The sequence below is a fragment of the Danio aesculapii genome, chromosome 18, assembly GCF_903798145.1.
Source record: "Danio aesculapii chromosome 18, fDanAes4.1, whole genome shotgun sequence".
Lineage (NCBI taxonomy): Eukaryota > Metazoa > Chordata > Actinopteri > Cypriniformes > Danionidae > Danio > Danio aesculapii.
In genome coordinates this window covers 2,123,610-2,180,838 of record NC_079452.1, presented here as the reverse complement: position 1 = coordinate 2,180,838, position 57,229 = coordinate 2,123,610, and the positions used below count along the sequence as shown (strand labels likewise).

The following is a 57,229-nucleotide window of genomic DNA, read 5'->3' as shown; positions in this document are numbered from 1 at the left end:
TGGGTATACCAAGGCATAGCAGAATAATGAAAGATCACTATATATAAAAATGGGCATAGCCTACTGTGAGCCTCAGACACCACTGTTTCCTCGTTCTCATGTAAATTCCACGAGTGTAAAACCCTGGTCAACAACGGGCCAACCATAGGACAAAACAAACTGTGACAAAACTCATGAGCTATGCCCTCCTCATTTTAGCAGATCGCTAACGGACTACAAATCCACCGTTGTGGACTACAAGATCCAGTCATGCACCACACACACTCACAACCGGTTCCTGAACAGTACTGATTACACACACAGCCGGAGGATGGTTACAAACTGATTACATGGACTTTAAATAAGTGCGCACACATAATTCATAGCTGAGTCTTTCTTGTTGAACTGTATAGTGAGCCATTACAGCTATAAATTAATCTTGCACTGCAACTAAGTGAATACTCCTTCACCGTGGGCAAGGTGGAGGAGACCCCTAAATGTTTTTTTGTTTATTTTGGGAGGGGGTGGGCAAAGGGACTTGTTGCTCATTCCACTACCACACATCAGCCAGTTAACAAGATGGCCGCCTTCAGTCTGCCAGCTCACAAAATGGCCACAATCAGCCCTCCAACGCACAAGATGGTAAGCGCCAGTCTGCCACCAGCTCACAAGATGGCTTCCTGTTCAGAGACTGTTCTTGCCAAAGTTCCTGTCGTCGTTCTCGTTCCTGAAAGGCCATCACCTGAGCCACCAGAATGGCCTCCACCACCTGAGTTGCCAGAGCTGCCAAATTTCCCGAATGTCAAGGGGTGCCAGATCGCCCTGAATTCCCTGAATGGCCAGGGGCGCCAGATCCTCCCAAATTCCACGAAAGGCCAGAACTGCCTCCTTAGTCCCATGGAAGGCCAAAGCTGTGTGATTTCTCAGAGCAGTGTGACCTCCTAGAGCCTTATGAACCCAAGCCTTCAGACCCACTGCGGTTAAATGAACTGCCAGCGTCTCATGAAACCAAGCCTTCATACCCACTGGGGTTAAATGAACTGCCAGTGTCTCATAAACCCAAGCCTTCAGACCCACTGAGGTTAAATGAACTGCCAGTGTCTCCTGAACCCAAGCCTTCTGACCCACTGAGGTTAAATGAATTTCCAGTGTCTCCTGAACCCAAGCCTCCTGACCCACTGGGATTGAATGAACTGCCAGTGCCTCTTGAGCCTAAGCCTCCTGACTGACTGGGGTTGAATGAACTGCCAGTGCCTCCTGAACCTAAGCCTCCAGACCTATTTGAGCTCCACACTCCAGGTACACCTCAGCTGCATGGTCCTGGTCCACCGTCCCTCAACGTTCCGCATCCACTCCACCCGCCTCCTGTACTGGGTGTTATGTTATGATTATCAGCAATCTAGCAGTTGCAGATCGCTAACGGACTACAAATCCACCATTATGGACTACAAGGTCCAGTCACTACTGTTACTAGGCATTGACATCATGAGGTATGTTCAAAATCACTTCAGAATGTAAAATATAAGATTTACAGATTACATATCTCTACTCCAAAGAGGCATAAGGTATGTTTAGTTACATATTATGTTTAATTTAATAAACAAATGCTGAATCGTGTCAAATCATTGAGCTCATATGTGTTCATCCACAGGTTGATACCAAGTCCTGACTGTTTTCTTTGACAATATATCTTCAAAATCAGTGCCGTGCACAGGGGGGTGGCCCAATGGCTAGAGCCACTGCCCCTTTTCCCTCATTGGCTGAGGTGCCCTTCTTGATCAATCGCTACAGCCGGCCGACCCCCGGGGTGTGACAGCACACCTTACCACAGCTTTTACATCTATAATAAACAATTGGTAATATTATTAACTAATAACTAATACTATTAATTATAGCCCCTTTGACACTATATTAGGGGTGTCAAAATGTATTGTTTTTTCGATACACTGCGATACAAATGCATGACAATTCAGTATCGGTTCAGTAATAGATCCTAACCGGTTATTATGTACTGATGTCATTTATCTCATACGTGCCATATTGCTGTGGCTTACTATAGCGAGGGAGGCGAGCACGAGTAATTAAACCACTCCAACTACTTAAATTACTACACTGTAAAAAAAAAATTCAGTAAAATTTACGGAAAAATACCGGCAGCTATGATTGCAACTTTTTTCTAAAAAATACAGAATTATTCTGTAAAATTGTTTTTACAGAAAAATGTGCTTTTAACAGGAGATAAATGTATTCATTAAATGATGCAATGATAATTTACAAACTATGGCAGAACTTTAAAACACGCAGACGTCAACAATTAGTCTTTGAATCTCAATAATGGTGACAAACTAAAAATAAAAATCAAATAAAAAACAACCCAGAACAATACAAAACACTCTACTGAAATATTACACCCCAAAAACAAAATAAAATAAAGGCGAAGAGAGAAATGTTAAGAGCATAAAGTTGCACAATTTATTCATGCTGCAATGCATGCTGGGAGTTTTGTAGCATGCATTGCGGAATGAATTATGCAGCTTTTTTTTTTTTTAGCAACCATGGTTGAGGTTCATATCCTGTTATAATAGCCAGAGAAACATTAAGATTAGAAAGGAGAAGGTTTAAGAGCTCAACTAAAGCAGCCTCTGATCTCCATGATGGTGAGGTCAAATGAAACATTTTCAATAAAAATATTCTTGCAGATATGAGAGAATTGAAGTCAAACTGTAAGCTAATCGCAAGCAACTCAAGCTGCTAATGCTGTCATTTAATAGAGTTGTTTAATCATCTGTTTTAATTAAATTGGTTTGGTGTGAGGCTGTGTCTGTGGTTTTATTTCTTGTTCTGTCCTTTAGTGCAGTGTTTCCCAACCCTGTTCCTGAAGGCACACCATCAGTACATATTTTCAACCTCTCCCTAATCAAACACACCTGAATCAACTTATCATAACATCAGAAGAGACTCCAACACCTGAAGTTAATGGGGCAGAAAAGGGAGACATTCAAAATATGTACTGTTGGTGTGCCTCCAGGAACAGGGTTGGGAAACACTGCTTTAGTGATTGTGCTTGTTAGCTGCAGGTGCTCATCAATTAACTTATTTGTGGTCATTCACTCTGTCTAGTGGACTAAACTAATTGACTAATTTAGGGACTAGTGAATGAGGGTGTATGGTGAGATTTCAGACACTCTGATTAGTTTCTCGAAAAACAAAGGTTAGATCTGTTACAGTTATTTTCCATATTTTGTACAGATATGAGCTGCTAATCATTTAACAGGTTTTCACTGTAGATTGTACAGAATTTTACTGTTAAAATCACAGACATTTTTTACAGTGTACTTAAATTCACTGACACTTAAGTTACAACAGAAGCCCCTATTTCACTGCGATTGACAAAATGAAAGTAAACTCAATTTCACTCTCTCTCTCTTTCTCTCACTGTGGCCGTTTGACCTGCTGGCATGACTTTTCCTCTCGTCTCGGCTGTTACGGCATTACTACTTCTACTTGTCTGCATAGCGAGTTTTCTCCACTGTGTCTATCATCGATCAGCTGTGATCGCCGGTGCTGTTTATCAGTGTCACTCATTGGTGAACAGCGCAAGAGCTTTAGAGCTAATCGCTGCCCTTTCTGTTGAGTGTGTGACCAGTCATAGGGGTGTAAGAACTCACTCAACAGGGCTCATAAACATTTAAATTTGTTTATTTGCTATAAATGCTCATGTTGTTCTGTGCATGTACTTGCGTTTTTAAACTGTGCATGTACTTGCATCATATATCTGACTGTTTGTATTAAAGGACAAAATTGTATTACAAATAGCCTAATATATAACTATAAATGTATTTATACATTTTAATACAAGAATCCTTGTGCTGTGAATAAAAATATAAAACTGTTTATGGAAAGCATCATCAATGCACCGTAATGCACCGAGATATCGAATTGAACCAAATCGATGGCATGATAATCATAATTGTAACCGAACCGAACCGTGAGACCAGTTTAGGTTCACACCTCTAGTTCATTCTTAATGCCAACTGTGTAAAAAATAATTTATAAAATGCTAATGATAAAATGCTGTTTGTTTACATTCACGCTTTGAATCAGTTGCTTGACGCATGTGCACGAGAAGTGCTTAGGTGAGCGTCAGCACACATTGGTGGCGATGTCTATGGATGTCAAAATTACAGTGCACTATATATTTATATATATATATATATGTATATGTATATATATATGTGTGTGTGTGTTTTTTTTTATTTCAAATTTAGTTACATCACAATTGTAATTTTTTAAATTGTCAGTTGTTTTTATTGAAAAGTTATGCTGAATAAAAGTGTATGTATACAATTATGTTTAGCTTTTGACACATTACTTAAAATATGTGGCTAAGAAATAGCTATTAACTTCTTTTTTTGGTGGGGCCAGTAAAAAATTTGGCAGGGCAAGAAAAAATCTGCATCACTTGCCTGATCAGGCCAGTAGAAAAAATCTTTACCAATGAACCCTGTGATAAATACAGTTGGTGATGCTGATGCCACACGCGCAGGTCTGCCACAATACACTCAGTGGCCACTGTATAAGATACACCTGTCCAACTGCTCGTTAATGTAAATTTCTAATCAGCCAATCACATGACATTTAGGCATGTAGACATGGTCAAGACAATCTGTCGCAGTTCAAACCCAACATCTACTGAAATTTTACGCACAACCATCTCTAGGGTTTACTGAGAATAGTCAGAAAAAGAGAAAATATCCAGTGAGCTAATGTAATTTAAGTGTAATTTATAATTTAGATCGGGGGCCACAGGAAAACAGCACCAGTGCACTCACCATACATCAGCTATAGATGAGTGGAGAGACGGTAATAGAGCCAATTCAGTGGATGTGGATGAATGGGAGGCCAATGGTGGAAATTTAGCCAGGACACCGGGGTTACACCCCTACTCTTTACGAGAAGTGCCAAGGGATTTTTTTAATGATCACAGAGGGTCAGGACTTCGGTTTAACATTTCATCCAAACCTGACAGTATAGTGTCCTCTTCACTTTACTGGGGCATTAGGACTCGCTGGGTGAGTGCCCCCTGCTGGCCTTACCACTTCCAACAGCAACCTAGTTTTCCCATGTGGTCTCCCATCCAGGTACTGACCAGGCTCAGCCCTGCTTGGTTTCAGGAAGTAACTGGTCTTGTGCTGCAGAGTGATATGGCTGTGGCAGTTCTGTGGGCGCAAATGCCTTGTTGATATCAGAGGAGAATGGCCAGACTGATTGGAGTTGCTAGAAAGGCAACAGTAACTCAAATAGCCACTCATTACAACCTAGGTATACAGAAGAGTTTCTCTGAAAGCACATGTGGAACCTTGGGCAGATGGGCTACAGCAGCAGAAGACCACACTGTGTGCCACTCCTGCCAGCTAAGAACAGGAAACTGAGGCTACATTTCTCACAGGCTCACCAAAATTGGACAATAGAAGATTGGAAAAACATTGCTTGGTCTGATGAGGGGATATTTTCTCAGCACACTTTGGGCCTATTAGTACCAATTGAGAATCGTGTCAATCACACTGCCTACTCACACTGCTGCTACTCACGACACTGCCAAACAATCAGACTGTATAGTGTCCCGTTAGTGTTTTCCTACTCTACATTGCTGTTAAAGAAAGTTACGTTTTGCTGAAAGCAAATTCCCAGAATTTAACTTCTCCCTTCTATCACTCACCCTGGTTGAGAGTCGCATCAAGCTACAGCAGTTATGGAGCAAGGTTGTATGAGGTATTCACACAAACATAAGTGCATAGATTTGATTAAAACAGGATTAAACTATTAATGCATAAAACAAAGTTTAAAAAAAGAAATTCCTTTAAATTGCCTCTCTTGATCTCTAAAATGATCTCTAAAACTTCTGCCTCTTCTTCCTCCTCCTCAGAATCAGCCACCCTTGTTCCTAATGCTTTTCACACCACAACTAATCATACTGTTCACACGTAAATACTCACAAGAACATTTTGAGTTTACTCATTTCATTCAGGCGTCAAATTCACTTTACAATAAAACTAACATGGCTTTTATTGAGATAGTAGCTGTGCTTTATGTGCTTTAGAAAGGCTAAAAAACAGCACATATTTGTTCTGCGCCATGTCTGAGTCCACTAGATCCTTTCAGAGGTGCACCCAGCTCTGTGTGTTCATCAACTCCTCCAGAAACTATACCTGGATGATGGAGCTTTCAGCGGTGCCTCAGACTGAGCCGAGCCCAGTGTGATGAGCTGTTGTCCAGTGTTGGCTAGAGGATTTCCCCTCGGGACACCATAACAGGCACTACTTCATAATCATTCCCGTACAAGCACAACCTTCTGATTGGTTAATGTGGGTACGAAAGTTAAGATTTTCGAACACGAGTGATATGTGCAATTTGTGCGTTAAGCGGGTCAAACTTGCAAAACGTTCTACTCGCGCTGCTTCATTCGTGCCGCAGGATGTCTATTTGCGTCTTTGCATTGACTAACCATGTAAATCACTTGGGCTTGATGCTTCCTCCACATCTGGAGTGAACGCAGCTTAAGAGGGGTATTTTGTGAGGTGGAGAAGCATCTTTTTCTCTCAATTGCAGTCACAATCATTCTGTTACACAATGATATAATCTAAGGAATACAACAACATCCACAAGTAACCAAAATTTCCAAAAACATGCCCAATGAACTAATTATAGAAATGATTATACCTTTCCAGTTGCCAGACATATCAGTTAAGCATTAATCAATGGGATTATTGATACCTGAGTGTTCCTGCATCTTTTCAGACAAAGCCCTTGTCACCAAACCGTTTGGGACAGTGTTATTTGATTTTAGATGATTTAGATGTTTTTTTGTCATATTAAAATTGAAACAGGTGTATCACCTATGTGTTGCTTTCTGGCTGTGAAAGTTTACCAATTAATCCCTAGATTGTCATCTTTATATCCGGTGGCCATTGTCATCGATTCGTAGGGCGTTAATTTGGTATAATCAGTGGCAAAAACCACAGGATTCTGGGTTTGATTAGAAGTGATAGGGCCAGATATCTAGGGGGTATCCTGTATATCCCCCTTTAGACATAGTAATTGGGTTTGGGGTAAGACTGTAATCCCTTTTGTATTTTCAGTTTTCTCCACTCGTTTCTAAAATCCCCCAGTTATGTTGGTTTTCGGGTCCACGCGTTGGCACCCCACTAATTGCTCCCACACTCTACACCATTTATGATCTGCCCAATCTCCTTTGTTGGACCATGTGTTCAAATCTGATCAAAACAAACATGTATATCGTATCCTTGCCAAGAACCATTGTATCCCCCACAGTCAATTACCTGACAGAGATAAAATGTGTATGATGTTGTCCCTTCTTCCCATACTCTATGGACAAACCTCCATATCTTTTCAAACACCCATTTATCGATGTTCCTCTTCCTAAGAGCCAATGACGATGGTAGTAATCTCAATGAGCCTCAGAAGCCACCTCCAACCTCTCCACATCTTTACCAATTCAAGGGCTTCTCCTAAGGGTGAATCAGATTAGACGCAGTAACACTTTCAAGAAATGTAAAATTTGTGGGGTCCCCCACAGGTCCAAAGACATGTGGTATAGGTGAATAGGGTAGGCTAAAATTGTCTGTAGTGTATGAATGTGAATGAGTGTGTATGGATGTTTCCCAGTGATGGGTTGCAGCTGGAAGGGCATCTGCTGCGTAAAACATATGCTGGATAAATTGGTGGTTCATTCCGCTGTGGCGACCCCAGATTAATAAAGGGAATTAGCCAAAAAGAAAATGAATGAATGTATATATATATTTCAAGAGTTCACACTTAGATATTGTTTGACAACTGTTAGCAGGTTTGGCATGCTGTCCCGGGAGAGAACCCTGAGCTCGGAGATAGTTGAGCCCAGGGCTCCCGCCTGGTCCATAGATCATGTGAGGGGAGTAAGAGATCAGGTGGTTCTCGAGACCTCCCCAATTGCATGAGACTCGGGACAGCCGCCGTGTATTCGAAGAAACTCCCCAAAAGGCTTGAAGTGCTATATTCGGCTGCTGGATATAGTGTTTTTTGAGAAGGAAAGGTAAAGGGGGCTCCTGTGGCAGCAAAGGGTGATACAGGCTCCTGCGGGAACCCGAGCAGGGTTGTCGTGGGCTATGAATACTCCTGCGGGAGTAGAGACTCGGGGAGAACCCTGCGGGGGTCAGAGCCATGGGGTGGACGGGGATCCTGCTGGAGTCATTAAAAAGGGTAAGGGAAAGTGAGGACTCCGGCTGGATAGGGGGGTGAAGGGGGCTGGGGTGGGGACATGGACTCCATAGAGCTGGAAGGTGGCAGCACTAAACATAAATATATATGTATGAATAACTATATAACTATATAGCTATATATATATATATATATATATATATATATATATATATATATATACATGTATATGGGGTTCCGGACTCTTGCGGGAGTCGAAGCTCGTGGGCACTCCTGCGGAAAATAGAGCTGGACTTGGGAAAGAGGAAGGGCAGGTGAAGGCCTCAGCTGAAGGGTGAGTGGCAGTTGGGCGAGTGCTCGGGACCAACTCCTGCAGTAGTTAGAGCTTGAGGGTGCCGGCACTATATATAAATATATTTATATGTGTGGGTGCATATATATATATATATATATATATATATATATATATATATATATATATATATATATACATGATTGTATATATCAGGGATGTGCGGTCAGCATTCTTTCTAGACACATAGCGGGTACATATTGGGCCAAGGGAGAATGTAAAATGTATAGCGATTAAATATGCTTCCCAAAAAACACCAAGGTGGATGCTACAGCCTAAAACAAACCAAGGGAAATGACAAGATTTTTATAAAATATATACCCCCTTTCAACACTTTCTGAACCAGGTGGTCCATACAACAATTTTTGATGTTTGAGCTTTCAAACTCTTGTTGATGTCTTATATTTCAGCAACAATTAACAAATTAGTTTAACTAGCAAACAGAAAGCTGTGAAATGCAAGGTACAAAAATTTACTGAACATTATTATTATTATTTTTTTAATTATGTACTTATTATTTGAATACATGTCGTTTATTTACATATTTTCACATTTTTAATAATTTGTCTTTTATATTTTTTTATTTGTATTTTTTTCTGTAGTCTAAGCTAAATATAATAAATATATATTTTGGAAAAGAAAAAAAAACTAGCAAAGTGACAGCACCACAGCGGGTGTGCTCTCTCTCTCTCTCATAAACACACACATAGGGGATTTGCACACTGTTCTTACGTTTACTTGTAAGTGAAGTCTTCAAATGACTTGAATTACTTTGATATGATCATGTTTTCATTTGTCCCATCCTTTGAAACAAGCCCTTTTGCTCCAGTATTGGTCATCCATTATTTATTCACGTTTTTATTGAAAGTCCAATTCTGAGAAGTTTGAGCCGAGATATTACATCTACGATTTTTACAGTCAGTCAGACCAAACCATAAAATAATGAACTCCTATTGAACTTTACCTGATTTCATAGAAGAATAACCACCAAACAAGATTAAACGTGAGCTCACATGCGCCCTCTTCCTTGCAGCAGAGCTACTGCCTGCCTCACCTTATGTCTTTACAGTGCAGCTTTATATCATATCCCACCATATACCAATACATTACCTATCATATGCAAAGTGAAGACATATAATAAAAATGGCTACAATGTATACTAACATGTAATAAAGCATTACACATTGGTAGCATACACTGAATAAGCAAAAGGCATGCACTCAGCCCAGTCTGCAAGGGATTGCGCAATCTGACACAGTTTAGTGCTGCCTCACTTCGCTTCCTATGCAGTAATTGAGCAGCAAATACACAAAAAAAAAAATTTTGATTATAAAAATGATTGAAATCATTTGAATCATGAAGAAATTGCATTTATAGCACAGATCAGTGGAGAAAAATATTTATTTTATCATTAGTATACATCTCATGATGGCAGGTGAGAATGATGACTGATGAAGCACATCCCTGGTATATATCCATGAGGTAAGCTATAACTAGTAAATGTCACTAAATTACATAATAATTTGTTGTTAGCAGTAAAAAGTCAATGTCATTTTTAATTAAGAAATACATTATGCAGATCCAGTACATGGCTGTCAAGATGGTTACTGAGACTCCACGGTGCGTTGTGCTGACCCAGCATATACTGTAGAGTCTGCCACAGCCTGTGGAGAACATAACTAAAGGTTCAGTTAATCCTGACAGGGAGTGCTGCGATAATGCAGTTTTATTACTACAATCCTTGGTATTCCATTCGGCCAGGCTGGCCCACGTTAAAATATCTTTCTACAGAAATGTGTTAAAAATTGTGTTAATTTCATTTTCTGTTTAGTGTCATTCATGGGTGTTTTGCATTTATTTATGTATCATACGTCCCTGAACTCTGCTCCAACTACAAATATACTAATAATTTTTTTTTTAAACGTGTATGCATATGTGTGTGGTTGGTGGTAGGAGGTGGTTTGGTAATAAATTTTTTTGAATACCATGAGATCAAGGATCAGAGATCAAGGTCCTATGTTGAGTTAAGACTTTCCCATCATTTGTTTCTTTGTGTTTTTCTCAGGTTTTAGCAAAATAATGTAACATTTTGGGGCAAATATGCAAAATAGTAAACCAAAACTTGAAGCTAAAATAGCAAATACTTGCACAGCAACAGTATATTTTCCAGGAGCACTGACATAAGCTGGGATAAATGTGAGCCAGACAGCACAGAAAATTAGCATGCTGAAAGTGATGAACTTGGCTTCATTGAAGTTATCTGGGAGTTTTCGAGCAAAAAATGCTAAAACAAAACACAAGGTTGATAGCAGGCCAGTATAACCCAGAACAGCCCAGAAACCAAAAGCTGAACCTAAGTTACATTCTAGGATGATTTTTTCTCTGTAATAGCTCAAATTCAGAAATGGGAAAGGAGGAGACATTGTTAACCAAAGAACACAGATGATCACCTGTATTAATGTTAAAGAAACAACACTAAGTCTCTGTTGAAGAGGGCCAAACCATTTCATGACATTACTTCCTGGAAGTGTAGCCCTGAATGCCATTAACACCACTATTGTTTTCCCCAGAACACAGGAGACACAGAGGACAAAAGTGATCCCAAATGCTGTGTGACGCAACATACAGGACCACTCAGTGGGACGACCAATGAATGTAATTGAACAGAGAAAACACAGAGTCAGTGAGAAAAGCAGCAGGAAGCTCAGCTCAGAGTTGTTGGCTCTGACAATAGGTGTTTCTTTATGAAAATAAAACAGAAAAGACACATTTGCAGTTAATAATACCCCAATGAAGGAGAAAATACAAAGTACCACACCCATGATTTCTGTATAGGAAAGGAATTCAATGACTTTAATTACACATCTGTCTTTGCTTTCATTTGACCAGTACTCCAAACCACAAGGAAAACAGTCACTAGAATCTGTGAAAGAATTTCAAGATAAGATTATTCAAGTAAAAAATACATTTTGAATTACTTGACCGAGGTTTACACTTCATCAAACTATTATGAGAGGTATCTCACAACTACTATTTTACCTGTGTAATTACTGATTTCTCCCTCTGCGCACGGGATACAGTCATAACAGCAGATGGGTCTTCCTTTTTGCACAGCTTTTCTAGTTCCAGGGGGACAGCTCTCACTGCACACGGACACAGGCAACTATAACAAAATACATTTTTAGTTGAGACCCTAGTTAATGATATTAACTTCCAATTGATTTATTTGACATCTTGGAATCATTTATTACAGGTTGTTCAGAACAGAAATTTCATATAGTGTTTGCTAAAATTATTAGAAAATTATATTTTAAACAGCTAAAATTGCTTTAGGTCAGTTTTTCTAACTGTTAACTTTTGTTGGTCAGTAGGGGATATCAGTTTACATTTACAAACATCATAATTATAATAATCCAGGGAAGTTTTGTTTGCATCAGACAGTAGTCAGCGCACCACACAGGTAGGTTTCTTGAAGTGTCTTGGGGATGTTGTCACAGTTCTTCTGAATTTGTCTCATTTTGTTCAGTTTCATTGTGTCATTCCAGACAGACTGGTTGAGGGTGAGCTCCTTGTGCAAGCAAAAACATTTTTGAATTTTTACAATAGCAAAAAAAAAAAAAAAAAAACATGTTTGGGAATATAAACTGATATTTTTTACTGACAAAACAATGACTGAATGAATGTATTTATACAATCGATTTACTGTGTATTATCATGCACCCAAAACTATGTACAATCATATTAGAGGGCCTCCCCTTGCATCAATCAGTGTGCAGAATCCACACGGATGATTTGACAACAGCCACAGTACAATGACACCAGTGTGGTTACTATATAATACTAGCAATTCAATGGATCCTTGATTAGAAAAAAGCAGTTAGCCGAGTGACTCAGGTTACACTCCTAATGTTTAAAAGAACTGTGATTAGATTTTATTGACCATGTAAGGACCTTGGAACCTCTCTTCTAAAGGACAGTTCTCAGGACAGTGTCTCTGTTGCTATACAGGCACATTAGAACCCACACAGACAAGAGGGCAGGCATCCCCTTCTGGCCTTACTAACGCCACTTTCAACAACAACAATGCAGTTTCCCCACATGGTCTCCCATCCTGACCAGGCTCATCCCAGGGCAACAATTCTTGGCATACAGAGTAATAGGACTCTGCAGACTACACCAAAATGCATAAATAGCTGACTTAAAACCGTTTTTGTAACTGGTGAAAATGTTAGCGTTTACTGTATATTTTCAGTCATATTGACTTTACTGACTGTTGATTGATTATTGTCCTTTTCATTATTCAAACTTTCAGTAGTTTGTTAATGTATATAATATTGATGTACTTTTCCACTGTTTCCTGCCCATAGCATGGATTCCTGATTGATTTGAAGACGTTGCTCCGAAGGCAGTGAACTGTCATAGATGCCCACAAGTTTAAACTGCAGACTTCCATCCTTAGTAGGCTGCCAGTTCACCAAGTCGTATCTTGCCACTGGATCACCACTTGCATCAAAGAAGATATTTTCATTCGTATTGACAGTGAAGTTCACATCTTTTAAATATTCCAACATCTGCAGAGAAAATGATAGAAAATTTACATCATTGTTATTAATTTATTAAGTTATTTTGCTGTAAAAATACCTTCTGTGGTGTGGGCAATTGTTTTTTGCTGCTGATGATGAAGGATTTGAAGTCTTTTAGAACATTATGCAAAGAATGAGCAACAGCATACACAGCAGTGTAGACTTTATTTTCGATTCGTAGTTCTGTGAAATCAGTGTATTCATTCTGAATCTCTGCCAGTTTTTCTAAGCCAGTACATCCACCACTGCTGTTGTTGCTGAAAGAGCAGAGAAAAACTGTTTCCCAAAATTCTTTTAACAGTTCATTGTTTAGCTCTTTATCAGGGTGCACATTCATTAGGAACTCTCGTAGGCCTACAGGTTTGGCATTTGCAATAGCAAAACCCACAGCTCCAGAAAGAAAACGGTATTCCTTTGTCTCTGCAAGATTTCGAGATGTTATCCAGGACTCACTGCCAATCCACTGTATCCCTGTAATGTTTTGTTGTGCCATTACTTTCAAGAGGAGGACAAAATCTCCAAATGCCATAAAAGCCACCACCACCTTTGTGGTTGCCTTCTTTATTACTTCTATTGTTTTCAGAAACTGTACTTCTGGATCTGTTTTGAATACAGCTTCTGAGTATTCAATACAAATCCCCTCTTGTTTGGCTGCTTCCTCAAATGTTGCAATGCCATTATTACCATAGTCACTGCGGCTTCTGACTGTCCCAACCCATGTCCAGCCAAAGTGTTTGACAAGTTGAGCCAGTGCTCGGCTTTGGTAATAATCGCTGGGTATTGTTCTGAAAAAGGTTCGATATCTTTTTCTGTTACTCAGGCATGAACATGTAGCAAAATGACTGATCTGAAGAACAAGAGAAAAACAGTATATTCACTGGGAATGTATATAAGATTTCCATTTTCCATATATACAAATTAGCCTTCTGCAGGTATCAGATTTTCTGATGCAATTAATTGCTGAAACTTTTATCAAAATATACAGTATTATCAAAATGTTGACCTGAAATGTGAAAAATGTTACTGTCACAGATATAATAACCAAAAAATACTTAGTGTGTTGCTTTATTGTATATACCGGTCAAAAGTTTGGGGTTCAATTCTTTTCTTTTTCTTTTTTCCAAGAAAATGACTTTGCTCATCAAGGTGGCATTTAATAAATGTAAAAAAAAAAAAAAGTTACATTGATAAATATTCAAATTTTAAATAACTGCATTCTTATTGTATGTCATTTCAAATGAAATTATTACTCCAGTCATTATTTATTTTATTACTATAATACTTAATAATATTAATAATAACAATAATAATTATTATTTTTAAAGTGATTTCTGAAGAATCGTGTGACTGAAGACTAGAGTAACTCATCAATAAAATCACTAGAATAAATTACTCAATTAAATTATAAACTATTCTTGAACAGTTATTTTATAGTGCAATAACATTTCATAATTTTACAATTTGTTCTGTATTTTTAATTAAATAAATGCAGCCTTGGTGAGCAGGATAAGCTTATTTTAAAACATTTAAAAATCCTACTGACCCTAAACTTTTGACCGGTAGTATACATTTTCTTAGTAAACAAATGTTATATATATATATATATATATATCTATATATATATATATATATATATATATATATATATATATATATATATATATATACATTAACATATTATATGTTAAAGTTCAAAAGTAAAAAGTACAACTGAATTTTATTTAATCAAACTCCATTAATCAAATGATTACATAGTGAATGCATAGTGGAATGCAGAAGTTTCTCATATACGGTTATACCATAGATTCAAAAAGAGCATTAAAATAAGAGTTCTTACAAGAGGTAAGCTAAATGGACCTACTACCGATGCCAAGCCAATTGTGGGAGATGAGTTTGACTCTCCTACAATAGCATGAACAGCTGGTGGTGTAGAACAAGATGTATCACTCAAAGTCTCTTCATAACCATTCATCAAAGCCATGCCTGAGAAGATAGCTTGAGCAACTGAGCCACAGGAGTCATATATTTTATAACCCAATGACACACCAGGCAACAGAGAGCTGTTATTAATCTCCTCAATAGCAAAAATCAGTGTTTGAACAAATTTAAATTCACGGAGGTTCAAGCTGTGAAAAAGCAGTTTAGTTACTAAATGCAGAGTCATGTTTGAGTCCAGCTATCATATCACACTTACCCGCCACATGTTGTTTGCTTTGGTTTGGAAGTGAAATTATGGCTCTTCAAAAGAGCACTTTTGTGCAGTGAGAAAATTGCCCCAATGTTAATGTTTCTTTCTTCAGAGAGTAGAGGAAGGGCAGGCTGACCAAGAAGTCTGCAGACTTGTGCTAAATTGGGTGCACACATGCCATGTATCACCAGAACTATTAACCTTAACACAGACTTCTTTGTCATGCTTACATGTACAGTATGCTTGCAGAAACCTTTGAGGTAGAAAAAGGTTAGTACTGCCTTTTATGGCATCTTAAAATGCCCTTCAGGGTTGGCATCCTACATCATTGACACAATTTTTTTCTTACAGGAAGACCATGATGCACTTCCATTTTACAGGTAGGTGCTTTATTGTTTTAAGATCTGGACCTGTATTTATCAAGCATCATTAAGTAGCAATTTAGTCTTATGTGCCTTTAAGGATATTTCTCCATATCATCAAATGCTGAAAACTGCTGTGAAATTCTCTAAGATCAGACCATGAGAACTACCATGCAATAAAACAATAAACTTTCTAATCTTCGGAGAGAATCTAGAGAAAGCCATCTGGACAGCTGATCAATCACCTGTCCTCAGGCCCTCTTGTCCTCCCCAGTTATATGACCTGGGTCATTGAAAAGTTACTCAGGAATTACCAGATTTCAGGTTTCTATGGTGAAATTATGTAGTATGTATATTTGCAGAATTTGTAGATTTTAACTTGTCATGCTTGGTATCATTTTAAGGGTCTCGTGGAAGTGCGAGTGGAAATGTGATCTCAGTTTTATCTCAGTATCATAGACCAAAATAGATTATCCCAGATTTGGGTAAATTTTGTCCTCTCTCATGGGAGAGGATGTCCTGGATAAGATCTTTTTGTTAAGTCTTGTCTTCTTCCTCAGATGGTATTTGGCTCTTAGGGTAAAATTCCCAGACAAAAGACTTTGTGAAGTTTTTATTAGTATGAATTTATGACATTTTGAGTATTTAACCCTCTGATGCACAACATAGGTCTAATGTGACCAGACTAAGTAAATTTTTTCTATATCTTTGCAAGATTTTAACTTCATCACTTAGTATTACAGGAGTATTACTTAGTATTTCATCAGCACAAAGCTTTGTATTATTTTTTTTCTTCTATCTGATGCTTGTTAGTATAAAAAATGGTTTTATGTATATCCATATTTATTTTATAGATAGATATATTGTGATAGAGAGATATATATTGAGACAGACAGACAGACAGACAGACAGATAGATAGACAGACAGACAGACAGACAGACAGACAGACAGACAGACAGACAGACAGACAGACAGACAGACAGACAGACAGACAGACAGACAGACAGACAGACAGATAGATAGATAGATAGATAGATAGATAGATAGATAGATAGATAGATAGATAGGAGCTACATAGATATAAAAATATTCTTGTGCTTTGGATTTCTTTTATCCAGAGTGTTAGTATGGCTCGTCCCAGTCATTCTATAGTTACAGCTGAAATGGCTGTAGAGGTGCTGCAGGATAAGAAAGATAATGGAATTCTTATTTCTGATTTAGTGTCTGAAATATCTGATGCATATGATCTAGACTATGTTCCACAGGGTCAATCTGGAGTTGCTGGACAAATAACAAGGGGTATTATGGGAGCGAGCATCACCTTACTCAGGGTAGATGGGGGACAAGCATAATAGGGCAAGCATAAACGTGTAGTTGTCATTCGTGAGGAATGTAAGCACTGAGGTGGCAATAAGAGAAGGCACTGTTCCTGTGTAATTTTATTTTGTCAATGTTTTGTTCTTTTATTTAGGCACATGCACTACAGTGATAACAATAAATGATAATATTTCAGTTTGTTATCATTTATCAGAGATTGATATGTGTGGAAAAAATGGTAAATAAACAAATTCCAGATCTTAAATGTGTTTGTCTGAATAACTACTAAAAACATGTATTGTAGTAATTAAATTATTTTATTTATTTATTGATTGATTTTTCATGTTTTCACAGATGGGCCATTTTTGACCAATGTGTGTAAACTTGATGTAGTAATACAAAACCTAAGAAAAAATAAATCATTAATTTGTGGTAAATGAAAATATATATTTTGAATATTCATGGATAATGAAATGTATAAATCAGAAGCTATATAATGCTGAAATAAATTGCTTTCAAAATATAAAACAAGAAATGCACAGGGAAGAAGGAAATAACAGGAAATGAATGGGTCATTTCAGACCCATGTTGTGCATTAGAAATGGTTTTTATAGCTTATGCATCAAAGGGTTAAGGAGATTTGGCGAAACACTCAGGGAAGCATCTGTAATCAGATGAAACTTCTTATACAGTCTCTGTGTGTCTACATTGTCAGGTATGATGGCTCTTTGACAATTCTTTGTTATACAAATTGTTTTAATATTTTATGCTGATCATGTTGTGTAATCATTTTGTACTTTTTCCGCATGTTTTAAATGTGAAATGTTAATCAATTACTGTAAATAAAATAAATGTAAAATCTTGTTTAACTCTTATATCTCCTGAAATCATTTAAATCTAGTAGATTGTTTAGGCTGATGTTTCCACAACCCATGACCAGAATTAGTCATACATTCAGGCTCAATGGATGGAGCATAGGCACAGCATTAGAGACGTTTTGATTTCTCACAATCACTAACTTAGTATGATATAATGTAGTGGCTAAATCAAACTTTCTTCATGTATGAGCAGGCATGGGGCAGCCTAATATTACATAAAGGTAACTAGTTTACAGTTATATACTCCAGTGTTTCCCAACCCTGTTCCTGAAGGCACACCAACAGTACACATTTTCGAGCTCTCCCTAATCAAACACACCTGAATCAACTCATCAGAAGATTAGAAGAGACTGCAAAACCTGAAGTTAATGGGCCAGATAGGGGAGACATTCAAAATATGTACTGTTGGTGTGCCTCCAGGAACAGGGTTGGCAAACACTGATATACTCTATCTAGGAACCAGAACTGGCGAGGATGTGTCCATGAGCAGATGTAACTTGCCAGCATACTGACTCTAAATGACTTCAGGTAAACAATGAACCATTACCTGAAAATAAGGATTTATTGGGCTAATCATTCTAAAGTAGACCTAATCACAACCTATAAGGTGATCAGCTTGAATTAGATGAACATAAATTTAAATTATTATGAATTGGAGTCAGATAAGAATATGGGTCAAAATTTGATTCATAAAACAAAAGTTTAATAATTTTTAGGGATCTGTTTATAACTGCGCAAGAAAAGACTGACACACAGAATACCTTCCCCCACATCCGTGGAAACCATCATCCAACATCTGAACCATTATGTGGGGCTTACATTTCATTTACTTCTACTTTCAAACTTAGATATAAAGCAAGTTATCACATTTCTTAAAGCTAAGAATCACTCATACTCTCCCAGTTATTTAAGAAACCTGGAGAGGTATTTCAAGCTGTTAGTACGTGCCAGCAGGCCTGACTTTAGCTTTGGAATGTAAGATGGGCCAAGCGTCATTCCAGGTGGGCCAGAAAAAAAAGGTACAGTGCGTATGGAAAGTATTCAGACCCCCTTAAATTGTTCCCTCCTTGTTATATTGCAGGCACTTGCTAAAATTATTTAAGTTCTTTTTTTTCTCGTTAATGTACACAAAGAACCCCATATTGAGAGAAAACACAGAATTCTTGACGTTTTTGCAGATTTATTAAAAAAGAAAAACTGAAATATCACATGGTCCTAAGTATTCACACCCAATTCAGACGCTCAAATAATTAACTCAGGTGCTGTCTATTTCTTCTGATCATCCTTGAAATGGTTATACACCTTCATTTGAGTCCAGCTGTGTTTGATTATACTGACTGACCTTGATTAGGAAAGCCACACATCTGTCTATATGAGACCTTACAGCTCACAATGCATGTCAGAGCAATGAATCATGAGGTCGAAGGAACTGCCTAAAGAGATGAAGACAATTGTGGCAAGGCACAGATCTGGCCAAGGTTACAAAAAAATTCTGCTGCACTTAAGGTTCCTAAGAGCACAGTGGCCTCCAGTTACTCCAGTATTCGGCATAGTAACTTTTCCAGCTTCATTCTTACTACACAGAAACTCTGCTTTCTCACCCCGACATTAAGTTAATAAAATTAAGTAAGTAATTATAGTACATAAGTCATGATGTCATGATTTCGCTCTGCGTACGGAATCAGCTGGTGGCTTTCAAACAATTTAAGACTTGTCGAAAAAAAATAAACGATATATATATATATATATATATATATATATATATATATATATATATATATATATATATATATATATATATATATATGTTGAATATTTATGTTTTATAAATGGTTAGTCTTCAAAAAAATTATTAGCATTTTAGCACTTGTAACATTACCATAGCTTTTCATTAACTTAATATTCCGGAGCTCTTGTTAAACTTATTAAAATTTCTTTTTCTTTTTTATGTGTGGAGAGGTTTTGTCAATGTTATATTGAAAACAGTTTACTTTATTTAGCCTAAAATATGAATTGTGCAGTCAGTTGTGACTCAAAAGTTGTTACATTTCATGTTAAAGAAATATTGACTAAAATGTGCCCTGTGGTTTCTGGAGTGAAATCCTGTAAGCCCCTGCTACAGAAAATAAGATACAAGATTTCAAAATTTTTGAAGGGAGCTGATCACAGAAAACTTAACTTTTAAGCTGAAGATTGATTAAGATGTAGTGTATGACAACGGTAAGTGGGGACAGTATGCTGATTGCATCAGATTGTGTGTACTGATCGTCTTATGGGTCTGATCTTTGCGAGATGGATTACTGCCTCGTTTGAACCAAGCTGTGGTGAATCGAATCGCAGGGGCAATCATGGAAATTCGTTTAGTGAAGAATCATTACCCTGCCAATCTGGACATCTCTCAGCTCTCCGTTTCATTTCATACACATCAATTACTAACAATAATGTTTGGCTTTGTTTTAGGGACTGAACTTGTGATGATGTCATAAATAAAATAAATAAATAAAATTTGAGTTAAGTAAGTTCAGCAATCTCAGTAAATACTTTCATTATGAAATTGAGTTTTAACTCATCATGCTTTCATCAGCCAGCGTTGTTTAAACCCTGCCGAGATGTCAAGAAGCGGGTGAATGAGCAATGCGAAGCATCTTCTTAAACGTGTCAACTAAAGTGAGAACCGCAAAGCTTCTATTGAGAGAGCACTGTCAAGCGTCAACTAAAGTGAGAACCGCAAAGCATCTACTGCATTTTAGCGCTTCAACTAAAGTGAGAACCGCAAAGCCTCTATTGAGAGTGAGCACTGTCAAGGTTCGACTAAAGTGAGAACTGCAAAGCATCTACTGCATTTTAGCGCTTCAACTAAAGTGAGAACCTCAAAGCATCTACTGCATTACAGGGCTTCAACTTGAATGAGAACCGCAAAGCCTCTACTCCCAGCACTGCAAAGCCCCAACCTTCAATGAGGATTCGTGAGTAAACCAGCTAATGACTGTGACTGTTGATTCTGACTTGCACTTTAAGTTTTTTTTCCTTCTCCTACAGGGACTTTTTAAACTATGGTATAATTGAACTATTATTGGTCTTGATGACAAGACAGAGTACTTTTGTTGCTTGACCATTTTGAGTTTGTTTCAAATTGATCCCTTCCTGAAAAGTTATACAATTGTGTATTTGTTTTGTGTTTGCAATGATGTGTTTCTTTGTTATTTGATTCCAGATTTAATTTTCAAACATGATTGATGGTGATGAAAGAGTATTTTGAGTGTTTTTTCCCCCTCAATGATCACAACTTGTGGGTCTGTGTTTGAACAGGAGTTTAACAGGCCTTTAAGGTTTCCTGGTTATATTGTTTGTTTTTTTTGTTTGACTTATTTGACAGTGACATACTGTCTGGCACCCCAGCATTTTAAAGCGAGTAAAGGAAACGTTACAAACTTACCTGAAAACCGCAGCGTGAGGGAAGTTTTGTTGTCTCTTTCAGGTGAAGTGTCATTGCGTCGTGTTCCGAGGATTCAGTTCCCCCTTCACAGCGCATGCACAAATTCAGTACATAAGTCATGACGTCATGATTTCGCTCTGCCTACTGAATCAGCTGGTGGCTTTCAAACAATTTAAGACTTGTCGGAAAAAAATAAACGATACTGCATTCCTCTATTACCTGTGTCTTTTATTATTTTAACTCGGGGTGATGTTTTAAATGAGTTATTTACGTAAACTTTCTTACTTGTATGGACAGCATGTATTTAAACTAAAAACATGGGGAACAAATTTTTCCAAAGACTGAGGAAAATGGTTTCCCTCTATATATTACTTAAGATTTATAGCACAGTAACGCAATGCTGGTGATGTTGTTTATATCATAATTATGTCCTTTCATTTACAGACCACTTACTTTAAACACAAAGAAAACATGTTTTTCCAGAGGCTGAGGAAAATGGTTTCTCTCTGTATATTACTTTTTTTAGGATGCACAATACAATGATATTGCCTATGTTGTAATTATGTCTAGCTAACTTCATTTACAGAACACTTTATACTGAAAACACAGTGGTACAGACTACAATGCATTCATATATACACACACACAGTTTGACATTATATAAAATTAGAAATGTGTCCTTCTGGCATCTTGAAAGTGGAGAAATATGCCATTCGATGGCATGCACACCAATATGTTGTCCAGGGAAAGACTGTACAGTTTGTTTATGCTCTTCATTACTGTGTTTAAACATATTGGGCTGGGGACACTTACTGGTACATTTCAGCCAAAAGGTATGCATATTTGTTTTAAGCTGTTTGATTTGTAATGTATACAGTGCTGTTTTATATTCATCATAGGGGCACTGCAAAACAGCTTGCAGTGAAAGGTGCTGCAGAGGCAGACTTCATTTTCGAAGAATTTCATGCCAGTGAAGCCAGAGGTCACAGTGGCAAATTAAAACCACACAAGCGAATTCCAGCAGTTACCAATGGCCTGAAATGAGTATTGACATCGAAAAGTGGGTGTGTTTTGCTGATAATCTTCTTAATGAAATTTAATATAACCATGGTAGTTTCTACAAAAAGCAATGGAATAATTAGTTAATTTATGATCTTTGTAGATCAAATAGTGTTCTGCTTGCCAGGTCAATAGACCTATCAAGCTCCAGGAGGAGTACACTCAAATAGTTGTAATATATTATATTATATTATATTATATTATATTATATTATATTATATTATATTATAATGTATACATTTTTTTTTTAATTCTGTGTAGGTGAATGAACCATGGGAATTGGTTGGGATGGATTTGATTGGGAAGCTGTCAATGACCTCTAAGGGCACCAATACATCTGTGTGCTTATTGACTACTTCACAAAATGGGTGAAAGCATATGCCCTCACTTCAAACTCTGCAGAGGAGGTCTCCTGGTGCATCATCAAAACCTTTTATAGATTTGGTGCACCAGTGAGAATCCTTCCAGATCAAGGAAGGGAGTTTGTCAATCAGGCCTGTATGGTGCTCTTTGAAAACTGCGTCTGGAAAAACCACAGACATGGAGACCAGTATCTCGATGCTGTTCTTTTCAACGTCAGGACCAAAAAACATTCCGATTGATGTTTGGAAGGGAGGCGAAGTATTTTTTACAGGTTCCTTTGTTTTTTGGTGTAAGTTTATTCACAAATTTGTTTGCTTTACATTTTTGTATTTTATATTTATGTCTTATTACTTGTATGTTTTATTTATCCTCTAGGTCAGTGACGCTGTGGAAGATGTTCTGCATACCGAGATGACCTGCCATACAGCTGCAGGACCAAGTATTTGAGGCCGTTTAAAAAAAAAAAAAGCAAGCCTCAAGACAAAGTGAAAGCCAAGAAAAGCTCCTCAGGGGCTGGTGTGCACACTTTTGTTATTGGGGAATAAGTGCTATAAAAAATGTGAAAAGTCATCAGAGTAAAGGGGGGAAATTGGATGCTGTTTTTTGGGGCCATTCACAATCCTAAAATTGGAGAGGTAAAGTGCCCATTTGATTAACGGCGAGGGTGTGGAATTTTCAAAAACTAAATTGAATCATTAAGTTCCCGTCATAGAAGACAAACCCTGCAGTCTGCAAAAGAAAAAGAGGTTTAGCATAACACAGTCTCCAGCCCCTTGCACAGCACTTCATCCCATTGCACCTTCTTTAGCCCTTTGCACAAGCCCTCTAGATCTGAGCGTAGCTCCTCCAGCCCCTTGCACAGCATAAAATGCCATTGCACCTTCTCCAGCCCCTTACACAGCACTTCATTCTATTGCACCTTTTCCAGCCTTTTGCACAAACCCTCTAGATTTGAAAGTAGCTCCTCCAGCCTCCTGCACAGCACTTCTTCCCATTGCACCTTTTCCGGCCCTTCGCACAAGCCGTCTAGATTTGGGTGTAGAACCTCTGGTCACTTGCACATCTTTTCCAGTCTTGGGGAAAGCATCACCAGGCCATAGTGAAGCTTTTGTCTAGAACCAAAATGTTTGCATTTTGATGACTAAAATTGGGCCATACAAAATGTTGTCTATGAACTTGGCATGGCTGGACCCTGACAGAGAATTGGAAGATCAGGCAGAGCAAAACAGTTTTAAAGTGCAAATTTGTCATTGTTATCGAATGATGCCAACCTTGCTTCTAAACAGCTTCCATCCTGCAGAGACCAGCTCCAGCCAAGGTTTAATTGTAATTCTGAAGTAACTAAGATCCTTGTAAATTGCTTTAAAATGACAAAATCTGGCATGGGTCATACAAAGGCTTAAAGTAGGCACAGTTGAAATCAGAATTATTAAACCGCCTTTGAATTTTTTTTCTCTTTTAAATATTTCCCAAATTATGTTTAGCAGAGCAAGGAAATTTTCACAGTATGTCTGATAATATATTTTTCTTCTAGATAAAGTCTTATTTGTTTTATTTCACCTAGAAAAAAGCAGTTTTTAGTTTAAAAAAAAAAGAAAAATTTTAAGGTCAATTATTAGGCCCTTAAGTTATTTTTTTTTTCAAAAGTCTACAGACAAACCATTGTTTTAACTTGCCTAATTATCCTAACCTGCCTAGTTAACCTAGTTAAGCCTTTAAATGTCATTTTAAGCTGTATAGAAGTGTCTTGAAAAATATCTAGTAAAATAATACTAGATTACTAGATAATTATCATGCCTATGTTTGGCTGACCATAAATAGATGTTAGAGTTAACAGGGCTGACGTTTCACGCTTCGGCCGACATTGGCCCAAAGTATGTGTGCTGTATGGGATATGTATGATGCAGTTAATAACATTATGTGAGAGTTTTGTTGTTTTGAGATTGTAAGCAAAGCAACCAACAAACTCTTTTTGAGAGTGTTGAAGCTGGCTTCTGCTGATGAAACTGCTAACTATCTTCAGTAAACTTTAGTTTTTTAATCCAATATCTGACTCCGGCTCTTCTTCATCTGTCAGACTGGTTATTTTTAGGCTAAAACTGTTGGTTCCCCTACAGTATAGTTGTCAGAGTCACCAGCGATCTAGCCCATGCAGATCGCTGGAAAACTACAAATCTGCTGGTATATGGACTACAAGATCCAATCATGCAACACACACACACCTGCTCCAAGTCTCTATTGATTACACTCCCACAGCTGATGCTGCTCATGGACTCATTAAACACATATATATGGCTCACTTTGACACCCTCATTGCTGAGTCTTGTTTATCTGTTTGTGAACTTCACGACACATTTCCTTTGCCTTGTCTTGTTTCTGACCTTCGCCTTGTTTGTTTGTTTGTCTGTACTGACCCATCACCTGTGGTTTTGACTACGACTCGGGATTTGCCTACATACATCTGATTGTGACAGTTGCTTGCCTAACCATTCTCAATAAACCTGCGTTTGGATTCAAGCAAACACAGCAAAAAATATGGATCCAGGGGGTATTAAAATCATACGTCTTTGCCAGGAAGCCCGGTCTATAAAGGAGTATGTGGAGGAATTCATCAAACTGGCACATCTTACATCTATGAGTGAGCTATGTGTAATGATATTTTTCCGTGGCTGTTCCTCTGAGCTTCTTTATTTGTCCATGCCATTGCATGAACCCCACTAGACTTTAGAAATATACATTGACCTTGCACTTTGCCGCCTCCAGCTCACAAGATGGCCACCTCCTGTCCTCCAGCTCACAAAAAGGCTGCCTCCATTCCTCCAGCTCACAAAATGGCTACCTCCAGTCCTCCTGCTCACAAAATGGCTGCCTCCAGTCCTCCAGCTCACATGATGGTAAGGGCCAATCTGTCACCAGCTGACGAGATGGCTTCCTGTTTCGAATCTGTTCCTGCTATTGTTTCTGTTCCTGAAATGCCATCACATGAGCCACAAGAATGGACACCACCACCTGAGTTGCCAGAGCTGCTGCCACCACCGGAACTGTTACTGCCAGAGCTGCCAGATCCTCCAGAGCTGCTGCCACCAGAGTCGACGCCACCAAAACTCTTTGAATCCCTTGAATGGCGGGCGCTTAACCCCTCTGAAGTCTTCGAACATCAGACATCAAATCCCCCGAATGGCGGACACCAGATCCTCCAGAATCCCTTGAATGGACAGGGGTGCCAGATCCTCCTGAATTCCTCGATTGGTTAGGGGTACCAGATTCTCCTGAATCCCTTGAATGGCCAGAGCCTCTACCTGATTCCCACGGAAGGCCAGAGCCACCACCAGGGTTCCATGAATGGCCACCAGAGCCATGTGACTTCCCAGAGCCACCAGAGCCATTTGACTTCCCAGAGCAGTGTGACTTCTCAGCACTTCCTGACCCACTGGGGTTATATGAACTGCCTGTGCCTGCTGAACCAAAGCCTGCTGATCCACTGGGGTTATACAAACTGCCTGTGTCTCCTGAACCAAGGCATCCAGACCCACTGGGGTAAGATGAACTAACAGTGCCTCCTGACCCACTGTGGTTAAATTAACTGCCAGTGACCCCTGAACCAAAACCTTCTGACCCACTGGGGTTAGATAAACTGCCAGTGCTTCTTGAACCAGAGCCTCCTGACCCACTGTACCTGTATGACCCGCCTGTGCCTGCTAAACCAAATCCCCCAAACTTACTTCAGCTCCACGCTCCAGGCCCTCTGCAGCTCCACAATCCAGGTACACCTCCGCTGCATGGTCTTGGCCCTCTGTCCCGCCCCCTGTTCCACCTCTGCTTTACCTCCCTCCTGGACTGCAGTGGGAGCGTCTGGAAGCCTGGAGGCTCTGTTGCGGTCACCAGCGATCTAGCCCATGCAGATAGCTGGAGAACTACAAATCTGCTGGTATATGGACTACAAGATCCAGTTATTCAATTCAATTCACCTTTATTTGTATAGCGCTTATATAATGTAGATTGTGTCAAAGCAGCTTCACATAAAAGGTCATAGTAAATTGGAACAGTGTAGTTCAGTTTTTAGTGTTTAAGTTCAGTTCAGTTTAGCTCAGTTCAGTGTGGTTTAAAAATCACTACTGAGAGTCCAAATACTGAAGAGCAAATCCAACGATGCGCAGCTCTACAGATCCCGAACCATGCAAGACAGTGGCGACAGAGGGAAAAAAAATTTCACTAATTAGCGAAAGTGAAGAAAAAAAAACCTTGAGAGAAACCAGACGCCCATTTTAATTTCTCCGCTGGCCAAACGTCTTGTGCAGAGCTGCAGTCTCAGTGGCGGAGGCTGGAAGCTGGCTTCAGCGAAGACTCGTCTGTCCCTGGAGCGTCACAAGAATCAGTCTCATGTTCTCCACTCCTCCATCACCACCACAGTAGCTGCTCAGAATACGGCCTGGTCCAGGATATGGAAACCTTGGAATCATCTCGTCGTTATGCAACACACATACTGCTGATGCTGCTCATGGACTGATTACACACACATATGGCTCACTTTGACACTCTCATTGCTGAGTCTTGTTTATCTGTTTGTGAACTTTGACACATTTCCTTTGCCTGGTCTTGCCTTGTTTGTTTGTTTACCTTGCCTGCTGCCTGTACAGACCCATTGCCTGTGTTTTTGACTATGACTCTACGTATGTAGGATTTGCCTACATACGTCTGCTTGCTCCTGATTGTGTCCGTTGCTTGCCTAACCATTCTCAAACCTGCGTTTGGATCCGAACTCCCTTGTCAGCGTCACTTCACGTTACAATAGTCAGCAACACTCATACTAAACTGAACTAAATCAGTTTTAATTTAACTAGAACTATTCCAACACATTCTATCACTACTTTCATGCAAGCTTGATTTGCTACATTTTTGTTCCAAATTATAATTTTTTTTATAGATTTGTGTTATTATTTTTTTTATCTATGTTAAATTGCTTTGACACAGTCTACATTGTAAAAAGCCCTATAGAAATAAAGATTAATTTAATTATAAAAAAGTTAATATTTTGATTTTGGAAGTCCCCACCAACAGGCTGACATGTATGGAAGACAAAAAACGCATTGTCTTATGCTATGTTTTGTTAGTGATATCATACATAAATCAAATAATATGATTTTTTCAGTGATAAAATTTTTCCAAACTCCTTTGCATGATGCTAAAAAAACTGATTGGTCTGATCCAGTCTGTTGTGATTGGTCTGCTGCGTGCAGCGCATGCCAGAAATGGAATGTCCATCATGGCTTAACAAGTGCAGAAATAGCAGCCATGGTACAGTATTGAGGAGATTAGGGTAAAATGAGCTAGTGGGTAAACTGACCCTATCACTTGTATCTAGGCAATCATTAATTGTATTGTCATGTGACCAGACATTTGCAGCCACATTTTTGACAGACTGTGAAAAGAAGAATTTTGGCTTGTCAAAGTACAATTTTATCATAGCACTACTAATAGCTACTTCATCTAAACAAATATATCACAATATAAATCATATACATGATGCATGTTGGTGATGTACCAGTGTTTAAAATATGCATATTGCTTATTAACATATTTGTCTGAATTTGTGACCAAGCTAGGTGAGCCACACGCTCTGGGGTAAACTGAGCCAGTGGTTCATCTCGTTCTGGTGTTTTCCCACTGAATGATGTGGTGAAAAATATAACTCAATCGTAAACATTTTCAAGTCTTCAAACTGATGCTAAGGACTTTTCTACTAGCCAGTAGTACAGATTTGGAATCATCAAATATATCATTTTGTTAAAAACAATTACATTTTTATTGTCAAACTGAGGAAGAGGTGAATGATATATGTTAGTATTTGATAATAAAATAAAATGTATCATGATAAAATATGTTTGCTGCAGTCATGTGTAAATAGAGTAAAATATTCTTTGATTGATATTAATAATCTTTGTTGTGCATGTGCATCACTTTTTGATGACAAATGTCAATTCTTAAATTTCAGTTATACAACAAACAGAATCTAGCACACCAGTTATGTTTTCATATACATGTCCAATCTGTCCAGTCCAATATTTGTAAGGCTCTTTTTTTGTGTGGTAATGTGACCAAAATATGTTTTTAAAAATTACTTTATGCCTCTTCTTTAAGCAGTAATGAAAAAAATAAAAACACTTTCACTCAAAAACATATATTTTTAACTTGCCTCTGTTATATCTGTCCTTTCCTAAACAATTGATGAATTTATATTATCTATTATCTTTCTTGATTTTTTTGTCTTTTTTACTTGCCTCTTTGATGAATTTTGTTATTTGTTCATTAGTTTTATTCACAAAAAAAAACATCTGATTAAATTTGTAGATATATATAATAACAACTGTAAGAATTGCTTTAAAAAAATTTTTTTATAATTAAGTCACATCTTTCTATAGTACCTGTTTTAAAATGGGGTGGCATCATTTTTGAAAACAAAAAAGTGGTTTTATTTCTATTTCTTCATCATACTCTTTTTGTCATTTCTCTCTGGTTTCAGTAATACAACATAACATTTAGGAGCAAATATACACATTAAAAGACCAAAGGCGGAAGCTAGAATAGCAAAGACATGGACAGCAACCATATACTTTCCGCTTGAGCTCACATACACTGGGATGAAGGTTATCCACACAGCAAAAAATATGAGCATGCTGAATGTGATGAATTTAGCCTCATTAAAGTTGTCTGGCAATTTTCTGGCCAAAAATGCCAAGAAGAAACACAAGGAAGATAGGAAGCCAATATATCCGAGAACACACCAAAATCCAACTTCAGATCCAACAGAACATTCAACAATTATAGTTGCACTAAGGAACTTGCTGTTATATGAAGCAATAGGGGGCTTAGTTGTTAACCATATGATGCAAATAATTGCTTGCAGAAATGTGCACAGGATAACACTTGATCTTTGTTTAACAGGTCCAAACCACTTCATGACATTGTTGCCCGGGATGGTGGCCCTGAAAGCCATTAAAACGACTACAGTTTTTGCCAAGATGCATGAAATACAGAGCGTAAAGCTGATTCCAAAAGCTGGATAGCGAATTTGGCACAGCCAATCAGTGGGCTTTCCTAAAAATGTGAGGCCAATCAAAAAACAAGCACAGAGGAACAAGAGGAGAAGGAAACTTAACTCTATATTGTTTCCTCGTATGACTGGAGTCTTCCTATACATTACAAACACACAGAGTACTGCTAATGCTGCACAGGCCCCAAATGCTGAAAATGCCCAAAGAATTATTCCCAAGGGCTCCTGAAAGGACAAAAACTCTAATGTTTTGGGGATGCACTGGTCTTGGGCTTGGTTAGGCCATGTTTCCTTGGAACATGTCAGGCAATCATTTGAGTCTGTGGAAACATTGGAGAAAATGGGACCATAAAATAGCAATTTTCCTTTCTTCTCAGAATGCCATTAAGAGAGAAGCTGTCAGGAAATTCACACCTGTCTGATTACTGATCTCTCCTTCAGCACATGATATACAGTCAAAGCAGCAGACTGGCTTTCCTTTTTGCCTGGCTTTCCTAGAGCCTGGCAGACAGCTTTTACTGCACAATGATTCTGGTGCCTAATGATCACATGGGAACAAGCAGTAGAAAAACACTACACTGTGAAACTTATGAAAGCGCATATAACTTTTTATTAGATAAATATTTTGTGTTTGTAAATGAATGAAATGACCAATGGCGCAAATGTTGTAAATCTACAAAAAAGTGTATATACCAGAACATGATTTAGGCATAAAATGTTGCATTCAAGTTGCATTCACATTACCATTTAATATTATTAAATATTATAGTTCTCTTTAGTTCCACCATGAATGTTAGGTAAAGATTAAGGAAAAGCAAAAACAGCCAGCAATATCTGGTGATTCGTGGGATAGCACACACCTTCTCCCCTCTGTGCCACATAATTATTGACTCATCTATCACTAGGTCTCTGTCATCTTTGAAGGAAGCATCATAGATTCCCACCCTGACAAGCTGAAGGGAGCCATTAGATTCTCTTTGCCAGTTCATCAGATCATAGGATGCAATAGGATCCCCATTCATATCAAACCGGACCTCTTCTCCGAGTGTTGTGAAGTTGGTTTGTTTCATATAGTACAAAAGCTTAGGTGAATTTTGGGAGAAAATCAAAGCAAAATAATTGAATAATTTTATACTATCTGATAATTAATGAACAAAACTGGCAGAGAATGTAAAAAAATTGACGTAATACACACCTGCCATGGCGAAATTTGATACAGACTCCCACATGTCCCATTCTGAAATGGGCCTTTTCCTGGGATGCATGTGCTCATGTCATGCAGTGCATGTGCTATGAGATACACAGCTTTGTAAACATTGTAGGAGACTCTGAGTTGTGACACATCAGAATAAAGAGTATACACATTATCTAGAGTTTCACTACCATTGCAGGCTGGCCAGTTGTGAGATGCTTCTTCATGTACATGAGTGTTTAGGGACCCATTTAGTCTGCAATGGAAAGTCTCTTCCCAAAATTCTGTAAAAAAATGGGAGGTCTGAGCAACAGAACTACTTACTAATCTGAGATAACTGCCAAGATGTGGGATATCAGCTCTCCGTATGGCAAAGCCCAGTGTTCCCTTTAACAGATCACCAAAATCATCCCAGAGGACTTTTGATGTGGCCCATGCCTCACTGGCGATCCACTGCAGATGTGTGACATTTTGCCGTCTGCACTCTTTTAGAACACCATAGAGATAAGAGTCCACAGAGAAATTTAGTATGACTCTAGCAGAAGATGATTTTAAAATTTTCACAAGTTCCTCAACTGTATTTTGAGTAAGTGCAACAGGATAAATGTGAACATAGGCAGGACAAATATAAAATTTTTCAGACTCTTTCAAAAAGAGCTGGATGGCAAATCGAGCATAGTCTGTATCCACACCGATAACCCCAATCCATGTCCACTTAAAATAATTCACAAGTTTTACTAAAGCTTTAATCTGAAATAGATCACTTGGCATTGTGCGCATGAATGCTGGAAACTCCCTTTTGTTACTGAGACAAGAGCAGGATGCAAAGTAGCTCACCTGGAAAATTAAAAGCACATATTTGAGATTAGTAGTGCAATATAGATAATTAAAAGTCATACCATGTACCAGACATAAATCTATTTTTAATAATATTAACACTTCCTTATGTAACACATTCTGTGTGGGCGGAAATGGAACATGAGCACAAATATGCTGTTGTTTGTTAGTTTATATTTGACCAGAAGTTATGTTGATAATAATCAGAATATGAATAAAGATCACAATATGCATTAATAAGGTGAAGGTAATGTATCTATTAAAATATTAAAGATAATATTTAAGCTTTTAATTTACTAAGGGTATTTGAAAGGTGCCTAGAGTTCTCAGAACAGCCATGGACACGCCTGATGACGCCTCTCCCACGATTACAGGACTCGGCTGCTTTTGTATGTCTTCACAGCTCTGTCCACTGCCCTTCTCTGGCTGTCCATTGACCAGAAGAAGAGACCTCTTCACTGACACTGGTATATCATCACCGCTGTCCCTGATGTGGTAGCCCAGAGACAGGTTTGGTAAAAGATCTTGACGTTGGTTTATTTCTCTCACAGCAAAGATCATTGTTTGCATCCACCTCAGAGCTCGAGGGGTAAAGCTGTACAAACATTGCACATTTGTGGTAAATGCATTAACAAAACAAAAAGCTGCTTTATATAACTATACATATATCAAAAGATAAAACCATCACGTACAATTTATATTGAATTAACTTGGGTTTGGTAGTAAAAGAAAAAAACTGTGGTATTGTGCTGGAATGCAAAGGAAAAATCCCTCCCAAAACTAAATCTCCACCCTGGTAAAAGCTGTAAGTATCATCATCTCCTTGATAGATACACTTATATTTGTTGTTAGATTGACATTGCACCCCAATATACAGTAGAAGACACAATGTAAGGAGAGTTGCATAAATTTGTGCCATTGCTGATACTGAGCAATGGTTCTAATGGCTACAACCTGTGACACACGCATATATATACTGTAAGTGCAGATCAAGGGATGGCCTTAACTTAACATTGAATCCCATAAACCAATAGCATTCAGAACTCATGCAGTCAATTATTTATGTGACAAGCTTATTATGGTAATGCACACCTTATTCACAATCAGTCATGAGACCACCATTAAAATACTTGCAGTTCAAGCTATTTCAAAAATTAAGCCTGTATTTGTATAATTGTGAAAAATTCTAAAAATTGTATAAAATTCATCCAAAATGATTCTTACCCTAATGTCATAATTACATTGTCACCATAGAATTATAAGGTTCTATCTGACATTTTTGTTCATATATTCTCATTAAATGAAAACTTATTTACATTATGTAATGTTTCTGTGTAAGTTTTTTACATTTTAAGACTTTTTATTTAAAACACCAAAAAAGATTTTAGCTACAAAGTCGAACTCTTAACTTGGGTCTATAAGGTTCTTTCTGTTAGTCAATCAGCATTTAGAATGCACGCACAAGGACCAATCAGGATCGTTGTCATTCCGCCGGACTGCTGTGTTGACAGCGGAAAAGACCAGAAAGAAAGAAAATAATAAAATTTTATTTGATAAAACTTAATTTAAATAATTCAATAAATCATATAAAGCATATAATTAAATAAACATTACCATATTAATTACATAAAATTAGCATCTGCACTGGACAAAATATTTAGCACAGCCTTGTATGCTTAATTTGAACAAGAAAAAAAATATTCACCCTAAAACTTTAAATAAGTGTTATATAAAGCTAATATTTTACTTTCTCAAACATCAACATATTGTTACAACACCAATTCTTTTTTTTAATCAGTTAATAAGCAGACTGATTGTATTTGTCGAAAAGTAATGCTTCAATTAATGATCTGCCAGGTAGAACCTTATAATTCCAAGCGGAAAATGACTTTTTTGAATTAGAAGGTTCTATCTGCATTTGCCATGTTTTTTTGTTTTGTTTCGTTGTTTACACAAATTTTCAAATTTATGAGAACTTTGATAATTTACACTACTGGTCAAAAGTCGTTGGAGTTTTTTTCATGTTTTTTTTTTTTTTTTTTTAAAGAAAATTTTTCTGCTCATCAAGGCGGCATTCATTACATGTAAAATAATTGTTAAATATTTATTACATTTTGAAATAACTGCATAATTATTGTATGTAATTTTTAATGAAATTATTACTCCAGTCATTGTTGCTTGCATTACTAATACAATTATTAATAAAAATATTAATAATAACAATAATAATAACACATGTTAGAGTGATTTCTGAAGGATCGTGACTCTGAAGACTAGAGTTATGAAGCTGAAAATTCAACTTTAAAATCACTGGAATAAATTATTTAATTATAACTATTTAATTACTACTTTTGAACTACATTTATTATTTTATAGTATAATAACATTTCACAATTTTACAATTCGTTCGGTGTTTTTAATTAAATAAATGCAGCCTTGGTGAGCAGGATAAGCTTATTTTAAAACATTTAAAAATTCAACTGACACCAAACCTTTGACCGGTGGTGTACATTTAAAGTATATTTAGGGTCTCTGTCATGTTATTGTATGAAAGAGAACTGTTACACACATATTCTTTGCTAAACGGAATGCAAAATGAAGACAGAGCCTTTTAATTTCAAGGTGACGAAATACTGTACATTGTGTATGACATTAGGGTAATAATTTTAATACTATAATCTACACTCGTCCACAATGGTTCTTGAGGTTTGAGTCTCCACTGTAGGGGAAGTGGACAGGTATACCCTTGATATCTGCAGTACTTGTTAAAAAGATTGCCATGCATGAATGGGTATAATTCTAAATTGAAATATGAGAATGCTTTGGTTTAAATTTTTTTATTTTTTTAACCGGGGAAATCCAGGACCTACTTACTGAATCTGAATGCATTGAAAACAAATATATGGTTAATGACTTTAGGAACAATGAGTCTACATGTAGAGATACATCCAAAATGGGCCAAAAAAGAAATTAAAGAAGAGAAAAAAGAAAAGAAATTGTGCAAATTTCAAATCCTGGTTCTGTGAAGAGTCAGAACTCCATTAACCAAACTGTGAAATGGTCCTATAAATGGATTGGGGAGCCATTACTGAACCCTCTTTCTCTGTATACCAGGCAGGTATTGCAACTGAGTGTTTCAATAATAAATGATAGCTACCACCCTTGCACAGAGAGTTCCAGCTTCTTTAATATAAGTGACTGTTTAGTGTTCCAAGCCGTGAAACATTTTATTAGAAACTGTTTTGTACCAGTAGCAATTAATCATATGATCTCAATGAGTTTAAGTAGTTGAATTTTTTTTATTAAGTTGTTGTCATTTGTTATGCCATTGGGCTCTATTTTAACGATTAAGGGTGTGTCCGAATCCACTTTTGCTTTTTTAGGGATGGAAAAATACACTTTGTGCCATGGCGTATGGTCTAACAGGGCTGTGCTTATTTTCCTAATGAGTTATGGGTGTGTTTTGAGCATAACAGACGAGTTTTCGCTGAGGCCAGCTTCCAGCCTCCGCCGCTGAGACTGCAGCTCTGCACAAGACGTTTGGTCAGCGGAGAAATTAAAATGGTCGTGCCCAACTGAGTCTGGTTTCTTTCAAGGTTTTTTTTTCTTAATTTTCACCAATTGGTGAAGTTTTTTTTCCCTCTCCGCTGTCGCCACTGGCTTGCATGGTTTGGGATCTGTAGAGCTGCGCATGGTTGGATTTGCTCTTCAGTGTTTGGACTCAAACTGTGGTTTTTGAACCACAATGGACTGAGCTAAACTGAACTGAACTTAAACACTACAAACTGAACTACACTGTTCCAATTTACTATGACCTTTAATGTGAAGCTGCTTTGACACAATCTACATTGTAAAAGTGCTATACAAATAAAGGTGAATTTAATTTAATTTACATGTATTCAACCAATGAGTTTCCATGTATTATAAGTTTGATTGCTTGTTGCCAAAGTGCAATTAAGACTGTATATTCAGCTTTCTGTGCGTCATTATTAACTCATTCCTGAAAACATTCAATTAAGTGACACCGCCACCTATTGTTAAAAAGTGATAAACCAATAAATCACTAGTATAGTGATTTAATTTATATAGGAATAAAAACATGTCTTCAGTAATGTATTGTTGCAGTTGGTCTGATACTCCCTGCTGGCTGATTTTAAAATTCAATGATTATTATCTCAGCAGATAATTTATTTTCAATTAGAAACCTCAAAGGCTAGCTTTTGATTTCCCCATGACATGTTTTCTAGTATTTCTCTCTGGTTTAGTTAGAATAATGAAACATTTTGGTGCAAATATACATAACAATAATCCAAAGGCAGATGACAAGATGGCAAAAATCTCCACCGCAACAGTGTACTTGCCAGGTGAACTAATATATGCAGGTATAAATGTTACCCAAACAGCACAAAATATGAGCATACTGAATGAGATGAATTTGGCCTCATTAAAATTATCAGGAAGTTTTCTTCCTAAAAATGCTAAAATCAAACAGATTGTTGACAGAAGGCCAACATATCCTAAAGCTGCATAAAATCCAGCATTCGAGCCTGTGTTACACTCTAAAATTATTTTTTTATGGTCATACTTGAGGGCCTTGTCAGGAAATGGTGGCTTTATTAGAAGCCATAAAGCACAGATCACTATTTGAATTACAGTGCATGAGAACACAATGGCTCTTTGTTTTACTGGCCCAAACTTACCAGACAATTTATTTCCTGGTAACGTGGCTCTGAAAGCTGTGACAACTACTATGGTTTTCCCCAAAACACAAGAAATGCAGAGGGCAAAAGTAAGCCCAAAAGCTGTATGACGTAGCATACATGACCAATGTGTCGGCTCACCAATGAATGTTAGAGGACAAAGGAAACAAAAGAACAGTGAAGCAAGTAATAGTGAGCTCAGCTCTGAGTTGTTAGCTTTCACTATAGGTGTTTCTCTATAGCATAAGAAGACAATCATAGTTGCAACAGTAAGACTGGCTCCAAATAGCGATAGAGCAGTCAGAATGATTCCCATTGTTTCTGTATACAACAGAAACTCAGTTTTTTTCACAAGACACTTGTCCCGTCTCTCATTTGACCAGTATTCTTCAGGACAAAGAGTGCAGTCTGCTGCTCCTATAAAAGAATTACAAAACCAATTTAAAAATATATATATATATATATATTTAGCTATCTTTAAAATGTGTATAAATCATACAGGTGAATTGGATAACAGTACCAGTTGTATTAGATATTGAACCATCAGCACATGGGACGCAGTCAAAGCAGCAAACAGGCCGACCTTTTATTTGTGCTTTCCTTGTGCCTTTTGGGCAGGTGTCTGAGCACACTGCTTTGGGTATCTGTCAAGTGATCATGCATTAGGCAATTTATGATACATTAAAATGAATAAAGATGTTTAATTGGTGAGGTACCAAATTTCCTGTGTTCCAGTGGACGTAATCGTCTTTAATTGCAAGTTTATATGTTCCATCTGTAGATTTGCTAAAGTAGCCCACAGTCACATGTTGCACCTCTCCTTGATTTAGCTGCCAGTTTATGAGCTCATATGATGCAGGTGGGTCTCCATTCTCATCAAAGAACACATTTTCTCCATATTCATCTATAAAATTCACTCTTTCTAACTGATCGCTGACCTAGGAATGAAGTATAATTGAATGGTAAACTTTTGAATTATGCTAAAAAAATGAATGAATCAACTTGCTCACCAGTTTAGGTGTTATCTGCGATATATTTAGGCACATTTTCAAAAGATTGTTACCCTTTTGGCAATAAAGCACTTTGTGAATTGCATGTGCAACTGCATACACAGCTTGATACACATTATATGTCACTCTTACTTGTGTTACATCGAAAAATTTGTCTGTGAAGGTTAGTTTTTCTTGTCCTGTGCACATTTGGCCATTAAGAGTAGTATTTGCAGATGGCTCACAGTTCAGACATGGTTTACAGCCAACAACTGTTTCCCAGAAGTCACTGATGAAAGCCGATTGTGTAGGAGAGTAGGGACTGATGTTTTCCAGGTAAGGTCTTAGTTTTAACATAGCCATCTTTCGTACCACAAATCCTACAGTGCCTCCAAATGACTTGAACATTTCAGGGGTAGATGGTCTTGCTGCTGTTACCCAGGCTTCACTTGCAATCCACTGGATTCCTGTGATTTTCCGGTTCACAACTTCTTTCATTAGAGGATAGAGATCTCCCTCTGGCACAAATGCCAGTATGACTTTTACTGTCGATTCTTTGATCATTTCTACCACTTCAGTGATTTTACTTTGGGGATATGTTCTTAATATTGTGCCAACAAATGCAATGCAAACTCCCATTTTTTCCACTTCCTTTGTGAAAGCTGAAATCCCGTTTCTCCCATAATCATTGTCAGACTGCAAAGCTCCAATCCAAGTCCATCCAAACCGTTTTACCAGAGAGGCCAAGGCTTTTGCTTGGTAGTAGTCACTTGGAATTGTTCGGAAAAATGATGGATATTTTTTTCTATTACTGAGACACGCACATGTTGAAAAATAACTTACCTAAAAGTTATTGCAGAGGAAGCATAAATGATGAAATGAACTGATTTCATTTCATTTTCAGGAACACCAATGCAATTATGCTGCGAGAATGATTGACATTACCATCGGCACTCTAAATGGTCCAAGCGTTCCAGCAACAGCTAAAGACTGTGAAGATCCTGATTCAGCAACAAGAGCTGTAAGTGGAAGGTGACACTGAGATGTAAATTCCTGCTCCTTCCGCTCACTCACCAGTGAGAATACTGCTCGTAAAACATTCGTGGGCGAAGCACAAGAATCCATTATTTTATAGCCCAAAGAAATGTTTGGAAGCAACTCCTCATTTTTATTTATTTCTTCCACTGCAAACATCATTGACTGAATCCAACGAAATGCTCGTAGGTCAAATCTGTGCAGTAAACATGAGAACAATAATGCTTTTAACAGTGCCAATGATTCCAGGTTTGAGTGAATTCACAACTTACCCCGTACACTTAATCCTTTGCATGTTTCTCTCAAAAGAGGCAATTGTATTTTCTTGTTTATTAAAAATGGGGAAAATTCCTCCAATCATAATGTCCCCTACTTTAAAAATGTTAGGCATTTCAAATGTTCTAAGTAGCTGGCATGTTGAGCTTGTTTGTACATAGAGCAGAGAGCAAAATAACAAAAAGTTTTTCATGACTGAGAAATGGCTCAAAAATATCTCTGTTATATGCAGTACCCTCGTGCATTGTGAATTTCTGCCCATTATTAAAGAAGGGTTTCCCTAGTGAATTGGTCGAGTAATAGGGCACATAATTATCATTCTCTACATGAATGACTACTGTGAACATGCAACAATGAAGTACTTTATAATTGTGTGGTTTCTTTGCATAGTTTTTTTGTTGCATCTACATACAGTATTCCTTTAAACAGTCAACTGACCTTTTGTAAAAGGTTGCCCAGTGAGGTGTTTGGAACACAGTTTCACTAACTGAAAAGCAGTTAAAAAAAAAAAAGAAAAGTTTATGGTGTACCTGTTAAAGGGTTAAAATTATATTGTATCAGTACTTGTAAATTTTTCAGCTGAATGTAGGTGTTCTGTATATACAAACTTTTTGATGTCATTTTATAACCAACATATTTGGTACAAAATAATAGAGTTTGTTTATTAGGTGCCATCTATTTCTGTACAAATATCCATCCAACCATCCATCCATCAAAGTAATTTAGTTTGTTGCAAGTTAGTTGTTTAGTTTTACTGCCTGCTTTGTGACGTTATCAAAATGTCCTGGCCCACTACACTATGATTTCTATGTAATTTTATCTTGTCAATTTCACTACAAACACACTACAGTTCAATTTCAGTTTGGTATCATTTATCAGTGATTGATATGCGTGAAAAAGTGATGTAGGGGAAAATTACAGTTTAAACCCAAAAATGACAAATCTGTCAGATGAAGAAGAGCTGAAGTCAGAGATTCAATAAAAAGAATGTTTACTGATAATAGTTTGCAGTTTTCGTTGAAGCCAGCTAACTGCATCATACATATAGGTGTTTGAACCTGATTGGTTGAAACAAAGTTAGACGTAGAAAAGTTCCATGGTCATGTGTACAATATCTCAATATCACAAGCATACAGATGTCAGCCAGCCACTTCCAAGCTGACCCCACACCTGTGAAATAATCCAGAAATGAAAACACACACACACAAAGTACAATCTATTTCTATGCACCGATACCACTTTTTTATAACCCAATATGAGTACAAGTATTTTAATTTGTGTACTCGCCGATACCGAGTACCGATACTTCATATATTTGGTTTTAATGAAGTTTATTTTTTATTTTTATTTTTGTTTTTTGCCTGTAGCAAGGATGAACACAAAAATCTTTTAACTGAAGGCTGTTCCAAGCCAAAAATATACACACATCATTGATAACCCTGCAAAACCAGACCTTATCTATTAATGATTAAGCAAGGACATTTAAAGGACTAGTTATCCCCATCATATTTATGAGTCCTGCCATTAATCCGCTGGTCAGGTAATCAAAATTTCGGCTACTTGATGCTTAACTATGGGTGGTAGCGGGTAGATAAGATTAATAGCCATAAATACGCAACGCATACTCTTATTTTTAAAATCACACGACCATCATCTCACCATGTTTAATAATAAATAATCTTATTTTTTATTAAAACAAAAGTGATTTAGCACTGACAAGCCAACTGCAAAGAAACAAAGCAACCATCGCGGCAACCGCAGTAATCACTTTTTACCAAGTTCAGCTCCTCTTTTTCGCACTTGATTATTATGCGTTTAAAGAGCCCCTATTTTACATGAAATAGGGTCATATTTTGATTGTAAGGGTCTCCAACAACAGTCTAATATGCATGCAAGGTCAAAAAACACTTTCATGGTCTTATAATCTGCATTTATTTATACCTAATTACCCCAGCGACTCCCATATGAATCATATAGTGATTCCTTTGTTCCCAAACCCCTCCTCAGCGAGAAGCTAATCTGCGCTGATTGGACCGATGACAGCCTGCTGCGATTGGTCGACACTGACAGCCTTCAGCGCAAGACAGAGTGAAATGCCCAGCTGCTAATCAACAATATAAAAGTAGTCACAGTGCATACACGCTTCATAGTGTAAGGCGTGGATTTTGGCTGCCAGTGGGTAAATATAAATACAGATGATGGACTAGAAAATACAGACGAGTAACTATTTTATTGAGCAAAAACTCCAAGAACTGGCGAGGAGATCTCCTAGCTTGTCACACTCTACCTGCTCTTTTCACACACACACACACACACACACACACACACACACACACTGCCCTCCTCCACAGAGGACACAACATACACGCCTAAACCGCCAGTTCAGCTTGCTGGGTACAATTTAGACACCTCACCTCGAACCTGAGCTGAACTATTTTGAAACTTGACCGTTGCATGCGTGTAGGAACAGCTGACGATCCCTAAACAAAGTGGCACGCGTCGCGTTTTCAACGTGGCTTTTAACGCGATATGAGAATATAAAGAGTTAACTTGATACAGTACACGCGGTTACAGAGATGTATAGTAACGAAGTAGAACTACTTCACTACTGTACTTAAGTACTAAAAGGCAGTATCTGTACTTTACTGGAGTATTGTTTTTTTCTCCTACTTCCACTTTTACTTAAGTACATATTTTCGATGAGTTTAATACTTTTACTGCGATAGATTTTTTATGAGCTGCATCGTTACTCGTTACTAGAGGTGTCAAAATGGTCGATATCGGTTCAGTAATAGATCATAACGGGTTATTACGTACTGACCTCATTTATCTCCTATGTGCGGTGTCGCAATACTATGGCGAAGGACGGAGGCGCGAGGGCGAGTGAAGGCGGCACAGCACACGAGCCGCTATTTCACTACTACAGAGAAATGTTGTGAGACTTAACTGTTCATCTCCTCTTGGTTGTTAAAGCGATACTTGTGGATCCAGACCTGGGCGTGTATGAGGTGCAAGTTTTCTCCACTGTGTCTATTATAGATTACCTGTGATAACCGCGTATTATACATACATAGACTGTAACCGCGGCTGTTCTTCCCGCCATCAGTGAACAACGCTTTCATTTCTAAAGCCGATAGCAGCCCTTTCTGTTGAGAAGGTGAAGACAATAATCAATCAAAGGGGTGTAAGACCTCGCCTGTCAGCGTTTAAAAAGCAGGCGGGAGAATATTTACATTAGTTTATTTGCTATAAATGCTCATGCTGTCTTCTGTGCATGAGTTTTGTTTGATACATTCAGAAAGAGTGTTTTCTTTGAGCGGGTCAAATTAAGGGTACAGTTCATATATATTACTGCTGTATTAAAGGACACAATTTTATTACAAGTAACCATTTAACTGTCACACCAAGAAAAAACCAATAGAATTTTTTTATTTATTGCATTTCTTAACTCCTAATGTCGCTAGTTAACACAATCAATACATTTTCCCCCAACACATCCCATAATTTCTAAAATATCAGCATCTACCAAATGGTTGAGATGTTGGTTTATGGTAAAAGTACCAGAATGAATAAATATACTATAAAAATATGAAGTTTAAGACCAATTTAATTAAAACATAATCAAAATGAAACATTTTTGAATACTAAATCATAGCCATAAGCCATAAAATATTTCAGATTTTAAAGCTGTTATAATCTGTCAGATCTCTGGTTCAAGCGTGAGAGAAAAACAGTATTGTAAGTCATGTTTCTTTTCTTTCTGCTTAATGACGTGCCCCCAAAAAAGAGATTTAAAATAAACAAAACAATATGTCTTTTGACTGCATTCTTTAATAACTACATTACACAATACTTGTACTTTTACTTTCAGTACTTGAGTAGTAAATTTTGAAATAAACTACTTGCAATACTTAAGTACAAAAAATGTTGAATACTTTAGTACTTCCACTTAAGTATGGTGCTTAAAGAGCACTTTTACTTCTACTCAAGTCACTTTTTGATAGAGTACTTGTACTTTTACTTAAGTCTGGGTCTCTAGTACTTTATACATCTCTGCGCGGTTACAAGTAACAAAACACAACTAAATACATAATTTGCAAGCTAGAGTAAACGAGGCAACAATTTTAATCGCACGTACTTACACTTGTGAAATGGAGGAAAAAACTGATCCATGATGCACTGATCCATGTTCTGACAGCCTTTACTGATCCTTCCTTTAACAAACGGCCGATGAAGTCTTCTTTGTAAGCATGTACTTTCCAGAAGCACTCGAACTGCTCAAGACTGGGCTATAATGCTAAGGTTTCATCTTTAGGTAGACTGTCAATAATATCCATCTGCACAGCGTGACTTCATTCGACCGGTGTCTGTGTGTGTGGCTTTTTTTGTGTTAGTGGGCGGGGCCGCAGGTTTCAAATGTCCTGGGTTTGCGCACGCAACTACTTGTGTTTCGTAGTCGCGTCATCACGAAACACCTAATGACTGGTTATCAAGACGACTCGTTTGAAGCACTATGAGTTGACTCTTTTATAGATGACTCAATAGTTTTAAACACTGTACAACTTACAGATTTAAGCCTTAGCTGGATATTTCACTTCACTTAGAGCTGTGTTACACACTAAATGGAAGGGCATTTTCAAAAACCCATAATATGGGCACTTTAATGTTAAAAAATCAATAATGAATAGGCCTACAAGAGTGTGTCCTGTGTGTATCCAGATGCCACACAAGTCAAGTCGCAAAACATGAGGCTGGTACCAGCTGACAGTTAGAATAGCTAAAGCCTTTGTGAAATCTGTCAAAATACAGGACTGAAATTAACAGGCATAAATGTCTTTGAGCCAAAAAGTCTATCTGTAGGATATCTGTAAAAACGCAATCAGAGCCAATGTTATGTAGAAGTTGTGTTGCCTAATAATTATATTAATTCTAATAAAATGAAAACCAAAATAAACAATTCATTGCAATTTTCTTTGATAAAAAAAAGTTTGTATTAATGTGTTTTAATATTAATAAAAATATGCTTAGCCTATTAAGCTGAACGGTTATATACGCCACCAATAGGCAAGCCAATCAAAAACATTATTTTACTGTGTACTGGGTTATAATGTATATTTTACAATAAAAAATGTAGCATGTCTCGCTGTCATTTTAAACATGCAATTCATAATACACCAGAGGGCCTATAGTCTATGCAGTGTGTAAACTTAAAGGGCAGTGTTGGTCAATAGTCTTACTGCACACCACGTTATTGAACTCCAATATCTCTGAGGGATATTATGTTACCCGATAGCCTATATTAACTTAAGAGATTTTAAAAATAAAATGCATTTTAAAAAAGGAACAACACGCAACAAATAAAACTGACCCCGTGGAGTTCATCTTGCCAGTGTATGCTGTGTGGTATGTGTTTGTGTGGTGTGTGAGAGAGAGAGAGAGAGAGAGAGAGGAGAGAAAGAGAGAGCGCACGAAAGAGCTCAAAGCCGGCATATAACCAAAAGCAAGATCATATTTTTATAAATATTCCAATAACAATACTTATTGAAATATTTATACATTTACATGAACTGTTTGAGATTGTATGATCTGTATAGGCTGTCTGATCTTTACAGAAGCTTTAAACTGCACGTGCGCGGTGACCGCAGATGTTCAGCTCTTACTAGAAGCTTTTATTTAGCCCGTAGTCCTTATTTTTATTTATTTTTTTACATATTGTTCCATTACTTAAAATTTCCTTTATTTTTTTTATAGTTAATAAATAAAATGAGTGCTAGCTTGTTTAGCTGTGATCATTAGACAAGGATCATATTTCATATACGGTTTATTCTTCAGTAGCCTAAAGATTTGTTAATAATGTGTTTTATAAACAGATTGTTTATAAGGACTAAGCTATTAATATATAACACATTAGGCTAATTAATACATTAAGACATTGAAATCAGGTAGGACAAAAAAATCACATCCATGTAGTGAATGTGTTAAATGGTAGTGGTGCGTGGTATCAGCCTTTCATGTCCGATACGAGTATGAGTATTTTAACCAAGTATCGACCCGATACTGGTATCGGTGCATCCCTATTTCTTACCTAAGGTTGAGTGCACTCTCAGCAGTCAAAACAGGTTAAAAACCAGTACAATCTACATCCAAACCAGCAACTTATATACAAACTTTTAACTTTAAAAGATTTAACAAATAAAATGGCAAATAACTCAGGAAACAGTTGTTTCATAATTCTTCAAGAGTCCAGGTCCACTCGAGGTCTCCATGACCTCTAACCTGGCTGGGTAGATCCTGAGGAAACAAATCATTTGGCATACAGAGAAGCATCCACACCATCAGTGTTAAATAAACCTATTACAAATCTTAAATGTGTTTGTCTACATAACTGCTGAAACATGTACTGTTTTTTTTTTTAATTATTGTATTTATTTATGTTTTCATTTTATTTATTTACTTTGACCCATGTGTGTAAACTTGATGTAATAATACAACACATAAGAAAAAAATCATTAATTTGTGATAAATTTAAAAAATATATTCTGAATATTCATGGATAATATAATTTATAGATCGGTGAATATATCAAGCTTTCAAAAGATAAAACCAAAAAAAAAAAAAAAATGCAAGGAAATAACAGAGCATAAAATAAATACTGACAACAAATTTGTTTATCCTCGTTCTATTGACAACAACATCCAATCAAAAACGTGATACATGCAAAAGTGAGGGGAAAAAACTTTCTATTTTGAATGCCAAGTCTTTATTACAATGTGAAAATATACTGTATTTATAATAATGATCATGATAACCATAGTAATAATATTAATGAAAAAATTAAGTAACTAATAATAGATACCAATAACTCAAATAGGAAAAAAATCACCTCATTGTAAAAAAAGACTTTCTTTATAAGTGATATAATTAAATATTATACTTTTTTATCTCTGGGTTATTTGCTTGATGAATTAGAGTGGTTGTGGTCTGATATAGTATCAACCTAATAAAAATGTGTTAAATATAAAATCTGTTGTTACATTTTAAATACATTTTTAATGGCCATATTATATTAGGACCCCAACAAAATGATTTTGTCAGTTAATTAATTTTCTTTTAACAAAGACTAAAAAGTTCACTAGAGGGCTAGTAATTTTTTCCTCAATTGAATGTACAAATCAAGTTTGTAAAATGCATAACCCTTTCCAACATGTGCAATTCAGAATTTCAATTTGGTATTGTCCTAAGTTCCATAATTTTAATTTAAGATAACATTGCTGTATGCATGAATGGTTTCTTGTATTTAGACACTTAACTTGAAACATTTACATTTCACAAATTAGAATTATTTGTATTATTTTTTTAATCTCTTTTAATGGAGAGGTGCTTGCAAGTGGCGAATGAAGTACATGCCGTTTTATATCTCCTTCGAGCTGATTATTTGCTGAGTTTTTGATTAACTCATCCATCAGAAATCTATTTCAACATTTGCAATCACTGCTTCTTCCTTAACTGCAGTCGAGTGCAGCAGTGTGTCCAAAGCCTTATTATTTTCTATACTGAATGCAAGCACATCAGGACAAAGATGACAACGCCATGAGTGATTTAGTTTCCTCAGCCACTTCCAGCACCATTCTCACAGCCATTGAGACTCAAGGCAACAATTAAAGTGGCTCATTGAGGACACCAAGTTGTCTAATAATTCCAACTATGATGCTTCTGATAAAGGTAAAAAAAAAATGTGAGGAGATTGAATAAAGTAAATGATCAAGTAAATGATCTGGTGGGCCATCACATCAGCTAAATCTGAAATTTGTGGGGATTAAAAAAAAGCAGAAAGGCGGCACAGTGTCTCAGTTATTCGCACTGTTGCCTCAGGGCAAGAAGGTCGCTGGTTCAAGTACTGGCTTGGCCAGTTGGCATTTCTGTGTGGAGTTTGCATGCTCTCGCATGGGCTTCCTCTGTGTATTCCGGTTTCCCCCACAGTCCAAAGACATGCGCTATAGGTGAATTGAATAAACTAAATTGGCTGTAGTGCTTTAGTGTGTGTGTGTGTGTGTGTGTGTGTGTGAGTGAATGAGTGTGTATGGGTGTCTCCCAGTACTGGGTTGTGGTTAAAAGGGCATCCACTGCGTAAAACATATGCTGGAATAGTTGGTGGTTCATTCCGCTGTGGCAACCCCTGATAATCAGGGACTAAGCCAAGGAAAAATGAATGAATGAATGAAAAAAAAAAAGCGGAGCAAGGTCATCCTATACAGAGTTTGTAACTAGACTGATTTCCACACAGTTCAGATGGATGCCATATCGAAGAAGCATGTCAATATGCGGTCTCCAGATCTAACAAATAACTTATTTATGATTCTTTGACAGAAATTTGTTTGTCTACATGCCTCTTTACAAAGAAACCACGTAAACTCCATATCTAGCATGACTTTTACTTAATGATCCTGATTTATTTTATTGTACAGCCACATTGTACTCATAAGGCAAATTTTTGAATTATTCATTAAAGTTTATCTTGATATTTTTTTCTGAGTTAAACGTAATTTGTAAACACCATTTCTGTCAACACTATAGGGGAGCTATTCAGACATTTATTTCCCTCTCTAACATCTGATTAAGTCCACCTGTTCTGCCTGTGTTTTATTTTTATGTTTTTTTATGTTTTTATTTTTATGTTTTTGCTCCAGTACCTTCCTGTGGTTTTCCCGGGTTAACTGTATTTCAGTTGTCTATTCCATTAAAAAAAAAAAAACATTATTGCTTATATTTAATGACAAAGGTTGATATATCCTTCTGTTGAGGGGGCAAATGTCAAATGTATATCTTGGAATGTTAGAGGTATGGAACACCAAATTAAAAGAAGCAAAATATATGCACATCTAAAGTCTCTCTCTCTCTGCTTTTTTTTTTTTTTTACATAAGACCTACATTAGACCAACTGAGCAGAGATGTCTTGGTGAAATTGGATTGCACAAGCCAGGAGGAAGATATAGATTAGTATGTGGTCACATAAATTAATTTCCAGTCGCATGTGTAAATATATACAAGGCAAAAGAAGATTGTTGAATTGTTTACAGATCCCAGCTCTACAAATGTAATAATCGTCAAAGATTTAATTGTTATCTTGTTGTTTATCTGGACTGCTCCTCCACACAGGTTCCTAACATTTTATGCTCTGTTAGTACTTTAAATAATGCATGTTTGTGTTTTAGCTTCCTCTTTTGTTTTTTTATATCTTGGGCATTTATATAATTTCTAAAAGTATGGCTCTGTTTTATTATTATTATTTATGTTTTTTTTTTTTTTTTTTTGATGTTATGCACAGTTGTTCTGACAAACCTAATCAAAGACAATGTGAGAAAAACATCATTTTAAATTTTAAATAAGTGCATTTGTTTCTATATACACTTGTATTTGCATTGTTTTGAGTGATAGTCTTGTTGTTCCAGCCATAATTGCATGTATGTTCAACACAGAGTAACAGGCCATAGTACATGGCAAGTCAAAAACTGTCAGAATGAAACAAGGGAAAAAACCTGTTACAGAGAGCACATCATATTCTAAGATAATCTTTTCCTGGTGACAGTTCAAGTTTAAGTAAAATGAATGAATCCAGATTAAAAACCAAACAACAAAAACAATTATCTGTGTTAAGGCAAGAACACTGAGTCTGTGTGGCAATGGTCCAAACCACTTATTAATTACGTCACTTCCTGGAAATGTAGCCTTAAAGGCCATTAAGATCACTATTGTTTTCCCCAGAACACATGAGATGCAGAGGACAAAAGTGATCCCAAATGCTGTGTGGTGAAGTTTGCAGGAACATCCAGTTGATTGTGCAGTTACAGTAAGTGGACTTAATGAGCACCATGACAGCTTGAAAAGCAGAAGAAATCTCTGATTTGAGTTCCTGAATCTCTGGGTAAAAACATATCTTTGAGTATAGCTCACAACTGCAGTCTGACTGATTATAAACAGAGAAGCAGTGATTAGCAGAACTCTCATAATCCACTGGTGAACCAGAACCTTGCAGAGTAAAGTGCAGATCTGCCATTGTAGTAAACTTATTTCTGCAAGTACAAAGGAAATGAAAAGACATTAAGGTGGTTTTAATGACGTGTCATAATATGAAGTTATACTATTTGTTGCAAATGTAATCCATGAGCAGTAAAAACTGTACATAAACCAAGGCAAAAAATATCTGAAGTCACCTTTAGGATTCCACATGTCTGTGCAGGTGTGCATATTTAATATGGAGGAGCTATTAGCCATTCGGTTTAACTCCCTCAGTTTCTCCAGTGAAACATTCCATATGAACTGCCAATGAAAATGAAACCATTTTGATTGAGAATTGCAATTATTTATAGAATCTAAAATCTTAAAACATTTGTTTGTATTCTGATGTTTTATATATGATATAACATATGATCAATTATTAAATATTTGTTTCTTGAAGAATATTCATGGAGCAGAAAATCATACCTGGTAAACATCACTGCTTTCCCTCATTAGAGAGATCATACACAAACGGTTGTGTGACAGGATAAGCTGGCAATGTAAAGTAGTAAACACACAGATCAATGAAGGTATTGTCCAATCTTCTGTCTGTTTAATGAAGGTACCATTGAGAACTTTCACTGCTGGTCTTGACAGTTTTACAGCAGTTTTACACCAGTTAGTGGGTTTCTGGGCATTATATGATTCAGTGAAGTTAGCTGGTGTTAACCAGGCCCCATTTCTTATGCACAGTCTGTCTGTAACATTCACCTGGTCCTCTGCAACCATGTAAATGTGAACTGTAAAGCATACACAATCCATTCCTCTATTGTGATTTCTCACATTCAGTTCACACATTATGTGAAGTCCATATGTCCAGGAACTTCCTGAAAAGTCTCCATCTTTTAGATTTTTCACATTTAGTTTACACGATATTTGACATCCAATTGTCCAGGAACTTCCTGAAAAGTTGCCATTGTTCAGATTGTATTTCATCAGTAAGAAGTACACATGGCAGTGCTTTAAACAACTGTGCGAAGGCTGATTGAAATCCTAAACATAAAAAAAAAAAAAAATGAATTAGAAGAAGAAAACAATCACATTTGCTTTTAATCTATAAAACATTAGCATATGTGGATGCACATTTCAAACATTGTTAGGATTTACTCTAATAAAACTGTTTGACAGCACTCACCTTACAGCCCAGGAAGGTCTGATTGGGCTCCAGTTTGTTCTGCCCACCCAGAAACCGCATATTCAGGACTTCACAAAGGCAGAGTTTTAGGTGTCTTGAAATAATAACCTGCATTGAAATCACTTCACGTTTTTCCTCAGAAACAATCATCATGCATGTAAACTGACCTTTCTCTAGAAGGCAGCTAAAAGACAAACATAGGATCTCACATTTTCCTACATCTTTCTTAGTAACACTTTAAGTTAAAATCACATATTCACCAATCCGATAAGATTAGTTGTTTTAGTACAACATTATACAGTACCAATATAACAACAAATGCATTTATGTTGAATCCAAATGGCAGAAATGTGCAATTGTAAACACAAATGAGTAAATAAATTTGAAACAAATCAAACCTACCTATCGCATGTCAATGGTACATATCTTGTAGTACATGTCAAGGGTTTGTTGTCTTTAACAGCTCTGTTCTCTGAATGCTCACTTTGTCTCTCATCATCTCTTAGGTTAAATGATCTACAGCAAGGATTCAGTGCTCCAGTCAGAAGAGCAAGTAGAACCACAGTAGTTTCTCTCATCTCAGAGGCTGTGCTAGTGTAGGGTTCCTTTTCTAGACAGAGAAAGGCTAGCTAGACTAGCTTTATACACCCCTTAAGTGACACGGGAGTAAGGTACAGTTAATGTGAAACACAAGGCCCAATTCTCAGAGGTAAACATTACATTGCACAAACACTTTCAACTAATATTTGATTTCAGTTCCTTTGTTTCGCTACTGAAAATATTTAAAAACATGTATCGATTTATTTATGTTCTATAATTGGTTGTGCACATAGCTCCAATTTGGATAAATGAAAAAAAATTCTTAATTAAGAACTCTGTTAAAATAAAAATGACAACAACTAAAAGTAGTTTTTATTTTTATATATGATTTATGGGATTTAAATTACGTTTAACTGTACTTTTTCCACACAAATGAAATGGATGTACAATTAGATCAATCAGCTGTATTGTATTATACATTGATGTTGGTGTATGACTTTTGACTAATGCAAAAAATAAGCTTTTCTGGCAGGTTAAAATAAAACTCAATCTAAAATTGCACATTGGTGCTAATGTGCAGGTAATCCAAGCTAAAATGCGGTTATTGTTGAATTTTGATATTTAGAATAATTATTGAATGATGACACAGTGGCTCAGTGGTTAGCACTGACACCTCACAGCAAGAAGGTTGCTGGTTCGAGTTCCAGCTGGGTCAGTTGGCATTTCTGTGTGGAGTTTGCATGTTCTCCCCGTGTTGGCGTGGGTTTCCTCCAGGGTGCTCCCAGTTTCCCCCACAGTCCAAAAATATGCAGTATAAGTGAATGGAATAAACTAAAATTGGCTGTAGTGTATGTGTGTGAATGTGTTTACGGATTGTTTACCAGTACTGGGCTGCAGCTGGAAGGGCATCCGCTGTGTAAAACATTTGCTGGGTAAGTTGGCGGTTCATTCCGCTGTGGTGACCCCTGATGAACAAAGGGACTAAGCTGAAGGAAAATGAATGAATGAATTATTAAAAGAGTTAGACTTTAGAGTTGGAGATATTTGGTCAAATGGTCTATAATGAATGTCAACTCGGGATAGGCCTACCTAAAGGTAATGAGTACTTTAAAGAATTAATCCTTAAATCATTGATAATAAGTTGTGATATTAAAAAAAAAAAAAAAAAAAAAATAATATATATATATATATATATATATATATATATATATATATTTTTTTTTTTTTTTTTTTTTTTTTTTTAAAGAGAAAGGAAGTTGATAACAACCTCACATCCCAAACACACAGATTTAGAATTAGATTTGATAAATTAGATAAATAGAAATAAATTAAGAATGACAGAAAGTACATAAGTAGTTTTACACCCCATTTTATTACCACGAGAGAGAGACCATTTCTTTGCCATTTATTTACAAGTCCAACTTTGCACTGGGCTGCACGGTGGCGCAGTGGGTAGCATGCTCGCCTCACAGCAAGAAAAGGCGAAAAGAAAATGAATGAATGAATGAGTGAATGAACTTTGCACTGATCTATATAATATCTGGGGTTACCTTGGTATTCAATTATTTTGTATGTTAATTTGTTCTTCTGATTGTGGTTATTTGTATCACTTTTTTTTATTAAATACATAGTTATCACTCTTTGTGGTCAGGTCAATGTGACATTTTAATGTATGTGCATGTGTGTGTGTCTGGTCCTAACAGAATAACAACATTTTGGAATGATAATACAAGTAAGTAAACTATAACTGGTAGCTAAAATGAAATATCTCCACTTGTACTGGGAATTTTCCAGGCATGCTTAGAAAGAATTTTGGGGTGACAAAAGTAAAGAGTTGTGGGGTCATAGAAGGTAGTGAGAAGAAGTTCAGATCATTATACTGGCTTGAACCTTTGAGTCTCGTTCATCGAGATGAACAAATCTTTTTTCAATTCATCTCATTCAATTTGCCAAAATATTATTAATATGTTACGAGTTGCTTCCAAGCACATCTACAACTAGCCCAAACATTGATCACACTAAAAACAAGCCATAAATCGAATGCTATAAGAAAACGAAAATAATCATTTATTGACTCTGCAAGTCTTTTGTCTATGATTAGATCAGTTCACCTCTTCTGACGTGTCTTCAAATTGAAGTCGTTCATTCACATTAAGCAGACAGTCCCATATAACCATGGGTCCAGAAGGACCCATGATTAGTTCACATTTTGAGTCTTTGGGTTTTTGAGTCGTTCATTCATCATGTGCCAGCATGTAAAGAGACGAATGACTCAAACCTGAGAACTCGAGAGATGTAGGGATTAAATCGTTTTCTGGCTCTGACTGCATATGATTGGCTTCTGTCTTTCACGTGATGAATGAAGGCCTCAAACCATCTTCTACCTCACCTGCACAAATCTGCACATTCGCGAATGAACGAATCACTCTCATCATCTCAAATCACACACACACAAAAAAAAGATTTGTTCAAAACAATTGGATCTTTAAAGAACGACCCATCACTAGTAGAAGGGGGTTGGGGCCCAATATAGTATCTCTGGGGCCCCGATAAAGTGTGTGGACCCTAAGAATCATCCTAACTCAGCCCCACTTAGCGGCGCACATGGATGCTACATACAGGACCACTCAATGTGGCGACCAATGAAAGTGAGTGAACAGAGGAAAAACAGTCAGTGAGAAGAGCAGCAGGGAGGCTCAGTTGCTGACCTTTACTATTTGTTAATCTCTACTATAAATATAAAGACAACTACAAATGCTCCAAATAACTCAAACATTATCAAAAATATACTCATGATTTTGGTGAAATTAAGGAATTCAACTGTCTTAATGATACACTCATCTCCATTGAAACTGACTGAGTATCCAAAAGCACACTTTACACAGTCAGATGCGTTCAGTGTGGATGGAATTAGTAATGAGCCTATTTTTTCCAATAAAGATTCTCCTAGCACTACTTTAGAAATATATTTGATCATTTATATGATCAGTTATATGAAATAACTGTTTTTTTTTTTCTGTTGGATCCTCATTTAATGAACTGCAAGTGTCAAAAGAGCAATTAAGCAAGTATTACATGTTGTGAACTTAATCTCTCCTGGAGGGCATGTAACAGAGTCAAAACAGCAGATGAGCCTTCGTGTTTACACTGTTTCCTAATACCTAAGGGACAGCTTTCACTGCACCCAGACACAGGCACCTGTCACACATCAGGGAAAAGACACTTGAATAACAACAGAAAAATAATGCTGTGTGACATGTTTGCACATGTTTACACATGTTTGTCAGATGGATATTTGCTATTTTGATGCTTCACTGTATATAATAAGCACTTGGGGATTTAGTTTAGACTAGAAAGTAATTTGAAGAGACTCTTACAGTCATCAGATGTCCTCCCCAGACAATATTGACATTGTTCATTGTAAATAGTAGCCGACAGGGCTGAGTTGCATCATAGTAGCCAAATGTTGCTACCCCAATAGTCCCTTTGGTGACCTTTTCCATGTTTACCAATTTGTATCTTGCCATTGCATCACCTTTGTTATCATGAAAAAGTAATCTAAACAATGTAAAAAAAAAATGCAACCCATTTAATGCAGTATATTTACAGCATGTTCTATTTTCCAGTAAATTTCAGTGTTGGCTTTGGAACACTGGTGGCATTAATAAATGGGCATTTTTGCTGTTGACGTGGCAGTAGATTATGTAGTGCATGAGCTATTGGATACACAGCCAAGACATTATTGGAGAATCTCAGATCAAACACATTTAAGAAAGGATTTGAGCTCTGTGGACAGTGAACTAATAAGTAAAGTGTGGCCTTTGCTATGTACAGGAGAATCAATTGTTATTCAGCCACAACTTCCAATCCACAGCGGCCCTGTACTTTTCTGTCTGTACAACTCATCCAGCCAGTTCTCTGATAATGTCTACTACATTTGCTAAAATGTCTTTCATGCGCATCAGAGTCAGCATTTTGAGAACAATAGCAATCCGCCATCTTTGCAAGGGGCTGTCAGAAGAAATCAGAAAATAATTTTTTTTGAATTTTTTATTTATTTAATCACAATACAAAGTTTGTACCATAATCTGTGTAGAAAATTTGCTGTAGTACCTAAAAGATGCTGCTGGTGTCCTTAAGCAGCGATAGTTCAGTGCAAACAAGACCAAAGTAGGGGCTGTGGTCCTCAAAGATAGTACTTTTTTATGTCTTTAATCTTCTCTTTACTTCTGATCAATGGGTTCTTGTAGAAAGTTCTGGGGTCGGTGACTGTGCCCAAAAGCATTACTCCTTGGTAGCTTGAAGTAATAATGGACGCTTTATCTATACATTCAACCAGGCCTGCCTTTACTCACTGGGCAGTACTATGAACATCTGCCATGGTGTCATAAAAGTCATGAATAAACATTTAGTTAACATCTTTTATTTAAGACATAGGCGTGATGATGTAGGGATACCTATTTTGATTAAACAAAATAAAGGGTCATACCGTAAATATATTCACAATCAAAGATTTTAGAGAACTAATATTATATAATTTTATATTTCATGGAAGTTTTAGGTTGACAAAATATAATGCTTAGCTGAAGACATTTCAAAGCTGGTTGCCATACAAATGGACAATCAAATAAATTTGAATGTTTTTACGCAAATATGTACACGCTTTTCAACATTATTCTGTGGTCTGAATTGTTCATTATAGTTGTTTATTTGGTTTCCTATTAGGGCTCAAAGCAGTCACATATTTAATTGAAAATTTGCATCTTTTATGATAGTGTTCTTTTTAAAAGAATGATTGAGAAGAAATACGCTTACATCTACACATCTACATATTCGTTTTGGAATTGAAAATGTAACGATACAAGACACGCTATTTATTTTAAGTGAAATATACTTGTAAGAAAATACAATTACATTTATGAAATAACCCATATTCCATAACTTATTGCAATGCCTTTGAGGTAAAGAAAGAGCAAGTTTAAGACCCATAATTAGTTATTAGATTAAAGTTATTTTAAAAAGTCGAGTTTGGTTAAAAATCTAGGCCTACTTAAATTGGATCTGTTAAAACATAAAGAAGTTAAAGTTATGCAGTATACGTTTTGGTGACATATAAACATACACTTTAGCATCACTATAGTATAGATAATCTATGAGTACCAACATTCACCAATTTGATACAAACTGTACCAAAACTGTTTCATATGTTTGTTTCTGAGTAGCAATAAGTATTTTTGTTTTATTTCTATGTTATGTGATACTAAATCTATTTTCAGACCTATCATTTTAGTGATATCCTTATAATAAAGTTGAAAAAACAAGCTAATAAATTTAGTTAAACATCATGTGCTTGACATTTTAGTAAATAGTTAAAGCTACTGATTGTGCTAATTGAATATTTAGCATTTTGAAAGTAAATGTGTGTCAGGGTATGTAAAGCTGTGGCCTCACTTGTTTGGTTGTGATTGGTGGAATGTTTCCACAAACTGAAATATTAAAAAGTGTTTTTTATTCACTATTCTGCAACTTTGATGCAATCTACACTGTAAAAGTGTTAGAAATATACAAAAGTACATATCATGCTGTTTTGTAAAAGCACACAGACATGTCGGCAAAAAAACTGCACTTGCAACCGCTTTCTGGGACAAACCTTTTTGTAAAAAAGCAAAAAAGTCCATATTTCCATGTTTACTGTGTTCTTTTTAGCACAGTAAACATGGAATTATGGACTTTTTTGCTTTTGATCCCACAAAAGGCTTGACTCTAACAATTGAACATCTGCACAAGTTAATTCAAAGGTTTTACAACTTTAAGCGTGATGAATAATTTATATTTAGTGCCTGTAGTTCGATAGTTAAATACAATTAAACACAGACGGTTCTTAAGCATGATAAAGCATTGTATGTCGTCCATTCATGCTGTGTGGTTAGAGATTTTAAAGTTTAAACAACAATCTATAAATTCATTATTGCTGTTACTTTTACTATTACACAAGTACTATTTAAATCTAGCACAATTTTTTTTACTCAAGTAAGTATCGTCCAAACGATTATACCCTTATATGTGTACAATTTTTCACCACCATGTTTAATCTTTCACTTGAGTAGCATTTTTGAGTATTTTTTAAACCTCTGAACACCAACATGACATATGAGACTAGTTGTTTTCTGCTATATACTCATCTATTACCCTTGAAATGTGTATCACATCACTGTACATAGTACAAATAGTCAGTTATTTGTAAGCTGTATGCTTACATCCTGACCAACACATTAAAATATTACAGATTTTCAGCAATACAAAAAGGTTTGTCCCAGAAAGCGGTTGCCAGTGCAGTTTTTTTGCCGACATGTCTGTGTGCTTTTACAAAACAGCATGATATGTACTTTTGTATATATTTTTAACACTTTTACAGTGTAGATTGAATCAAAGTTGCAGAATAGTGAATAAAAAACACTTTAATATTTCAGTTTGTGGAAACATTCCACCAATCACAACCAAACAAGCCAGAACAAGCCAGAGGCCACAGCTTTATGGCTCGTTTCCACTGACTGGTATGGTACGGTTCGGTTTGGTACGGGTCACCTTTATCAGGCTTGCGTTTCCACTAACAAGGGTACCCTTTTGGTGGGCGTGGTGTATGACAGAAAGTTTCAGTCGACGTCATTCTCGCTCGAGGAAACGTC

At 36.8% G+C, this 57,229-nt stretch overlaps 3 protein-coding genes across 3 annotated transcripts; all 3 read right to left on the bottom strand.

Moving 5' to 3' along the window:
- Positions 1-10,569: 10,569 nt before the first annotated feature.
- Positions 10,570-15,540, bottom strand: LOC130245618 (extracellular calcium-sensing receptor). The gene is made up of 6 exons (XM_056478370.1): positions 15,323-15,540; positions 14,966-15,254; positions 13,187-13,975; positions 12,889-13,116; positions 11,585-11,708; positions 10,570-11,468 (listed from the first exon to the last, which is right to left on the bottom strand). Exons 1-6 carry the CDS (start codon positions 15,538-15,540, stop codon positions 10,570-10,572), a joined length of 2,547 nt encoding a protein of 848 aa, XP_056334345.1.
- Positions 15,541-29,207: 13,667 nt separating this feature from the next.
- LOC130245615 (extracellular calcium-sensing receptor) lies at positions 29,208-32,731 on the bottom strand. The gene is made up of 6 exons (XM_056478368.1): positions 32,505-32,731; positions 32,110-32,407; positions 30,979-31,812; positions 30,644-30,865; positions 30,198-30,321; positions 29,208-30,103 (listed from the first exon to the last, which is right to left on the bottom strand). The coding sequence occupies exons 1-6, from the start codon at positions 32,729-32,731 to the stop codon at positions 29,208-29,210; spliced, it is 2,601 nt and encodes an 866-aa protein (XP_056334343.1).
- A 3,287-nt stretch (positions 32,732-36,018) lies between these two features.
- LOC130245621 (extracellular calcium-sensing receptor) lies at positions 36,019-38,915 on the bottom strand. Its single transcript, XM_056478373.1, is given in 7 exon segments — positions 36,019-36,929; positions 37,033-37,156; positions 37,229-37,450; positions 37,515-37,537; positions 37,576-38,344; positions 38,447-38,732; positions 38,809-38,915. Coding segments are annotated over 7 exon segments (2,424 nt in total). The 5' UTR covers positions 38,898-38,915.
- Positions 38,916-57,229: the final 18,314 nt, after the last annotated feature.

Bases quoted from the DNA above. Each gene is read 5' to 3' on its own strand.
- LOC130245618 (XM_056478370.1), bottom strand. From the start codon at position 15,540: ATGACAAAGAAGTCTGTGTTAAGGTTAATAGTTCTGGTGATACATGGC. The intron at 15,255-15,322 runs GTAAGTGTGATA...GCTTTTTCACAG, and splicing joins AAGCAAACAACATGTGGCGG to CTTGAACCTCCGTGAATTTA. The intron at 11,469-11,584 runs GTAAAATAGTAG...ATTCTTTCACAG, and splicing joins AGAAATCAGTAATTACACAG to ATTCTAGTGACTGTTTTCCT.
- LOC130245615 (XM_056478368.1), bottom strand. From the start codon at position 32,731: ATGGCACAAATTTATGCAACTCTCCTTACATTGTGTCTTCTACTGTAT. The intron at 31,813-32,109 runs GTAAATTAAAAG...TTAATTTTCCAG, and splicing joins GCACCTTTCAAATACCCTTA to GTGAGCTACTTTGCATCCTG. The intron at 30,866-30,978 runs GTGTGTATTACG...AATTCACCTAAG, and splicing joins ATCAAATTTCGCCATGGCAG to CTTTTGTACTATATGAAACA.